General features: G+C 42.4%; 1 long non-coding RNA gene and 1 pseudogene across 1 annotated transcript; both read right to left on the bottom strand.

Moving 5' to 3' along the window:
* Positions 1–21,621: 21,621 nt before the first annotated feature.
* On the bottom strand, positions 21,622–44,893 carry LOC104652325 (uncharacterized). The gene is made up of 3 exons (XR_012516945.1): positions 32,316–44,893; positions 31,538–31,635; positions 21,622–31,367 (listed from the first exon to the last, which is right to left on the bottom strand). It is a non-coding gene; the product is annotated as an uncharacterized LOC104652325 (long non-coding RNA).
* A 17,779-nt stretch (positions 44,894–62,672) lies between these two features.
* LOC120363872 (U1 spliceosomal RNA) lies at positions 62,673–62,848 on the bottom strand (annotated as a pseudogene).
* Between the last annotated feature and the right edge of the window lie 9,241 nt (positions 62,849–72,089).

Raw genomic sequence — 72,089 nt, forward strand, 5'->3', positions numbered from 1 at the left:
CACAGTCTTGGACGGGCATTTATCAACCCAAGCCCACAGTAAATGTCAGGCCTTCTCTCTGCCTTCAAATGTTAGCAAGACCCCAAATACACAGCTTTCATACTGAGCTGACTCACCCTTTTCTAAACCAGTGCTGTGGCCATCACATCTAAGCCACTGAAGGGGCAAAATTGTGCCCATGTCTGATAAGCACAATTTTGCCCACAGGGACATTTGTTGAAGTTTGAAGATAATATAGTTGTCACAATGGGGAGACTACTACTAGCAGGTACTGGGTAAAGGCTGGGGATGCCGCTGCACATCCCTCCATGCCCAGTGCAGCCCTCATGGCAGAGAAGTGCCAGCCCCCATGCCCAGTGCAGCTCTCATAGCAGAGAAGTGCCAGCCCCCATGGCAGTGCAGCCCTCATAGCAGAGAAGTGCCAACCCAGAAGGTCTGTGGTGTCCAGGCTGAGAAATCCTGTTCTAGGCTATGCACAGCCACGTTCTCAAGAAACACCACATATTCTCACCATTTCAAGGGGAAACCAGTGATGCCCTGGGGCCAGCTCACTCCGGCTCATGAGAGCCCACTGTGCGAAGCTTCCCGTCGCCATTTTTGGGAACACTGTGTTGGTAACAAAAAGTGTGTCAATATTTAGGCCATGGAAATTGACAAATGCTACAAATCAGAGCCTTTTTCAGAGAGCTCCATGTTACAAGTGTTTCCGTAATTTGCTGGGTGCAGCCCTCCCGAGTGGTGGATGCTCATTTCTGATCCGCTGTTGTCCCTCACATCCTGGATCGCTAGCAAAGTGCACTGATAGCACAGGCCGATGAGAGCAGCTCTCACTCAGCAGCTGCTCAGCTTCTCCAGTCGAAGGGAAAGTTCACCTCTGCACAGATGACAATGATTGTCAAAAGCCCCCACATCACTCACTCACACACACATGCACACACACACATGCACAGCACATGTGAGTGCACACATGCACTTTCTCACTGAGGCTGCAGGAGTGGGGAGAACTTACATGGAAGTTACCTGCAACTTTTCCCAGGTAAGCGAGTTGGGTAATCCCCTGGATTAGCCAATCCAGGACATGCCCACTTCTCGATTTCTTTACATGAGCTAAACCGTTTCCCTTCGTGTTTAATCTTATTCTCATTGAGCTTTCTATTATATGAAGCCAAAATTTTTCTGCTACATCTTCTAGAATCAAACTGCAGTGTTCTCGTGAAACACTTTTTTAACGGCATATACTTCCTTGCATTTTTCAGGGTTTTAATCAAAATCCTAAATTATGATATGATTTTTCTGAATATAAGTGAAGGAAAAAAGCAAAACCCATGACCCAAGATCATTCCGTTCCCATTGCGCCAATCCTCAACATGAACAGGGGCCCCCAGGAGTAAACTTTCCATGTGGCCTGTTGGGAGGGAGGTGAGCCTGATTAGGAAAGGCTGCTCTGTTTCCCTATTACATCAGCTATTCTTTAATCTGATTACAGTCAAGAAATGGTACAATGTAACAAGCACATCAGTTTAATATATGTGAACGGTCAAGATGAAATAAATTCCTGCAGCTTCTTTCTCATTGATTGCAACTGAAAGCTCTGGACAAAATCAGAAAGCCGCTGTTCCAGAGCTCCAGACATCCACGAACAGACACAGTGGGAAGAGAATCAGCAGTGGGAAGCATCCCATAGAGGGGTCCAGCAATTTGCCAGAGTCACCGCGGATGGACACAGACTGGCAGGCCATGTCTCACAATGCTGAGGGCTGGAGTTCAAGATTCAGGTGTGCAGGGCGCTGCTTCGGAGGCTTCGGGCCTGGCTTGCAGACAGCGTCTTCGCTCTGTGCCTCCCGCAGCAGCATGTCTGTGTTCCAGTCTCTTCTTCTTATCTGGGCACTGGCCAGACGGCCTGCGGGTCCCTGATGACCTCACGTTACCTCTGTCACTTCTTTAAAGCTGCTGTTTCTAAATACCGTCACACTGTCAGATACCGGGGCTGGGGCTTCATTTTGTGAGTTTCAAGGGGACATGATTCAGTTCATGGAAGAGGACGTGCTTCTTTGGTGGGGAGTGAGCTTTTTGGGTCTCCCCAGGGGAGCCCCAGCTGTGGTGGCATGAGCAGTTAAATCCAGGGAGAAACCCAGTCTCTCTGGCCAGAAGAAAAGGGACTCCTTTTTCTTCTCTCCCCCACTCCCTCCCCAATTTCCTCTGTCTTCCTCCCTCTCCCTCTCCCTCCTGTCTCTCTTTCCTGCCACGTTTCTCTCAAGGTGGCACCAGTCACACAGACACATCACAGTGCCTGAGAGGCCAGCTCTGCTAGCTTTGTCTTCACTGGAGGAGCAGGTCTGAGCAGGCCTCAGAGTCCGAGAGATTTAAGCTCCGCCTGAAATGGTAAAAATCACCGTGTTCTGCAGAGTGCACAGGTGAGCGGGGTGCATCCCCATCCTGGCTTCAGTTCTCTTGGAAGTCATGAGAGGGTCCAGCCTCACACGTCACCCCCAGAGAAGAAACCCCTTCCTTCAGGCCAAAGGATCAGGAGAAGGACCCTTTAAGCTGGGGCGTCGGGAGTCCCTAGAGGGGAGGGCTGCAGAAGAGGCTTGCCTTGCTCTGTGTGTGGTGCTCCACAGTCCTGGTCCCTGGTCGTCCGTCCCCCAGGCTGTCTGTGCACAGGACAAAATCAGAACCACCAGGCAGCTGCACAAAGGCCTTGAAACCCACCCACCCATGCACAGGGAGAGAGCTTGCCCTCTGAGCCAAGCCACACGGAAGAGTGGACACGGTTCCTCGAGGGGTTTTCACAAGGCTGTATTCACTCTAGTTTCTTACACTGCGTTCTTGATGCTTGGCACCTGGAGCCTTGCTGACCTGGGGCAGGCTGCCCTTCCCAGGGTTTGCTGATTCCTGGAGACAGCGAACAACTCCCCTGTGAGCACTGCCTTGAGAGGTAAGTCAGCCCGCCTGGAGTCAGCCCACCCCACCTCCCTGCCCGGCTCTATGCAGCAAGCACACAGGCGCCTTCCCTGAGCGTCTTGGGGCCAGGTGCCAAATGACACGGGACGCTCCCCCAACCCAGAGCCTGCTGAAAGGATTCGAACTGGCCAGTCCTGCACCCTTCCTGAGGGTCCCGTGATCAAGGTGCCTGCCTTCTTCTCCTCTCCCTCGTCTGTCCATGACCAACCCCGTGCTTCCATGGAGACATACCCCAGCTCCTGAGAACTGCGAACAGCAATCGTGTCTTCCTTTGGTGGCCTCAGCATACCTGGATAGCAATAAAACACTCTAAAACAAACACCCAGCGCTCATACAAAATCGTCTTGAAAATGCCCGTGATACATCCCAAAATTAATGGACATGTAAATCACCAGGAAAATGTAACCAGTTCTCAAGAGAAAAGACCGTGAGCAGATCGCAAGCCTGAGATGAGACGATGTCAAAATTACCCGCAAGACTTTGAAGTGACGCTAGCATAACTGTGCTCAATGAGAGAAAGGTAAGTCCACTTCACATGAGTGGAATGCTTGACTGTATCAGCAGAGAAATAGAAACCGGGAAAAATAATCCAACAGAGCTCGGGGCCGCCAGAAGCTGGAAGAGGCAAGGAAGGGCTAGTCCCTGGAGCCCTGAAAGACTGTGGAATCTCATTCCAGGATTCCAGCCCCCAGCACTGGGAGAGGAGAAATTGCCGTTTTTCTTAAGCTACTAAATTTGTAGTGATTTGTTGTGCCACCACAGAAAGCCGGTACAGCTAGGTAAACTCTGAATTACCCAGGTGTGGAGGCCCGATGCCGGGGCCAGATGCCCAGCACCCCCCAGCAGTGTCTCTCCCTTCCTGGAGCAGGAGTGACAAGGACGGTGCGGCATGGCCGGGTCCGGGACAGCCGCTGATACCAGATCCCCCAAAAGCAGCATCTATCCTCAGGGACGTGTCTACACCGTGAGACACTTCTGCTCTGGATTCTGGAGTAAGTGTGTAATTTATTATCTTTCTTTATTCCATTTTGTTCATCTCTTCTATGAAGTGCCTACTGAACTATTATTCCATCTGTTGAACCACAGTAAGAATTGAATGGGCTGTCTGGGAGATTCTGAAGTTCCCCTGGAGTCATTTTTTAGCCCTATAAATTCCCTTTCACTCTGGAAAAATGTATCGTAAGATCACAGTGAATAAGTATACAAGACTTGAAGGGCAGGCGCTCAGCACAGCATTATTTATGTAGCAAAAGTATTAAAAATAAATTAAATAACCGACATTGAGGACTGGTTAAATACATGTTAGTAGACCCCTACCGAAAGATGCTATACAGCCATTAAACAATGCTGCCACTAAAAATTTACTTGTTGATAAATAGTACAATATGAGCAGAAAATTTCTTTTAATATATTATGAACAGATGTTTTTTTCACAATGTTGTACAAAACAGAAATGTCTCTATGATTATACAACAAGATATCAACAGTGATTTCCTCTGGGTATAAAATTACAAGTTAACTTTTTATTTCTCTATGCTTATCATCTAATAGTTTCAAAAATGAACATATGTATGAAATTTAAGGGGCATTTAAAACAAAATTTTTAGAAAATCACAGACATGTGAATCGTGCATTTTACCAAAAGCTATTCACGAATTCCACTAAGTGTTCTGAGATGATTTTTATGTACTTTTTCTCTGGGCAACCGGAAATGTCTTTCTGGTTTTAGCGTCTCCTTGTTAAAGTGGTGGAGATTTTCCACACTTGTAGTTCATTATGGGCTGTATCTGAGAAGCTGATAGTAATTCCCTAAGTACCGTGACATGCAATAATCAGAATACAGTTACGAGACAAAAGCACCTCAGCATTTTTTCAGGAAAACCTGTACAGCTTTCACTAAAATTTACATTGTATGACTCAGATTAAGTGTATGGTTTATAATGAGACCCACTTTAGATCACACAATTAAATGAAATCAGCCACGAACCTTTTCGATGGCCAGGCCTACCACAGGACTATATAGTTATTGCCATAGTTCTATCAATATAAAGGGTTATTATAACTGTGGCTCAGTAACAAAGTTCATGAACATTTAGAAATGTAAACCTACATTCTCTTAACAACACAGTTCCTTAACTGCAGCAACAGTCAACAAAACCCTACTGCAGGATTCCACATTGGTTTTTACATTATCACAGATAACAAAACTACTTTGGAGAAAATTTTTAAAAGTTTACAAATAACTGGCAATGTGGGAAACTTTTCATTGTATAACTTCATAAAAAACAAATTAATGAAGAAAGATTCATAATACACTAATATATTGCATTAGGTCTAAACTCCATGAGATTACATCAAAATCTCATTTCATTTTATTAAAAATTCAATAAAACAGTGCCAATTAAATGAGGCAATCGGTAAGAACAAGGAGATGGACTAGATGTCCCATAAGTGCTCCCTCATTATGAAGTTTCATTTTTAACAGCTTGGTGACAGCGAGTCTCTCCTGACGGCACCAGGGCTAGAACCATGAGTCAGCTTTGCAATCAACTTGACAAAAAAAAAAAATTCTCAGCTTGCCCGTTAGCACATCTGCCTCTCTAGGTAACTGACTTCTCACTGAAAATGCATCGTTGGAAATACACTAGAAACCGCAGAAGAGAGAATTAAGTTAGCAGGTAGAAACACTAGCAGTACAGACTAAAGAACAGCATGGGCATAAGAAAATGATTTGGGAAGTTGTCACTCGCTATAATTTCTACTGCATTTCAACCAGGAGATCTGCTCCCAAAAGATGCGTCCATTCTCATTTTGCTTTTGTGCTGCAGGCTCCAGTTTCAAGAGGCACGTGGGCTTCCTGGACCTGCTGACTTCAAGTGTCGCATCCCAGAGCTTCATGCACTGAAACACCCGCTGATGGAACCAGCCAGGCTTCCCAGCGGTCCACCCACCACGTCTCAGCTGGCTCATTACAGAAATCACAGTCATTCCACATAGAGCCCACCAGCATCTGAGGTGCCAGCAAAAGCAATGTTATTTTGCTAATATCGAACAGTTCAGAGGCAGGAGTCACAGATATTCCACAGTGTCTGAGTCCTCACTGCAGTTTCTTGATATCCTGGACAAAGGCTCAGGGACTCCTGGGCCTTACTGAACAGGCTCTGGATTTTGAGCTTTCCCCAACCCTTCATACCTCCAGGGCCTTTGTGTACTTTACATAAGCTCAGCCGAAGCCGATGAGGACATTTATTTTAATGGTTGTTCTAATCAGTCCAGTTCGGGAGATTTGGCCAATAAAGTTGCTAAAGGACTCTGGAATATTCTGTAGCTTCTAGTGGACAGCTAGACTAGCATTCGTAGACTGGCCTGTATACAGTAACTATGCAATAATAGTTAAAGGAATAAATAGACAACTGATAAGTACTTTATCAGCAAACACAAAAGAAGAGAGATTTTTTTTTCCCTAAACTAGTTGTTGTAAAGGATAGAACTGGGGTTCTTAACTGCGATGGTTCTCCTCTCCTCCCCCACAGAAGATACACGCCCGTGTCTGGAGACATTTTTGATTATCACAACTGGGGAGGATGCCTCTGGCACCCAGTTGCTAGAAGCCAGAGATGCTGTTAAAATATCCTACGAGACACAGGAAAGCCCCTGTGACCAAGAATTACGCAGTCCAAAATGTCACCTGACCTGGAGTCACCCTGGGACAGACAGAGGGAAAACACTAACTCGGGACGGAGAAACACTGGTGAACGTGGGGGCAGGCCGTCTTTGGGGACAATACCTCGTTGTCTGTGGGGATGTGTAAAGCAGGAAGGCCTGGGTAGGAAGGGAAATACTTCTGGTGGCAATGGCACTTCCGCAAATTTGAGTGCTGAGAGAGCGGAAGGATAAAAATGCCACCTCCTTCTTTGACACCCACACTCACAAGCCTGCTGTGTGCAACTGTAACCCAGAAACTTTGGGCTAAAGCCGAAATTCAATCCCCAGCTCTTCTACAAGACCTCTCCCTGATTAACAATGACAACAATTTTCTTTTAAAAAATCAGATGCTTTTTGAGTTACACAAGTAACTCCTTGCCATCCCTGCCTGCCACATAAAAGAAGGGAGAAGATGGTGTTACTTTTCCCTTCTAATTCATCACCATGAGTTTTCAAACTAAGCATGGTCTTTAAGCCCATCTCAGCATTACCCAAACTTTGTGGGGAGACTGAAGATATTTACTTTCCCATGTTTTCCCAGACCTTTTCTCTATGACCTCAGAAAACACATGGCATCACTTGGTGTGGCAGACTGCATCACCACAGGCATCAAGCTGTCCTGACAGCATTCCCCCATGCTCTGTCTCTCCTGCTCCAGAGCCTCTCACAAAACAAACAAAAGACAGACCCTGTTCTGTAACTATTCTGTAGGACCTGCCTGCCTAGACCCAGGCATTAGATGTGATGAGATGGGCTGACAGAGGCTTCATATCTTCCTCCTTGCAAGTATATTTATGTATCAGTAGGTGACTCTGAGACCCAAAAGAACTTGTCATAGTATACCACAATTGGCATAGTCAGACAAACAGAGCTTTCTATCAATGTCCAAATTATGCCAAAATAGTCATCCTGCCTCGAGGGAAGACCAGTCCCAATCTAGCTGACAACAGGTTTCACATTCCCTCTCCACCGTCTCAGAGAGAAAGATGGCATGAACCTCAGCACACTGGTAACAAAAATGTTTATGTCGATGGCGTTTTTTGTTGCTTAAGAGGGAAGAAGCTCTCGCTCTGTCGTCACCACTGGAGTGCAGTGCTGAAATTCAGGCTCACAGCATCCTGGAACTGCTGGGCTCAAGTGATCATCCGGCCTGGGCCTCCCAGTACTGGGATTGCAGGCGTGAGTCCCTGCGTCTTGCTGGCTTTTAAAATGCAGTCAAATTGAGCTCATCTTTTTATCTGGCATTCTGTCGAGGTCATTAGAGGCCCACAGGGTTTTGCTTTTTTTATGGGTTCCTAAAAACGACACAACATGATAATGCAAATATGCACAATGAAGAAGGTCTCCAGAATCAAATGCATCTGTGAGTGAACCTGCACCTGCAAGTCATGGAACATCCCTGTGGTAGGGAAAAGGGCAGCCCTCCGCTCCACAACTTCTTCCTCTCTTCCTTTTCTTCTCTTTCCTGTTTCTCTTTTTCTTTTTATCCCATGTCACCTTTTTCTTCTCTCTCTTATCTTACTTGGGCCCACCAGGAACCCCAGGGGAGCCCAGAAGCACAGTGTGGCGGGAGGCGGAGCCTGTGGCAGGGCTGCTGGTGCTCCAGTAGGAAGAGGGGAAAAGCAGGTTCTTGTGCCACAGGCTGACTCATCGTTCAAACAGTCATCACACTTTGAAGTTTTCACTCCTGCCAAACAGTGGCTGGGATGCAAAGAGGAATTAGACAGGACCCTGGGCACGAGGGCGCAGGGCGTCTCACTCCTGCCGGAAGAAGGAACAGGACAACCACGGGTAAAATGACATGAGGACAAGGCTGGGGATACGTGTTCTGGTGGCATCTGAGCTCCGTCGTCGGGGACGGCAGCTGTCATCGGGCTGCAAACCTGTGCTGACAAAGGCACTGCTGAATGAAGCCTCGTCCCGGGTGGGAGGACCCCACAGTCACTGCAGCATGCGGGACAGCAGGCCCACTGCCAGGAGGAAGAGCCTTTTCTGGGCCACGAGCACTTGCATTGGTCTGAGGAGGCCAATGGAATCTTTCCTAGAGCAATGTTTATCAATGTGCAAAATAAAATACGTAGGATTCGATGAAAACCAATGGCCGGAAAGCACCATTTTGTCCCTGGGCTTAGCTGTGGTCCGCGGGCCCAGGTGCGCTACTCCTAACTAGAGTCTGGGCCAGATAACAAGTGTCAGCTTCCAGGCTGAGGAGGACAGTGGTGGAGGGAACGCCCAGAACCAGGAGTCCATGGTGCTCCCCGACCCAGCTCATAGGAAAAGGTGTCCATCCCCTGGTAAGACCATGCCGGTGGCTAAGACGAGGGTTAGAATTGAGCAAAATAAAGGCTCAGAGAACTGAAAACAGCTACAGGCACAAGCCATGGTCTTTGTCACATTGGGACTTCCTGCCTACTCCCTCCGTGGAAGACTCTGATGTTTCCCTTGATGGATGGGAGGTCACTTTTATATCAGAGAACGCCTCCCCTTAGCAATCAGAGCTGATCACATGTGTGATTTGATTCAGTCATACACCTCCTTCATTCCAGAAGCTCTGTATTTCTGAAAGAACATTGCATAACCAGCTCACAAAGCAATTCTTCCTGCCTGTTATCTACTTCTGAGTAGCTTGCAGGGAACACAGAGCGGGTGACCAGGGACTGTGCTGAGAAGAAAGAGCCAGGATCCAACAGAGACTCCAGAAGGCTGAGAATCTGTCCCCAGCCAGACGCTGCAGCCCAGGAAGAGCTGTGAGCTGCCCGCTTCTCCATGCCCACTTAGAGGGAAGCTTCACCAAGAAAGCTGGGTTTCTCTAAGCCCCAGGATGATATCACACAAGAACACTGCTTTGCTCAAAGGGTCTTCAACTTCTATCGCCCACTCACCGCAGGATGTGAACTGGATCATCACAACTACTCAACTTTTTCTTATTTGTAGTAACAACTTATTAATTACAAATTGCATGTTCATTGATGGAGGCTACAGATCTCTATATATGTTGCATTTTATTTTGCTAGGAGGATATGTTAAAGGGCACACACTAAAACAGAAACACTGTTTCAAAAACCCAAACAACTTCTCTCCTGAGATATTTGTATGGGAAGTAAATGCCAGCATGCCACCTCCTCCCCAGCTTGTGGATGCCTGTGGACAGCACTACCAACCACAGAGAGTATATCCAAGTGGAGAAAGCCCAGTTTGAGGAGGAGGCTCATTGAGAACTCAGTTAGCCAACATCCAGATGGATAGTCAACAGGTTGAAGAAAGGGTAGAAGGTTTAGAGCACAGACACAGAAAACAGAGCCAAACCTTTTCAACCGTCCCTGGGAAAAGGGCTGCTGACATATCTGGGGAAACAGCAGATGTGTGTTTTCTGTATGTCTGAGCACTGGTGTTGAGCACCAAATCCCCTCATGGCCCAAGAATGCGGGTGTTAGACCCTCGCATTGCTGGTGTCATGCTGTGGCTTTATGCTGGAACTCTGCCATAAAACTGCTACGTTTCAGTGATGCTTGAGGGGGCACCCACAGAATTCATCTTCATGGTACCATTTTAATAACTGCATGTACCTCATAGAAAAAGCACACTAATGAAGATGAGCTTCATTTTGAAAGCTCAAAAAAGATGAGTTTTAGTACAAATTGTGATTCGTTAATGCACTAATGGATAACTCGGAGCTTAGCTTTGCAGAGCCATTTCTGACTCGCTGAAAACAAAAAACAAAAAAAGAAAACAAAGAAGCTGAACAATGATTTAGCTTGCGTTTAACATTCAAGAACCTAAGGAATGCATTCAGTGAAAATCTAGCCTTGACACAGTGCTTCGTGTGCAGATGCCTCTGACATGAGACTTGAGGCAGATGGAAGAGCAACACCCAAAGACAGATATGACAAGGAATTTTTGAAAGAGAAACTCCAACTTTCTATTTCAAAAAGTCTTTGTCCTAGAAGTTTGTCTCTGCAGCAGGCTTGTTGAAATTTTCTTCCTAACCAAAATCCAAAAGTCACTTACTGAATATAGCACTCTATACAGAACAAATGCAGTTAATAGTAACTTATTACCCTGGGATGTGTCTATGACTTTGTTTTTAAAGACTGCTCAAACTCTAAGAATTTTTAAATCAAACATAATGTAACACACAGAGACATTTAGTTGTTTTTCAGATGGAGAAGAGAGATTTATTGTCACACAAACATACCCAAGTTTTAACTTTTGCTATTTCGCTCATTATTTTCTCATTTTGGTTCTCTTCATTTGCATTTGAATGTGTTTTTCCAACTCAGAATATTTTTAATATATATTACTTTTGGTAGCACGTAGTGTTCATATAATTGCACCATATTTTTAATGTTGAAATAGCCTCTTAATAATCTATTGAACCATCCATTGCCTGCTCTCCTCCTGCAGCCTACCTGGAGGGGCCTGCCAGCAAATGTGGACAGAATCTTTTTGTTCTGCCATCCACACTCTGGCCCAGCAGTGCCAGTGGGAAGCTCTGCAGGACCATGACTGCCCACACATTGCCCACTAAAACCATTCTCTGTAACTGGCCTAAGGAAGGTGTCATGCAACACTTGTGATAAATTTATTTACCCTGTCACTCTACAAATCAAAAGAAATTAGTTCATAAGACATAGTTTTGATGGGGGCGGGGGGGATGTTTCTGATAGAATTTGAGATCATTAAAAATCTCAGGGGCATAAAGCTTAAAAGTAAAACCATTAGATCCGTCGACACAAACGGGGCCGACATTGGGAGAATGTGTGTATGTATGCAGTTCGTCCTTCCCCCGTCCCTAAAATTGGAAACACACCACCAAGAGGAAGTAATAACACTGCAGTCCAATATTCAAAGTCAGAATTTTACTCATACTGATGGTCTCTAAGATTTTGGAATATTACTTTATGCCTCCATCTGAAAGTTGTTATAATACCAGAATTCCAGGGCTGTGTTCACTGCAGTATTTTATAAAAGTAATATTTTTCTGAGTTATTTTAGTGGGGATGTAAAATGAAAAAAAATTATGGCAGGGATAATTTTTTAGTCTCCTTCCAAATCAACAATCCATATATTTGTCCTAACTCTCACTGGTTGGAAAACATAATCTTTCACTGCAGGATTATCAGCTAGTAAATAGATTATAGGAGGGAAAAAAACATCACCTTCAGACTTCACATTATTTGAGTTTTTACCTTGCTTCTCTCAATTTCCACCTTTTTTCTCATCTCTTTACTAAGAAAATGAGATAGCATCTTTTTAAAAGGGAATGCCTGAAGTCATTCCTCGGTCCTTGCAACGCTGTGTTAATTCGTTTCTGAAACAGATCAATGCCCGTCGACATTCCTGCCCCCGCGCCCAGCCATTCTTGGTGATAAAGTGGAAGAGAGGACACACATGGCTGGCTGCCCCTCTAGAGAGAGAGATGGGTTATCTTAATAGCATTCATTCCAAATCTACAGGGTATGTCATGGTTGTTTGCCCAGAAATGCAGTATATCTGTGCTTCCAATATCACTCAGGAAGCTGTCAACAAAATACGGAGTTTGAACTACATCGTGAATCATAGCAAGAGGCTTTCAGTGCTCCCCAGAAGGGTTTTGACATATTCTTATCATTGTTTATCTTCACATCTGTAATGTGTTAAAATAAAAATCTTAGCCAACTTAAACTCAACAGAATTTAACTGAGTCAGGAAGGATTCACCAGTGAGGCAGTCCTCCAAACCAGAGCAGGATGAGAGACTCCCGCACGGCCACATGGCAGCGGACTGATGGACAGGGAAAAGAGAGTGATACACTGAAAATGGAAAAGAGGCACAGAAACAGCTGGATGGGTTATAGCACAGTGCCTGCCGTATTTGAATGTGGTTTGAACAGCTGGCCCCCTCAGACTGACCAAAGCCGGGCGATGGGTACAAGAGTGGATTATAGTCTGTTTACACCTCCTTTGGATTCTAGTTCAATTCACTAAGTACAAAGAAACCGCTAGGCTAAACAGAAAATATGTGAGGGCCAGTTAAGCTAAACTTGATTTAACAGATACATACTGTTGTTGACGCCTGGGAGCTTATTAAAAACAAAAAATTTACTAGTTTTCTGTATGTCATACCAAATTTTGGTCCTATAGTTTCTGCCCTGCCTTTTGCTTAAGTTCAAACTTACTATAGATATTTTAATGTGATTGCCTAACCAATGAATCTTTTTTTATTCATTCCAACAAAGACAAATATTATCCGTTTACATGGTAGATGGGCAGGCTGGACTCCAGGCACCAGGCACAGGACACGTCAGCAGTTAGTGGACTTTCTAGCCTCCAGAAATGTGGGTCAATAAATTTTTGTTCATTATAAATTACCCAGTCTGTGGTATTCTGTGACAGCAGCAAAAAAACAGACTAAAAAGCACTTTACAGGTTAATGAAATTAGCTTATCTTCTTTCCCATTTTTCTTCCCCGTCTTAGAAATAGAAATTGCATATGGATGCCATCCACATCAATACTCATCTAGACTCTAATTACAGTTCTTTCAGTCATTCAGTGATTCCGTTATCTATTTCTACATTAAAGTCTACTCCGAAAATTAATGACTTAAACCAGCAGCTTATTAGTTTATTTCATAGTTCTCTGGTTTGACGGGCCTAATCATGATTGATGATTAGAATTTCCCAAATGGTTGCAAGTTAGACAGCAGTAGGGCTGGAGTCACCCGAAAGCCACGTGGGACGCGCCTCCAGCGTGGGACCTTCACCCCCCTCAGTGGCCCTTCCCTCGACTTCCCTCACATGTGCTCCTCTCCAACTCTAAGGAAACTGCCACTTAGCTGGGACTTTTTTTTTTTTTGATGGAGTCTCGCTCTGTCACCCAGGCTGGAGTGCAGTGGCGCAATCTCGGCTCACTGCAACCTCCACCTCCAGGTTCCAGCGAGTCTTCTGCCTCAGTCTCCCGAGTAGCTGGGATCACAGGCAGCCACCATCATGCCCTGCCCGGCTAATTTTTATTTTTGTGGAGACGGGGTTTCACCATATTGGTCAGGCTGGTCTCAAACTCCTGACCTCAGGTGATCCATGGCTTGGACTTTTAATAGCTTGAGAATCCCAAAGTAGTCACGCTTCTAAAATGGCAGCTGACTTCTAAAAAGCAGGAAACAGAAGGTTGGAGAGTATTTAAGGGCTACATCCAGACCCAGCACAGTATTATTCTGGCTGCATTTCATTGGTCAAAGAAGTTATGATACTTGCCCCTATTAAAGGAGAAGGAGAGGTGGACTCCATTGCTTGACAGGGGTCACATGTAGAAGAGCCCGTGGAAGAAATTGTGATCACACATGGTTGAAAAACACAATCTGCCACGTTAAACAAACCTTTGATGAGTGCCCTTCATGCCCAGATGCCAGGCTAATTCCTGAGGATTAGAATACAACTAATCCATAGTCCCTGCTGCTGGCTCACATCCTGTCTCCGTCCCCTAGCCTTGCCCTAGGAATTGCTGTCAGGTTATTTACATCAATATCAATAACTGCCTAATATTCACATCGATAGTTCTTTTAACTATAGCCATAACTTTGTTTCGACCCCGTAACGTTCTACCTGGTTGGTCTCACCCTCTAATGTAACCTAAAAACCTCATTCTGAATATCCACCTCTTCAACTGTCATTACCTGCTAAACACACTGTCCACGCTTGCTATAAATTGTTCACTTTCTTTCTCAACACATATTTGTTGATTACTTTTAATAGCGAAGGCATTGATAAAAATATATACATAAAATGGAACATGACGAATCACTTAACCCTTTGTCATACTGCTAGATTCTCCCCAAGGCTAATATTGATTCATCAACACATCCCGAATACAGATGTTGAACTGAACTAAAACCTCTGTAAATTTGATATATGCCAGCCCATATTTCTATAACTAGTTTACAAAGAAAGACACTGAAGATTTCACGGGGGCTATATTTGCTATATCCGATCTATGAGAGTCGTATCCTATAAAAAAAGAAATAGATTTAGTTTAACGACTAAATATACACGGGTATATGCAAATATACACGGGTCCCACTTAATTACTGTTTTCTATTTTAGGGGCTTACATGATACTAGTTTTGTGATATTTTATATTTTATTATCTTTTTGAGTATTAACAACTTACTTTATTTCCTTTGATCTTTGAAAGCACCAAAACCTGTGTAACAAGAATCAGTAGTTAAAATGTAATCAGTACACTCCGTTGAGCGTAATTCATTGCTCTCATCATCTAGAATTCCATCACAATATTGTTTTGTCTTAAGTCTTCCTTAACAGCAGCACTGATTACTGTACCGTAAGTATTCTGGCAACAAAGAATTCCAGTTGGAACTCTTTTGTCTACAAATTAATAAACCAAAATGGAGTTATGTATGAGACAATTTCTCTCATATTTGAACCCAGCATAAGGGTCTAAATGCTATAATCTCTCACACAAAAACTCTTGAAATATGACGAACACCTGACTTTAGCTTTGAAAGCATACAGTTTTCTAAATTATGAACACATAGATTTGGTTTCTGGTAGCTAAATTTTGTTTTTCCATTTTTATTTTGCGTTCCAAGAACCAGGACCATAAATGCACTTGGAAATAATAAGTTATAAATTATTTGGAATAAATGAAATAAAAGTTATTTCTAAGTTTCGTATTAGCAAAAATGGGCTAGTTTCATTCATCTACTGAATCAACTCTTTCGTGGCACAGTTGTGCTGTTTTTGGATCTGATACTTTAGGGTTTCCTGGAAGTTTCCTGGGATGGGCATTCCTGAAGCTCCCTCCTGTTGGGCTTTCCTGTTCATACAACATACTTCTCATCTGAAAAACCAGAATACTACCAATGTCTGGTTTGTTGCAGGCCTGGATATAATTATATTCCACTATCCCTTCCATCTCTAAAATATTTCTCAAACATTAACTAATTAAATCAATTACATGGAGTGACTTGCTTAGAAGTAGTGACTGTATTTTTTTCAGAATTACATGAGCCCACTCCAGACTATTAAGAATCCTGATGTCACCTGATAAATGTTACCAATCTACACTGTTACAAATACTTATACATTTTATGGGACTCTGTTTTTAACCTATATGGAAACTGAGTCACAGGGCTTTATAGCTCTGTAAAAGATCAGAGATGTCATTCATTCCAACATTAAAATTAAAGGCTTTCCAGAGTCTACTTATGAGTCTTATCCACCAGACCATAAATTCTACTTTAAAAATAATTAAATCCCCCTTTATTTCAAATGAGAATAGACCTAAGAGTCTTAGGTTCAAGTGCCAAAATGAAAGGATTTGTCATAAAACCACAAAAAGAACTTGGTTTAAAGAACCCCTAATGAAGATCTGACATTTAATCTGCTCTTTTATTGGGTAGGGTCTTTAAATATTCTGTCTTTATGAATTCATTTCATATTCTTTTGGAATAGTATTTGATCACAGGAACGTGACTCTGTGCTGGTACTAAAAGAAGATAATTAAGCAATCTGTTCTGGCGAGAACATCCCCACCCTCTGCCATCCCTCATCCCACTTGGAGAGTTAAGAATTTCAGTAATGTTGCCATGACATTGCAGTGAGAATCCTTCAACTCCTGCAGCGCCTTTGTCAACTGGACCTGTTCTAAGGACAAATACTGGCAACTTTGTAATAAAACGTTTCATGTTTGCTGTGCCTCTTCTGAAGTATCCCCCCAACTTTAGTAAAGGAAAATGCTAACAGGGCTTAGATGGCAGATAGGCTTCCAAGGACTGTCACCTCATAATCCGGTCACCTTGTGGACACCCTAACAACATGCACTGAGATAAACAACATTGTCCAATGTACCAAAGGCAAACAGTATGTGCTATTTATTAATATAGATGGAGAAGCAGGTGAGCCAAAATAATATACTAAAAAATAGAGCCATATTTTAAGCGAAAAAAATTTCCAGTTTGCTGAAAATTTGCATAAAACCAAAGAAAGTTCTAAAATTGAAATCCTTTCCTACACCACATTCAACTCCTATACACCTCACTCAACAAAAACAGTGAAAGTAAAAACAGGCTATAAGAATAACAACGAGGATTTGGTTTCCAGAATCCCAGTCAAGTGTGTGTGTGTGTGTGTGTGTGTGTGTGCGTATGTGTGTGTGCATGTGTATGTGTGTATGTATGTGTGTATGTGTGTATGTGTATGTATGTGTATGTATGTGTGTGTATGTGTATATGTGTGTGCATGTATGTGTGTGTGCGCATGTATGTGTATGTATGTGTGTGTGTGTATGTGTGTGCATGTGTGTGAACTTTTTGTTGTTGTTCACATAAACTTAACAGGAAACCTGTAAAAGAGAAACATTTGTTTTCATAGTCAAAAAGAAAATATATTTCCACACTATCAGTAATTTTTATTCACTGACAAAACAATTGTAATAGGTGTTTGTGTTTGTGGCTTTCAATTAGCTAATTTCTGGAAGAATCTGAGCTTTTCCTAAACCTTTATGGAGGCAGAAGAGACTTTAGACTATACCATGAGGGTCCTGGAAACCCACAGGGGTTGGACGTTTACCCTCAGAAAAGCCCATGTAAAGGCTTTCTATTGACCCCAGAGGATTACAAGGAACTCTCTCAAGGTTTTCAACTTTATATTCAGATCTCGAAGTCTCATGTGGCTGAAGACAAAATATTACATCAGAAAAAGATTACACGGGGAAAGGATTTAACCATATTGCATTTTTCACTGAGAAAGTAAACCAAAGAAAAAGTAGAGGCACTAACAACATTTTCTTGCTGAGCTTAGTTTTGCCCACATCATAATAGCTTTTGTCTTTCCAGGTTAGGAGGAGGTTTAGGGATATTTCGTTGGCTCAGAATAAAGGTTTTGTGTCTCTCTGAAGAGATGGGATTTAGTGGGGTTTCTACGCAGACCCCTCATCACACGTATCACAGTGACTTGGACGGTGGGGGAAAGATTTCCTTTCGCACTCATCACTAGGTTCGTGCTGAAGCCCATGTAACAAGAGACAGATAGCAAGCAGAAAGCTATGGTTTAGTAAGGCAAGTCTCAGGGGACATGAGAAACCGCATGATCTGTGCATCTGATGCGGGGTGCATGAAGCAGATGGCCGTGGACAGGTGTGACTGGACCAAGGAGGAGGCCCTAACAGCAGCAAACTGAGGCCACAGCTTTCTAACCAGGCCTGTTGAAATGCTCAGGTGCTTCCCAGTGTCCTGTGTTGAGAGACACAGTCGTTACTTCCGGGTATAAGGTGGGCATCTGTCACATGTGGATCTTATGACTGAACTCTGGGGAAGACCGGAAAGTTCCTTTATAGCTTCTTGTGGTTGATGTTGTTTCTGAGACGGAGTCTTGCTCTGTCGCTTGGGCTGGATGGCAGAGATGCAGCCTCGGCTACCTGCAGCCCCACTCACCCGTGATGTGTTTGGAGCTGAGCCCAATTTCTCTCCCCCACTGTGAAAGCCCATGGCAGTGATCTCTTTACTTATCAAAGTAGGCCCCCTGAATGAACTCTGTTTTATCATTTTAACAAATGTCACGAATGATTTTTTTTCTTGTCAACAAGCTAGACTTCTATGGTGTTACAGAAAATGCATTTGATCGCTGACAATGGTTCCTGGCATAGAGCTCCTGAAGCCCTGGGATTTCTGAAGTGCTAGGAGTGTCTTCTGTGGCTCATGATAAGCCCCGTTCAACACTGCTGAGTCTAAGTTAAGGAGGTGACTCTTGCTGAGCCCCTAGAAGGTTGACACTTTCAGCCCGACTTCCCCTGCCTCTGAAAAGGGAAGAGGGGCTGGAGATTGAGTTCAATCACCAATGGTCAATACTTTGATCCATTATGCCGTATAATGAAACCTCCATTAAAATCCATAAATGATGGAGTCTTGAGAATCTCTCGGATGAAGAACCCGTCAAGGTGCCAGGAAGTGTGCGGCAGCTCCGTGCACTCACACACCCCAAGTCCCTGCCTGGGCATCTCTTGCCTGTGGCTATTCCTGAGCCACGTCTTTCAGAGTAAACCAATACTGGTAAGTAAAGCTTTCTCTGAGTTCTAGGAGTCATTCTAGTGAGCTTTGAAACCCGCACAAGGAGATGTCAGGGGAGCCTCCACATTTGCAGTCAGCCAGGCAAAAATGTGGGTAGCCTGGGCAAGCCATTTTTGGCTGCCATCTGAAGTGGAGGCAGTCCTGTGGAACCAAGTGTCAGAATAGAATTGAATTGTTGAACGCTCAGTTGGTGGTGGGGAACTGGAGAATCAGTGCTGAAAAACGTACCACATCTTTGGTGTCGGGGGACAAAACCTCTTAACCACATACATGAACTTCAACAATTGCCCTGCCATTCCAGAGTCACTTCTGCCTTTAGATATGGGGCGTACTGCTAACACCTCAGGCCTCATGCTGAACTGACCGGCCATTCCCCCTCTGAGATTCAGCATGAACCGCATTCCATTGCAATTGTGATTATGGGTCCACCTCTCCCACAGGAACATGAATTCCCAGCAGGCAGGAATCAGGTGTTATTTATATTTGCCATATTATAGGCAATCAATCAATATTGGTTTAATAAAACGAAAAAATTGTAATAGAAGCTGTAATTAATGCCTTTGCTCTAAGTGGAAGCATATAATGATTTGCGTAACACTAACCTGTCCTCCGAACTATAATGAAAATTGAGCTAGGGGAGCTGGATTGGCTACCATAATAACTCTCTGCAGCTGGACAGACCCAACAAAGCTATATATAATATTTGAAACAATGTATAGAATATTAATTAAATTTACAATATTTGGAAAATACTGAATGATGCTGAGGATGAGAAGTAACTGGAATTCTCATAAATTGCTTGTAGGACTGCAAGATGGTTTAACAAGTATTTCCTGCAAGACTTAGCAATCACACTACTGGAGAATTGCCCGAGAGAAATGAAAACGTGTGTATGCATAAATACTTGGATGCAGATACTCTAGCAGCTTTATTCTCAGTAGCCCAAAACTGAAGGAAAAGAAGAAAAAAATCAAAATTTCCATCAGCTGGTAAATAAACTGTGGTACATTTATACATCTGAATTTTACTAAGCTGAAAAAGAAACAACGGCTGATACAACCAACAATGAAGGAATATCAGAAATATTAGTCTAAGTGACAGAATCCAGGCCCAGACTGTAGGATTCCATTTAGATGCCATTCAGAGAACGCAGCACTAGGAACGGAAAGCAGATGGGTGGCTGCAAGGGCTGGGTCTCAGGGGCGAGGACCCCCTGCCATGAGGTCAGGAGAACTGGGGGTGAGGGACACATTCTGCATCATGATCACGGCGATCGTGAAGTATGATTAGAGATTTTTCCCTCTTATTGTCAGGTTCATAACTTAGACTCCTAAAACAAAAGACAGATTAACAAGCGAAAGACATGCATTTATTGCAAGTTTTACATGGTGTGAAGACTTCACAAGTGAAGACCTAACAAAACAGAAAACCCTGTGTATTTTTACGCTAAATTTGGTAAAGAAGTGTGTAGCAGGGAAATATGACTGGAGACCAAAAGCCTGATACAATAGTAATAAGTTGGGAGAAACTGAGCAAGGCCTGTTTCTTCAGACTTCTCTTGGCATCTCTGTCTTGAAGGATGAAGATGTTCCTTTCCTAGGGTGTAGGGAGGGGAGCCCTGAAGTGAAGGCCTTATGATCTACTTCAGAGGAAGGTCAGAGAGTTATTTTATGGCCTGCTTCATGAGCAAGGGGATATGATCAAGGGGAAGGTGAGAGTGACCTTTCTGCATCTGCCGCTTCCTCAAATGCCAAGGTAGAGTGTTTTGGGGTACTATATCCAGAACCCCGTCACCACATGTAAATCATACCTTAATCAACCTTGACTTTAAGATATTACAATTCGGGTCAGGCGCGGTGGCTCACGCCTGTAATCCCAGCACATCATTGTTTAGTCCTGTTGTGGATATAGGCGTTAAAAAGAAAGTACTTAAGCAAATAGTGAAGGTACAGAAGTCCTCAGGAAAGATTTTCCGTTTTAACGAAATGTCCCAAAGTCACTTTCTAAGAATGAGCTGAAAACGAACTATGGGTATTTACACCAGACAATGACGTCACTTCATTATTAAGGTGGAAAAATGTAAAACTTGACCATCGTTTATTCACTTTTTTTGCCTTTGTTATGTTTCCAGGACACGGAAGTAGAAATTCCCTTCTCAATAGTAGGAATTTCCAACATTTTTTGTTAACCTGAAATTCTTTTTACTTTATTATTTTCTTGTCTCATTAAGAAGTCTATGGTAGAGGGTGGAAAACCCCCTTCACATTTCTGTTGCTTGATCTTTTACTCTGGTAAATAAACCAAAACATTGCATCTTTAGATATGAAGTAATAATCAGCCATGAGCCTTGGCATGCAGGAATAGCAAAGGCTCCTCGCCACCTTACGTGTTACGTGGTCTTCTCCTGAGGCTCTGGCATTTATACAGAACCTCCAGAAACACAGTAAACCTTCATGAGTCACAATTCATTTGATGCAAATCCTGTAGGGCATCTGCTCCAAAACCATAAAGCGCTATTTCATTAGTTTAAAAACTATGAGAATTTCTCAACCAATATTGCCAATGCAGACAAGAGGGAAAACCGTGTTGGAAACTAAACTGTTCCCAACCCTTATTTCGACTAAATGAAGGTGTCAACTTTTAAATACTATTAACTCTCAGGGCCTGTAAACCAGAGTAGAATGTATTGTAAAGAAGAAAGAGAAGAAAGAAGGGAGGGAGGGATGGGAGGAAGGAAGGAAAGAAGGAAGGGAGGGAAGAAGGAGGGAGGGAGGGAGGGAGGGAGGAAGGAAGGAAGGAAGTGAGAGAGGGAAGCAGCGGGAAGGAGAGAGGGAGGGAGGAAAGAAGGAAGGAAGGAAGTGAGGGAGGGAAGAAGGAGGGAAACAGAAACAAAGAAAGACAAAACCAAAAAGGAGAAAGAGAAAGATAAAATGAAGGAGAAAGAAAGAAAAAAGAGAAAAAAGGAAAGGGAAAGAGGGAGGGAGGCAGGAAAGGAGGGAGGGAAATTCCAGCAAGAAGGAAATTCTTCGCTGAAGTGCAAAAATATGGCTGCAGATTGTAAAGAATGACCTGAGAGAATGAATGCTTCTTTGAAAATCTGACACAGCCTCTCTATATTTCAGAATTATTAGGGAAAAGAGAAACACAGATACCAGAGACCTCGTAATAACTGTGTGTCTTACCCATCATTTATGTCCCTGTCACGCAGATTTTATAAGCGTTATTAGCAAGTTCAAAGAAGGGAGAGGTTTTTCATCGGATTCTCTGCTTCGCCTACACAGAATAGATGACAGGTTTTTCTCAAAGCCAAAGTCCCTTCTTTATTGTGCTATTTCTGTCAATTATACATTTATAAAGCATGGTGTTGTCTGACTCTTCCCACCCGAACCCCTGTCTGGGGGTGCCTCACACGCCGCTCCCACACTTCACCCAGGACGGACAAGGCACCCTCATTTGGCTTCCCTGCCTCAAGGTTTTTGTCTCACTAGGTCCATCTAACTTCCACTTTTAATGTAATTCCTTTTTTACAAAAATAATTTGTGCACGTCAGTCGCCTCCAGAAAAACCTCCAGTGGCTCTTTACTACTGCCAAAGATTAAAACCGATTTAACAGGTAAAAATTACAACACGTAAAAACGCAACTATCTTCAAAATTTTGCCACTATTCACCTAAATTAGCCTCTAGTTCAAACCACATTATTCTCTCAAGGATGTGCTATGTTTGTTACCTGACACGAACCTTTGGAAAGAGATTTTTGGTGGGAAAAAAGTGCTCAAAAAACGTTGGCCAAACGTATTAAGGATGTCCTCCCTGAGGCTTTTCAGTATGTGAGGACTTCCCATTCCTCAGTGCAGGGTGTATGTCCCCAGCGGGTTAGGCCTGTCCAGCCCCGTACTCAAAGCACTCTCTCTCCTCAACCGCGGCATGAGTCTGCACCATTCTTTTAGAATTTAACAGATGTTATGGCCACATTTGAGTGTGTGTGTATACACACATCAATATATGTACGGATATGTAGGTTATTAAATATATGTTTACATTGTGTGTGATGCAGCATCGTCAGGGGTAAATGCCAGGCACTCACCCTCTCGTGCGGAGAAAATGAATCCCACAAATGCATGTGAGTGGGTTAAGGAAAGTGTAATAGGCAGCAGAAGGGAGGTGTGTCCAAAACGGGGATTTGTGTTGACATAAAAATCATTATGTTAAAAGTTTATCTAAAAGAAAAAGAACAGTTACGAAGCTATTTAAATTTTGCTCTATGTATTTTTAATACGCAGTAAAATTTGCTGCCACCAAACCTTTCATGACAAAAAAAAGACCTTGACAAGATCCTTTATCCCTCTGAGTTTTGATTTCCTCCAAGGTGGTGGAGATCTCACTCCTCGAGAGGCCACCTGGTTGCATTTGCTTCTGCTGCTCCCACCACTAGACCTTTGACCATAGAGGGTAAATGCATCATTCAAGATCTAGGTTTCTTATCTGTAAAGCAGGAATAATAATAATCATAACAACCTCACACACACACACACACACACACACACACACACACGTCGTACAATACAAAACACTCACAACAGAATCTTTAGTTCTGTATGTGTTAACTACATTGTTTTCACCTTTAAAATCAGAAGCTTGGACAGAATTTGAGAGCTCCCTTTCAGTTGCAAATTGTTTGTATTTTTATTTTTAATTTTGTTTCTCAGACTTCTCAGGGATCAATATAATTTTTAAACTGGGAGAATTTTAATTACTGATTGAGGTTATCATATTTAGATAGTTTGATAAATAATTACTTTTATTTTTAATTAAAAAATTGAGAAGGTATCCTGTTTCTACTGGTAAAGAGATTAAACCTTAGGCTCAGAACAGAGGATAGGCCTCTGTGTACAAACCCAACAAGAACCAGAGCAGCCCAGCTCACCTTGGGGCAGCTGACCCAAACACAGATAAAGGGACCTGCATGAAACGATCGACCTCACCAACTGGCCTCCCAAACCTAAAGTTTTGAAAATACTATAACTGTGAAAGTGGCCTATTGGGTAAACCAGAAGATTGGCCTCAGTCTGCATGGGAATATTCTCTTTCTTGTGCCATCACACCTTAAAGAAATGAGTTTAGTTCCCTAAAGCTATATAACTAATGAAATCAATTTCCTGGCTAACCGGTAAGATAAAGGGCTGATTGGCACATGTAAGGTACTACCTATATCTTTCACCACCATCACTCTCATGACAAAATAACTTCAAAGTGGTTAATTTGCTAGTCAGATATTTAGTTTGATTAACTATTATAAATGAGCTAAAAGCACGCTTCAGTTAACTTTTTTCATACATTATTTTTTCCTCCAACCCTGTTGCTGTAGCTTATGAGTCACACTGATTGGATTCATTTTCTTTTGCTAAGTAGAGCTGCCCAGAATTTACTAAATACTTAAGAAGAAAATAGAATATTTTAGAATAACTAAAGCAATCAAATATTTGTTCTGGCAAAGAAAAACCTTTTTACCCAAAATCTTCTTTTTGTACTAACTTCTAAGCCAGTGAGATTTCTTAAGTGCTTTGCTTCTTTCTGCTTCCCACCCTCTTCCCACTTCCCCTCACCCTGGACAGACACATACACACACACACACACACACACACACACACACGCACACACACATACACACACACATGCACACACACATACACACATACACGCACACAACACACACACATACACACGTACACACATATACACACATGCATGCATATACACACACACATGCATACACACACAAGCACACACATACATATACACACATACACACACAACACACACAAACATACACATACGCGCACACAAGACACACACATACGTACATACACACATGCGCACACACACAAACACATGCACATGCATACACATGCACACACACACATACACACACACATGCACACACATGCACGCACACATACACACATGCACACACACATGCACATACACATGCACACACATGCACACATACATACACATGCACACACATGCATGCACACATACACATGCACACACATATACACACATACATATGCACACACATGCACGTGCACACACACATACACACGCACACACACACATACACACGCAAGCACACACACATACATATACACACACGCACACAATACACACACATACATACACTTAAACACACACAATACACACACATATGTATATACACACACGCACACACATACACATACACATGCACACACATGCACACACACATACACACACACACTTTTTGGCAATAAAAGGATGCTGGCAATAAAAATGAAGGCTCAATATGTGTTATCTCAACACTAACAATGTGTGTCATTCCAGAGAAAGGCAGGTTTTGGGACAGAAACAGTGCTGATGCGTTTCAAACTTGAGTCTGTGTCATCATGGGTGAATCTGGGAAAAGGTGCTTCCCACCATCAAAGGGAAGGCCGGGAAACAACCAGTGTCTCTGCGGGCATGGTGGGCTTCTGGCTGCATTCTCAGAGCTTTTATTGCTCCAGGCACAGACACATTTAGTAAAGAATAAGCATGAAAGGACACAAGGCCGGGGTGGTAGTTTGCTATTACTTGCCTCTCATTTTGCGATCAGTTTAGGATGGGAAAGCCTACCTACAGTTTTTACAAAACATCGGTAGAAGAAAATGGAAAAAGAAGCAGAGTTCTCTCCAGCCTCTCAGAAGGGCTGCAATGAGTGGGGTGGCAAAGTCACACATTGTGGCTCAGCGTCTCCAAGAACAAAGCCGGGAACAGCTTTTCAGAAGAGAAATCTCGGGAATATAAGTAGATAATACAAGACAAAACATGCCACAGCCGCAAAAATGTTTTTGAGCACTGAAACAAGTCACAGGGCAATGGGGCTTTGGGGAGGCTTAGAGTCCAATCTTGATTCTAAAACAGGTAATATAGTCACATGCCCGTAATGACGTCTCTGGCGATAATAGGCCGCATGTACAACAGTGGTCCCTGAGATTAGAGCACTGGATTTTTATTGTGCCTTTTCTATGTTTAGATGCACAAATGTTTAGATGTAACACACTGTGTTACAACTGCCTACAGTATTCAGTACAGTCACCTGCTGTACAGGTTTGTAGCTTAGGAGCAACAGACATTATCACACAGCTTTGGTGTGTAAGAGGCTCTACCATCTGGGTTTGTGCAAGGACACTCTGATTTTGCACGATGATGAAATCACCTAAGGACAAAATTCTCAGAACATGTCCTGGTCATCAAGCTACACGTGACTGTACTTAAACTGCAGTGTAAGACTGATATGCCTGCCAGTGATTCACTGTTCTTCAATGGACAGCAGCATTCCAAGGATCAAACTAAAAGCGCTTCTAAAAAAAGTATTCAGGATTTCTAAGACAATTCTGTCTTTGCCTCTGAGAAATGGCTGCTTCACAAACTTGCATAACAGAAATTTAAAAGGTGAAAGGCGCAGATAGCCGTGAGCAGAGCCAGGATCAATTTACGTCAATTAGGAAGTAGCATTACCAGCCCAAGTGAAACTGGATGTAAATGGAAGGGTTAGATGTGATATACCAGAATTCTCTTCTCAGACCTATGGACCAGGAAAAATCCGTCTTCACTGTGCAAATATGTGAGATCATGGGAAAACCAAAAAGGAGTCCCCTTGGAGGCCCCCCTTGAAGCCAGCTGCTGGACGGCCAGACACGGAAGCTTACTGTGGGCGAGCACTCCAGCCCCAAATGAAGAAAGAGGTTGCACTGTATAAGGAAATGCTGCTGATTAGACTTCAGAGGAAACTATTTAGCAAAGGTGCATACAAATCACAGAGAACATACAGGCTCAAGAGAGAAGTCCTGGGGACCCATTTTAAGGAGAATTTTTCTATCAAGTAGAGGAAGAGACCGAATAGGATTAAATAGGGGGAACAAAATATGTTTAAATGATACAGGGAAAAGGAAAAATCAGCCGAGGGAGAAGTCAAGGAGAAAAATAAGGCAGGTAGCACAGCGCGGTGACGACAGCAATGCTGCGGTGGGAACCGGAGGGCGTCAGACACGGCCGGTGCTGATGAAGGCGCAGGCCGGCTGGACTTAAGCACAGGGGAGGGCCGAGAACAGGACTTCACTCTTGGAGAAATGGTGACTTTGGCAGCTGAGGGGTAGCGTTGTGATGCCCGCAGCTGTGCAGCGGCTCATTCTAATTGTACATGTATGAGAAAAAAAAAGCAAATAAAAAAAATAATCCAGAAGTTATTTAAGGGAACACAACATGGTAGAATCAGCCAAAACCCTACTTTAGAGCACAGGAGAATAAATTGTAATTGTGGACTCGAAATAGTAAGAAAAGTTTGGATTATCATCTGTTTACTAAAGCAGAAAATGAGTGTAACAATAGTTTTTAAATAACAATCAAAAATACGTGGAAAAACATTATCAGCGCTAGTACTGAGAAACAATGGGAAAAATAGGTCATCGGAGACATGTTGAACCACACAGCAAAGCCGAGCTGAGAAGCTTCCGTGACTTCATAAAGTACCTTCAACTGCAGAGTCAAAGTGCTTCTCACATGCAGTGCAACATTTGTGTGCATGTAATTTTATAGTACATATATATTATCTTATGTTCTCTTCCTCTGAAATAGGAAAAAGATATAAAAACAAAGACATTAAAAGACTTAATTAACCAAGGACTCACGAATGACAGTTCCTGAGGGAGAGAAGGCACATGTAACTTGACAGAAGGGACTATGAATGGGAGCCAGTATGAGGGAAAGTCAGGAGGAGCCGTATTTATCACCGTGAATTAGAAAAGAATGCAAAGTCTCAAAATATCCGCAGAGGAGACGCTCTTTCCGTGGCAGAGCATGGCTTTCCATGCAGGACAGTGATGCTCTGTGCCTTTTACTCCTCTCTTTCCCTACCTGGTGGGCTCTTGAAGACATTCATCCCCACTTCCCCATTCCCCTTCCCTGAAGAGACCCAGGGGGTGAAGGGAAGGCTAGACCTGTACCCCGTACATTACACGTACCCACCTCTCTCTCTCTCTCTCTCTCTCTCTCTCTCTCTCTCTCTCTCTGTCTCCCGCTTTCTGTCTCTCCCCATTTTCAGCACACAGTTTGTCCAGACTCCTGACCACCCACCACCACTTACAGGCACGGTATGGCATAGCCTCAGACAGCAATTAGATTCATATCCAGTAAATCCTGCATCGTGCTCTGTGCGACAATAAATATAATAATGTGCTTATATAAGTTTTATACTCATGACAAATAAGATATTAATGGGAATAGCTTCTCAACATCATAAATTACATCTGCTTGTACCTTGTTGTTAGTTACTTGTCATGTTCTTTTTACAGTTTCAATGGGCATTTGTACTGGTGTCAGCATCAGTGTTGGAACAGAATCACGTAATCCCTGACGGTGACTGAAGCCAGGGTTTCAGAGTTAGACATGTCTGTGTTTGAATCCACCTCTGCTGTTTTTTAGCTTTATGGCCTTTAGCAAGCTATTTAATCCCTAAATTCTCACACAGTTATAGGAAGAATTAAATGAGATAATCCAAGGGCACGGCTGCGCCTGCCACCGACTATGCACGCGTGTCACAACGGTGAGCTGCTTACGCTCGTCTTTCCCATTTCCCATGATTTTCTCCTAAATCGTGCAGTGAGAGTCCCTCTGGGATTCCTGTGGGATTTTCAGCAGTGGCTCCCTGGTGAAAGATAAACTTCAGTAGTTAGGATGCTTGGTAAGGTAACATGGAAACCTGACACAAAAACAAAGTTTTGCAAACCTCCCCGCAGCAGAAAGAGAAGACCAGGGAAGAAGCTGCTAATTAGCCAGAGGCGCAATGATGTATTGTGACTGTCAAAGCGAAGGAGCCAAGTTGGAACTATTTTTGCTGCAGAGATAGCCCACCTTCAAGAAGGGCCATGTTTCCCAGTGTTTTAATCTGAAAGACATAAATCACAACTGAAAAGCTCCCTGCATTAGTAATGGAGAGAAATGCCTACATTCTAGCAAGGTTTTCATGATACAAGACAGGTTTTCATACATCTGAGATCAGGAAAAATAATTATCAATCAAAGATAACCTCCGATACTGGTTTGAAGTAAAATCAGAGGTCTGTGAAAGCCAAGAAAACAGAGAAGACTGGGTTGTCTCTGCAATTTTAAGGAGCTCATCACCAGAAATACTGTCTTACAAAGTTTCAGCTGTACGTGATTTTGAAACTTTAATGATTTAATGCCTGCCAGACAAAGAAACAGAAGGGACGTCAAAAACCAAAAACAGGTATAACTGTCTCATCAGCATACAAACGGAGGCTGACATCATGACGATAAAAAAAATCATCCCAGGGCCAGAGAATGTAAACCAGAATAATGTCCAAACACAAATCTCACGGTGCTTTGGAAGAATATCACTGGAAATTGATGAAAGAAGGGTAATGTACACTATCTGCTCCCCAGAGAATGGAGAGTTCACAGAGAACAGTCAGTGGCCCTAGAAGAACCCTTTGCTATGCAAATAAGCTGGGACATCCATCCAAATGTACTCTAAATCAAGATTATCTGTCACTCCTCTGTGCTGCAGCCTGTAGGACTGTGGAAGCTTAATCACATTTATTACCTAACCCATGAACATATGGGCTCTTTGATCAGAAAGTAACTTTTGGCCCCAACTCACCATTCCTACAACATCATTCAAGACTGTGCATTCAGAGTATTTGTTTTGCCCAGACAACTGGGTTATGGAGGAACAAAAGGCTTAAATTGTTAGCAACTACTAGACTATAAAATTCTTACTAAACAGTCACTTTCTTGAAAGCTCAGACCATTTTTTATTAAATTTTTGCAATTAGTAGACTATGTCCCTTGGGTGGTTTCTCAATTAAGATTAAATAGGGACCTCAAAAAAGTGGGGGGGGGGGAAATGAGAGAACAAAAAATTAAAGAGGGAATGAAGAAAAGAAAGGGGAAAATGCAGAAAGAAATAGGGAGGGGTAAAAAGTAAAAAATCAGTGGCATTCCAATCACTAACTCTAAAATCCAGATGGAGAGATACATCAAACCAGGCAGGCAGGCCAAATCAGTCAGTGCAATGTTTTCTAGCCACTGTAACAAACAACCCCAATTTCAGTGACTTCAGATAAAACGTACTTCTTTCTCACGCAGTCATCACCTCTTCGGCAGCCCTACCCGGTGGGCCTCCTCCGAGCGGTAACTCAGAGACAGGAGCTGCTTCCATGCTGTAACTCTGCCTCCTAGAACGTGTGGGTTCTTGGATTCCCACAGGAGGAAAGAAGAGAGTAGTGTTTTATGCTCAGCTCTGGACATGGCCCACGTTCCACCTACACGCCACTGGACAGAACAGTCACTGGCTCCCAGTGTCATCCACGGGGAGTCTGGGAAATGCAGTCTTTTCATGTTTCCAGCACGTGGGGGCCTCTCTATGAGGAAAAGGAGGAATTCAGTTCTGGACAAATCAATCTGAATTAAAGAGCCACACTTGTCACACGGAAGCATGCAATCTGTGTGAGCAGACAGGAACGACTCCATGAAAATAAGGGACTCGAGCAGGAGGAAGAAAGGCATCTTAGGCGGCGGGTACTGTCTGAGCAGAGGTTTGGAGGGCGTGTGCAGGTGGAGCTGAGGGACAAAACTTAGTCCCATCTGCCCGGAGCAGAGGTTTGGAGGAGCTGCAGAGAGTGACAGAAGACCAGAGAAGGCTATTAGACAGATTGGACAGGCTGTTTTATGCCAACCAAGGAGATTTTTGCAGCAGGCCAGATCTCACTACCAGCTGAACAGGCAGGCCTCCGTCACAACTGTCTCAGCACTGACTGGGTGGTTAAGCTACCTACTAAAAGCTGCGAGAGCCAGCGTCCTTATATGCAGCAAAAGCCCACTAAGAGTTCTGCCCAGGCCTCTCCTGGGCCTTGGAGCATGACAGGATAATGAAGGAATTCTTCACAGAACCTGCTGAGGACTAACCAAGGTTTCACTGGGGGCCGAAGAAACTCCCCAGACCTTCACAGCAATGTTTTATTGGGGGTCTAAAGGAACTCCCCTATCCCTATCCTCCACGATTCAGCAGGAGACAAGACATAAAGGTAATCACCTGGACCCACCTCTGTTAAATAAATTTACTGTGGCTCCAGAGGAAGGGCTTCAAAACTCATCCCTTAGTTACAGATTAGAAGTTAACCACTGTGTCTTTAGATGAAGGCACATGTACACAGACACAAAGCTTAAAAGGTCCATAAGCTCTGGAAACGTCATCATGTTGAGCTGGTCCAGGCCTTCTCCTGGTGCCCGGTTACAGAAATAAGCACTCTTCTTGCCCAGTGTATCTGCATCTCGTTATTGGGCCACGAGCGAAAGCAGCCCGACTGTTTGGTGGGAACAAACTGACTTATCCCCACAGGTAATGAAACGCCTTTGTCCCTAGCTCCTGGCTATGAGCAGTGAACAAAGCCAGGGGTCTGTGTGCACATTAAGGAGAAAACCTACTGGGCACAGCAAGCCGGGCAGCCTGCTCTCCAGGTGCCAGGTACCAGTCGTGGCCTCAATACTTAACTGTCTGTGTTTATTGGACAAGTCCATCAAGTCCTTTGTGTTCCAGTTGACTCATCTATAAAATGAGGAGAAACATGCTTAATTCGTAAGAAAGCTCTGGATCCACGTTTAACATATGTGACAGAAAGGAAAGCCACACCAAGGAAGGGCAGCGGCCATGAGGAATGAGGGAGGGAGGGTGGTGTGATGGAGACGGACTTGCCAGGGGGCACGGGGGATACTTACACAGGATTTGGAAATGCGGACATGGAAGACAGAGCGTGAAAGAAATCACAGGCAGAGCCAGTGTCTGAGTCCAGGTAACTGAAGGAACGATGGCATTGCTGAAAAATAATAAAGTACGTGGGTGGGGCTCACTTGATGGGGAAGACCAGGAGTTAGACTGTGCACAAATCCATCTGAACTGAAGGCCAGAAACCAGCTGTCTTCCAGGGAATAAGAGACACCTAACCAACATTCAGGAAGTGACTGTCATTTAAGCTCAGTTTACGATCAATTTAGGTAGAAAGAGTTAAATCCCTATGTGAAGTAAGCATTACAATCACTGTCAGAATTTTTGATTTCTCTAATATGTATTTAAATTAACTGCGAATAGTTTTTTAGCATCTGAATTTATTTATCCCCTTCTTTTTTAAATACACAGGCGTTAAACATCTCCACGAATATCAGCATTGGAAGAAAAATCTGTTTATGATTGAAAGGAACAGCAATGTTCCAAATCTACTTGAGAAGCAGAAAATAAAATTTCTCCTCAGGCTTTTCCTCCAGCAAAACATTCCTGTTGGTGCTGGCTTCCTGCTTCAGTCCTTGGAGCTTTATAGGACCCCAGACACTCAGCTCACTTCCCAGTGCCACCCGCCTTTCCTCGAGTTGGGTGCAGGCCAGCAGCTTCCCCACTTTCTTTAGCTCTCTGTTTTATTTCCAACATACTCCAGGGCTGGTTGAGGAAGGGGAGAGGGGAACCTTGTGATGTCCACTGGGTCCCTGGGGAGGGCATACAAACCTCTCTCATAGGGGCACTGGTTCCTGGGAATTCCAGCCAATGACAGAGCTAGGTGGTCTGAATTGCAGGTTTGAAAATAAGACTAAAGTGAACAGAAAGAACAAATAAGACGATGTAAATGAAATGCAAAAAAAAAAAAAAAGAAAAAAAAAAAAGAAATTTCACAGGATTTTGCAAACTTTTGTTAAGCATTCAAATTCCAAAACACTCAACCAAACAACATTCACAGCTATTTGTGCCTCGGGCTTATTTCCTAATTCAGAGTTGTAATGGGCTCAGGTTAGTAGAAGCCTACAGTGGAAAACTAAAGCACAGTGCAAACTGATCTCTCCGTGGTTGCTAATTTATCTTCTAAGACATTTGCAAAACCTGTCTTCTCACTGATTCCAAATATGATCTGTATGGGTACTTGGTGTCAAACCAAAATGGCTCTGTGAGTATGAAATGCAATTATTAATCTCCAAAGAGTGAAAGCAACCTGGTCCACCTGGGTAGAACCCTAACGTGGTGCCCGGGACAATTCAGGCACATCCCTTTCTGTCTTATAAACAAGATATGGAAAAGAACAGCTTGCCCTAGAAAAAACAGACACTCAAATGCGAGGCTCACTCAGCCTCTTGGCTTCCTCTGCCTGTGGCATTTGGAAGACACACATGCCCAGGGAGTGTTGAGCTGGATTGTGGTTTGAGGTTGAATCCTGGAGTATTTGAAGCAGACCCAGCTAGAAGGGAGGAGTAGGAGCAGGAGGACTAGGCATGCTGGTCTGAATCCAAGTCAGATATGACTGAGTTACAGCCAAAGAAATAATTCAAAGACCATCACCAACTCCAAAGACAGGGAAGTTGGTGCAAGTGACGGGTGAGTCCACGGCTGAGCAAGAGAACGTAACCAGGCAGGTCTGAGACGGCGTGAAGATAGTCCTGAGTCACAGGTGAGAGCATCACTGGGGTTTCCTTGGCTTGTCTTCATTTTCAGAAGGCACAAAGGTGCAGGATCGGGGCAGACATGTAGGGGACGTTTGTCTGAAGTGGGGAGTCTCCCCACACCCCATCACTCTACTTCCCCAAATACCTCAAAACTCATTTCATCTAAGACGTTGTTCTTTAAACAAAAAGCTTACCAGAGACTCACCCAATGAATGACTCCTATAACGTGTTACATTTCACAAGAGCCTCGGCACACAGAATGTCATGACTTGAGGACATGAGGCATTTAGACTAAGGGCTGGCAAACTTTTTTTTTTATAAAGGATTGGATTGTAAATGTTTTAGGCTTCGTGAGACAAGACAAAATCAAACATATGGTGTAGGTACCAATAAAAGAAGAGATAAAATAAATTTCCGCAAGATTTTTCTTAACAAAATTCAAATTATGGCATCATAATTTAGTTTTTGTTTGTTTGTTTTGATATTACAGGCCTACAAATGAGATCAATGGAATTCCTTGAGGAGATAACATTTTGCTTATTGGAAGTTCAAAGTTAGTTCCCTAGAATCAAATTAATCCCAAATGTTCATCCCTAAAGGGGTTCTCAGCCTGTGCTGCCACATACAAGCAGCAGGGTCTGGATCCGGCCTGGGGGCTGCAGTTTGCCAGCTCTGGGTTTAGACCGATCTGCCTATTACAGATGTGAATCTGCACGTGAATCTCAGGGACTTCAGGGCTGCCTGAAATGACAGGTCTCAGGGAAACGTGACAAGGGGTCCCTGAGGGGCGTGGTTTCCAAGGCAGGAGTTTCCTGGAGCCACGCCTCCATCCGGGAACCCAGGTGTTTCAAAAGTAAAGTCCTTGGTCTGGGTGTCCCTCTTGCCGGCTGGGTGGGAAAGCCAGGTGGGGCCTTTGTCCAGAAAGCCGTCCGGAAGCTCTGGGAGGAGGGGCTCTGTCACTCAGAGTTGCAGACCAAGCAGCCAATCCGGTATCAAAGTCAAAGATCAGTCACTACGGAGGGTTTGAAAGAACTCCTCTCATTGGAATGGGGCGGGAGTAACTCGGGTTAAAATTCAGGGGCTACTCACCTGCAGGGATTCCTGCTCTGGGTCCCCTCAAGGGCAGTGTGGGCGCTGTCTGTCTGTCTTTCTCTGTCTCTCTGCTTCATAAATCGCTTTTCCACACCACTCTTTGGGTCCATGGTATTTATTCGAACAGCAAACTCACTGTGCCTCTGGGGTCCTTTTTCCCATTCTTGGGGTTAGCCAGGTCAGGAACCTCTGCGGAACCGGGAGGGGGCTGGGGACATTCCCACGTGGTTGACGAGATGTCCTGTCGGTATCAAAGTTTCAGGTTGTCCGTGCTGCTTATTTTATGCGCCCATCTGCCTAGGCCACGGCACCCGGATACGTGCTCAAACACTATTCTGCTCACATATTATTACATGTTCAGTTTCTGCGAGGGCGTTTCAGAATATGATTAATTCTTTAGTCAGTGAACTTTGAGTAAAGCTGATTGCTTTCTGCAGTGTGAGTGGGCCTCATCCAAACATTTGAAGGCCTGAACAGAACAAAAACTGTCCTCCCTCAGCAAGTGGCCTTCAGAAGTGCCACACGGGCCCCTCCCGGGGTCTCCAGCCTGCTGGTGGATCCTACAGACTCTGGACTTGCAGTCCCCATAATCATGTGAACTAATTCCTTAAAGAAATTGTGTGTGTGTGTGTGTGTGTGTCTCACACTCCACACACACATGCACATGCACACACGTTTCTCTGGTGGTCAATACATTGCCCCAAATAATCGTCTTATGGGAAACGCTATGAAAAATAGAACCCAAACACATGCACACACTTATGTTGACCGTGGGACAATTGTGTGAAGAAGGGAATGCAGCTGTCACAGTTCTTAGCAATGAAGGTAATGTATTCACATTTATTAATTGCCTACAAGATAAATATTGCAAATGTCATAGCAAATAAGCCTGACCCAGCCCTGCCCTCTCATTGCTTATATTCTAATGGAAAAAATAAAACACGGCAACAGAAAAAGAAAGTGCTGAATAGACAAATAATAAAAATGGATGAAAGTGCTATGTAAAAACAAAAACGAAACTGACTGAGAGGGGCAGGAAAGGCCTCTCAGATGGCCAGGTCTAAACAGGGAGGACTTCCTGGTATTCCAAGTCTAAACAGGGAGGACTTCCTGGTACTCCAGGTCTAAACAGGGAGGACTTCCTGGTACTCCAGGTCTAAACAGGGAGGACTTCCTGGCACTCCAGGTCTAAACAGGCAGGACTTCCTGATACTCCAGGAAGGAGCAAACTTGAAGCTGAGGAAACAGCACAAACAAACAGCTCTGAAATGGAAAAGGTTTAGATGCTTCCCTGACCTGGATGATCAGTGAGCGGGGGATGTGCAATGAGACAAAACCTTGAGCAGTGGTTGGGAATTTGGCTCCAGGGATGGTGGTGATGGGCAATATAGCTTGGAGACTCCAGCCCCTGCCCTCTGCCTGCACTCACGGCAGGTTCCTCCTGAAGGTGGACTGGGAGAGGAATGTCCCATTCAAACGAACCCCAAGGGAAGGGGCTCATGGGGAAAGCTTTCTCCCAGTGCACCCCGGCTGCAAGCAGAGCCTTCCCGACCCCCATGTTCAGACCTCCTCCCTGGCTATTTACTCAGTGAGTCAGTCTACAGAGAAACACTTAAAATGTCAGCTGGACTTCAGTAGGAAGGGTCAAGCCCAAAGGAAGTTACCCCAGATTTTTAGGCAATTACGACAAATTCAACTGTTTGTATTCAGCACCTAACTCAGTGCATATCATATAAGGCTCAACAAACCATACAGAAAGTTACTAACGAAGCAGCGTCCTTGTCCGTTGTAAATACCTGGTGCTCACTGTCTTGCACCAGGAAGAGTTAGAACACAGATACTCAGAGAAAGGTTAGAAGCGGAAGTTTTATAGGCAAAAGAGAGAAAGGAGAATAGCCCTGCCCCCAATGAAAGAAAGGGGGTTGTGAAAGGGAAGACCAGCGGGCCAAGTTTCACAGGCAGGGTGAGGAGCAGTGCCTGATTCACGCAGAGCTTACAGATCGGTTTGATTAGGTGTGATGAGGTTTACATTGCAAAAGGCCAAGGCTGGCCAACCCACCCTCATCTTATTCTGCAAATAAGATTTCCACTTGACCGGTGCCGTCTTATCTGCTCCTTACTGTACACATGGTTGGCAAAGGGAAGGGGAGAATTGCAATTCATGACGTGGAGGCAGACAGGGTGGTCTTTGGTATGTCCGAAGAACAAAGAGAAGGCTGGAAGAAGAGGAATGTTCTGTGTCATCCTGGGAGAAAGTTCTTCGACATTAGCAACATTTTGGGGGCCGGTAAGGTCCTCTTGGTGGGTGACTGTGGTGGGCAAAACTGGACCTTGATTTGCAGCTGTTAGCTCACCTGCTATGGATAAAAGTGTTCTGGTTATAACAGGTGGTTTCAGCCCAGACTTGCGGAGGACAGCATTTCTAGGGAGATGTTATGTACCCTGAGTGCCTTTTACTCAGACCCCTTGTCTCTGATTTAGCTGGGTATTACAAGAATGACCCAATCGGGATAACCAACTTTCACAATCTTAACCCAAGAAATTTAGCATTGAGTGTAAGAGTGCGTCATTCTCTTAAACTCAGAGGAAAATGTGGCCTGTGGCAGAGCTGGGTCCTGAGAGCTCAACCCTGAGCTGTGTTTGATCGGGTCACTGTGTGAGGGGTTCTCCTCGGTGTAAACATCCGCATTGGACTCCTCTGCGGACCTATCATCAGACTCAAAGTGGGTCTTCCCGAAACCAGTTCGCCTTCAAACCTGACACTATTTGTAACAAAGCAGGTCAAGTGATTATCTAATGCTCTAGAAATGTTCGAGGCACCCTGGACAAATGCCAATCTTAAAGTTTTCCTTTTGCCTTATTTCTCTAAGGAACACCTTTTCAAATCATGAAAGCAAAAGTGATCTCAAAAACCATTTTTAAAATCTATGTTAGAAGAAAGATCTAATAAAGTTCTAGCTACTAAATGACTGTTTTTTGGAATGTTTACAGCTTTGAAGGGAACATCACACGTTTTGAGATCCCACTACTTTATTTCCATAAGCCTGAGGCAAAGTACGTCCCCACTGCTGTGACGTCAGGGGACACGACCGCCTGGCCCGAATCCACCCTAACGGCCTTTAAACAATGCTCAGCACCTCCGAAGCACAAAATCCATGCTCCTCATTAGTCACGCCACGTCCTCTGAATATTCTGAGCTCACCAGAACCAGTAGATCTGTTTCAGGTTTCTCCAAATATTTGGAAACTCGACTTTAGAGAAAAACAGAAATTTCATGTCAAGTGTCCTGAGAACATTAATAACAAAAACCAGAACAATTTTCTTAAAGTTTGTGATTCAGTTTTATAAATATGAGATAAGTAAATACTTCTGGATATCATTTAGACATTAACGTGTAAACTAGAAAAGGCAGCAACAAATCTGGATGTTTTTGACTTTTGTTTCTCAACTTTTAAAAGATTAAATCATGGGATTTTATTGTCTTCTGGTCCCTCTAGGGAAAGCAATCTGCTCACACTTTTCTGAAAGACACTAATGGTGGAGTGAACTATTGAGAACGATTAGAGGAAATGGCACCCGGAGCGTGGCAGAAGGTGAGCATCAGCGCTCACAGGAAACCCCAGCAACGGCCTTAGAAGTTCCAGCCATTTCACCGTTCGGAGACCAGAGCAGTTGTGCATGGAGCGCACGGTGCGGGGCACGCAGAGCTCACAGAGGCTTTCCTGTTTTTGTTGTGATCTGCACTGTATTCTGAAGGTTTTCCTTCAGTTGCATTATCGTACTGTAGTTTGTGCACACGTCTTGTGGCATCCATGGGGCCTCTCCTTCAGCCTCTTGTGAGCAGATCCACCCAGCCGAGGTCATGTTGCTTTCTCTTAAGAATCAGAGCTGCAGGGATCCTGTTCTCTCTGTTCTTTCAGCAGGGCAGATGCCTCCCAGAAGGAAACCAGATGCCAGAACTGTGGGGTGCTCTTGATCAGCATCAGCCAAGCTGTAGGAGCTGAAAGAGGAAGCTTTGCTCAGGGGAAGCTCCATGGGACAATGTCTTTAATGTCAAGAAGGTGCACACTGAGAAGGAGAAAGCCATCCAGGCTGAAAGAGGGACTGGCACCGGCGGGGAGCGTCCCACGCTCTGGAGAGCACTGTCTCCGGTGGGCAGGCAGCTGGCTCGCTCAGTGTTCTGCCTTTTCTGTTACTGGCAGCGTGCCACCAAGTGGAATTTTGTGTCCTGAAGGCTTCGAGGTCTCTACTCAGATCGGGGTCCCGGAACAAGCTCAGGAAGATTTTGCCTAGCTCCCCTGGACTCAAAAGCAATGGTACCAATTTCTCAGTCTGACTTAATACTTAGGGAAATGCCATATTTTTGGACCCTTCATTTAAAAAAGCATATGTATTTACCAGTGCTGTCTCCTTGAAATAGGGTGTAAAGAAGGGGTTGGAGTTCTTGAGATAAACAGAAGAAACAGCGTTCCAGTAAGATGATTTAGAACAGGCAAAGGCCTTACACCTGGGAAGATGGAAGGACGAAGGAGTGGAAGGAAAACCAGCATGATTGAAGAGCAGTAGCTCATGAAAGGTGAGACCAGACAGGACAGAAGCACATCGTCTTGGGCATGGAGGATATCTTAAGACACCTGTGCTTTACCCAAAGAGAAATGGCAAGACATTAAGATGAATAAGCCAGGGGCTATTCTTCAGACCATGAGACCCCAGCCAGCTGCCCATCCAGAAAACAAGTGTCTGCTTTGTGAGCAGTTCGCTCCAAGTGTGGAAGAGCAGATGGGTTTTTCTGCTTTTGCTACAAAGCTTACACACCTACACACTTCAGGAAAATACACCTTCTCCACGCTCGCCAACCTGAAACCTCCTCTATGCCCTTCTTACCCTTTTGAAATAATACCAGATTCCAAGAAATACCACAGGAGCAGGGCAGAGAGGTTGCACTTCAAGGGCAGATATAGTATGAGTCTCAGCCGTACCACAAATTGTGACAAAAAGGACATCACCAGACCTCTTCTTTTACCCCCTCCCTGTGCAATGAAGCAGCTTGCCTCTGGGGCCGGAAATAGTTCTGTGCTCAAGGTGGAGACAAACCGAGTTTCGGACAATTGATAATCCATGCAATCAAAATTTTAATTATTATAGTCTTTCTCTGATAATTGAGACAAGTTTTCCATGTGAGCTTAGTTTCTGTTAAGGGTTTTAACTGTGGGAGAGGAAAAGTCCTTGAAAGTCCTGTGACTCATTGGTAAAATAAGAAAGTGCTAATGAAAGGTGAGAAACATCGAGAGAAATTAAAAGACATTAAAAATCTATTGTCATTCCTGTACTCCAAAGTAATTTTTAAATGGTAATTACACCTTTGAAGAGCATCTAATTAGTATAAAAAGAATTTTGGATGAATGTAGAGCTCTTCATCTGACTTCAATTGATACACAGTGATAATACTCAAGACTAATTTCTGTGGCTTTTATCGCTTGACTGAGCATTCCTCTGTTTCTGAAGTTTAAAGGGATTTTCTAATCTTTTGCTTATCAGAGGCTGAGCAAAGACCTGTCATGGTTTATGGAGGTGAAAGAGAGGCCGTGAAAGTATTTTTAAGTGCCCTGCGGAAAGCACTGTCAAGTCCAAGCTCTGTCAAGCTGATGCTTTGTGGTGAAACAAGGATCTGAGCTACAAACTCCTGAAAAGAAAGTTTCCAGTCTCTTCTTGTCTGGTCATTAGGAGCATCTAGACAGACCCACCTTGTAAGACCCGTGTCCTTCATCCCATCATCAGTAACATAACATGCTTAGTGCTCTCTGGGGCCTGGCATTCTGTAAGTGCTACTTCAGTTAAATGTTCGCACTGTGAAATGGTCTCAGAAAAAGGCATTTGTGGTCACTCTCAAATAAATGCCCAAATGATCTAAGTAGCTTATTAAGCAGGATCACTCATTACCGTCTATTAGATTTGCATGAAATGCACTCTGCAGCACCACTCTGACAGACACAATGGCAACGGCCCTTTGAACTAAGGCCATAAGTTTCCGTAATGGGATACATCAAAATTTTAATGGCCCAGAACTGGGCCACTTAGGTTTACTACCTAGACAGATGTGCTGAGTGCTGCTAATGGGAAGATTGGAAGGTACCGCTGTATGACGCCCTTCCTTTAAATTCTGTAACCAACACAGACGCCGTTGTCTAACATTTTGTATTACTTCCTTAACAAAAAGTGTTTTATAATAAGCAAGTCAACTGTTTTTCTTCAGCGAGAACTCCGAGTACATTTCTGACCTCATCTCCCACTTCCCTCTGTCCTGTCCATGAACGCACACTGGCCTTGATGCTCCTCAAAACTGCCAAGCTCCTCAGGGCTTTTGCATTTCTGCAACCTCTGCTGGAACATGTGCGTGTCTGGGTCCTCAGAGCAGCAAACACCGGAATGGTATTTGACACGCAGGAAATTTTGGGGGAGAAATACCTGGGGGGGGGAAACGAGGCTGGACAGGCAAAGTCTGAGAATGCAGAGCCCTCCAGCCCAGGCTGTTCAGGCCCTTCATGTCTGTGCAGCAGGCCTGCCTTTATACCCGACCATGCTGGGTTACTGGCTGAGAGTGGTAGATTGCAGGGTGGCAGCTGGCTGTTGGTCAGCTGCTAAGTCACTGGCTCCCAGGAGCCACGAGATCTGACAAACCCCCTCCCGTGGCCACCGCAAGCTCTCTTGGTCTGCATGTTCTGAGGACTGCTGCCTGTACTTTCCGTCTCTGTTAAATATTCCCTCCGTGGGGTCTGCCCTGATCATCCCACATAAACATACAAATAGCAGCCCCTTCATTTTCCCTCACCTACTGTTACCTGCTTGCATATTCATTGTATCAAGACACAACACACAGTTATCCCTGGGTATTCATGAGAAGCTGGTTCCAGGACCTCCCCTAGATACCAAAATCCCTACTCAGTGTCTACCCAGTGTCCACTCAAGTCCCTGACGTGCACTGCTGCAGTGTTTAGCGTAACCTACACACATCCTCCCTACACTTTAAATCGTCTCTAGATTACTTGAGCACCTATTACAAGGTAAATGCTATGCAAATTATTGTTACTGTGCCATTTAGAGCATTAAAAAAGAAAAAACTTTTGTACATGTTCAATACAGGTTAAAGGGCTTTCTTTGCAAATATTTTTGGTTCATGGTTGGGTGAATCAGCAGATGTAGAACTCACTGACATGGAGAACTGAGTGTGTATTTCCTTATTGATGTGGTACATTATCTCCCGTGTTTAGAGTGTAAGTTCCATGGAGGCAAGGACTTCATTTTGTTAACTATCACAGCCGCATCATGTAAAAAGCTACCTGACACCTAGTTAGCACACGGTGTATATTTATTAAATGAATAAAGAATTGAACAAGCATGTATTAGCATCTCCTATGTATTAAGCGCTGCGTATACATACACAGATATAAAGGTTAAGAGTGCCGCTTCACTGTTGCATTCCACAAATAGTTCTGTTGCAAACATAGCATTTGGCCATCATTTTGCAAGACTGTTGGAGAGCCAGCATGGCAGACAGACTCTAAGAAGGCCCTCGATGATCCCCGTCACCTGGTGTCTAAGCCCTTGTGGAATCCCCTCACCTTGAGTGTAGGCCGACACAGTGGCTGTGTCTGTCTAATATCACACATCAAAGGTGGTGTGATGTCCTCTCAATGACTGGGTTATGCAAGACTGTGGCTTCCATTTTGCCAGGAGACATCCTCTCTTGCTAGCGCTGATGAAGCCTGATACTGTGCTGGGCAGACAGACCTACATGGCAAGGAATTGAGAGAAAATTCCAGCCAACAGTAAGCTAGGAAGTGAGGCCCTCAGTTCAACAGCCCAGAAGTAACTGAATCCTGCCACCAGCAGTGTGAGACTGCAAGTAAGTGTTTCCTCAATCGAGTCTTCACATGAGACCTGGTCAACACCTAAACTGAGGCCTTGTGAGAGGCTCTGTAGCAGGGGACCCGGGTAAGTCATGACCAGATTCATGACCACAGAAACTATGAGATAACAGGTATGTGTTGTTTTAAGCAACTAAGTTGTGGTGATTTGTCACATAGTAATAAACTAGCAATACAGCCAGCTTTCCATGAACCCCAGCAGAGCAGCCTCTGATGAGCTGTGATTTTTAGGGAAAGAAAGGTGGTCCCTTTGTGGATCATTTTTCTCATCTATAAAGAAATATGTGAAACAGAAACAATCTAGTGCTTTCAGACAACAGCAAAATTCATAATTCTATTTTTTAAATTCCTCTGACATTAAGGCAGACCTCATTCACAATCACATCAGAAATAGAATATTCTCGAAAGATAAATTAACACTGAAATGTAAAATAGTTTTCAGTAGTATTCTCCATTTTCCACAATAGTACAGAACAACCAAATAGTTATTTTCTTTTTAAGAACATTATTTTTTATTATAAAAATAATTTGGAAAATTTAGGATGTGATAAAGAAAATTAAAATCACTCATATAGCTGTTGGTAACAAACCTGGAAGAAATGGATAAATTCCTGGACACTTGCACCCTCCCAAGCCTAGACCAGGAAGAAGTCGAAACGCTGTATAGACCAATAACAAGGGCTGAAGTTGAGGCAGCCATTAATAGCTTACCAACAAAAAAAAACCCAGGTCCAGATGGGGTCACAGCAGAATTCTACCAAATATACAAAGAGGAGCTGATACCATTCCTTCTGAAACCATTCCAAACAATCCAAAAGAGGGAATTCTTCCCAAATCATTTTATGAGACCAACATTATCCTGATATCAAAACCCAGAAGAGACTCAACAAGAAAAGAAAACTTCAGGACAATATCCATGATGAACATAGATGCAAAAATCTTCAATAAAATACTGGCAAACCGATTGCAACAGCACATCAAAAAGCTCATCCACCACAATCAAGTAGGCTTCATCCCAGGAATGCAAGGCTGGTTCCACATACGCAAGTCTATAAACATAATTAATCACATAAACAGAACCAAAGACAAAAACCACATGATTATCTCAATTGATGCAGAGAAGGCCTTTAACAAAATTGAACAGCACTTTATGCTAAAAACTCTGAATAAACTAGGTATCGACAAAATATATCTCAAAATAATAAAAGATATTTACAAAAAACCCACAGCCAATATCATACTGAAAGGGCAAAAACTGGAAGCATTCCCTTTGAAATCTGGCATTAAACAAAGATGCCCTCTCTCACCACTCCCATTCAATATAGTATTGGATTTCTAGCCAGAGCAATCAGGCAAGCAATAATGGGTATTCAATTAGGAAAGGAAGAAGTCAAATTGTCTCTATTTGCAGATGACATGATTGTATATCTAGAAGACCCCATCGTCTCAGCCCAAAGTCTCCTGAAACTGATAAGCAACTTCAGCAAAGTCTCAGGATATAAAATCAATGTGCAAAAATCACGAGCATTCCTATACACTAATAACATACTTAAAGAGAGACAAATCGAGAACAAACGGCCATTCACAATTGCTACAAAGAGAATATAATACCTAGGAATACAACTAACAAGGAACGTAAAGGACCTCTTCAAGGAGAACTACAAGCCACTGCTCAAGGAAATAAGAGAGGACACAACCAGATGGAAAAACATTCTATGCTCATGGTTAGGAGGAATCAATATTGATTGATTGATTCCTCATGGCTGTACTGCCCAAAGTAATTTATAGATTCAACGCTATCCCCATTAATCTACCTATGACCTTCTTCACAGAACTGTAAAACAACACCTTTAACTTCATATGGAACCAAAAGAGAATCCACATAGCCAAGACAATCCTAAGCAAAAAGGACAAAGCTGGAGGCATCACACTACCTGACTTCAAACTATAATACAAGGCTACAGTAATCAAAACAACATGGTACTGGTTCCAAAACAGAGATATAGATCAATGGAACAGAACAGAGGCCTTGGAGGCAACACCATACATCTACAACCATCTGATCTTTGACAAACCTGACAAAAACAAGCAATGGGGAACGGATTCCCTGTTTAATACATGGTGTAGGGAAAACTGGCTAGCCATGTGCAGAAAGCAGAAACTGGACCCCTTCCTGACACCTTACATTAAAATTAACTCCACATGGATTAAAGACTTAAACATAAGACCTAACACCATAAAAATTCTAGAAGAAAAACTAGGCAAAACCATTCAGGACATAGAATAGGCAAGAACTTCATGACTAAAACACCAAAAATATTGGCATCAAAAGCCTAAATAGACAAATGGGATCTAATTAAACTCAAAACTCAGATGCCTAGAACAACCCTAGATACTATCAGTCAGAGGCTTGGACAGGACACAGCAGGAATGGCTTGTCTCTGCTCTGTCTTGCACGGCATCTCAGATGCAAAGACCCACAGGCTGGAGGTGGCCCAAGGGCTATTGGTTGGAATCAACAGGATACATTATTACTCATGTTTCTGGTGGTTGATGCTGGTTGTAGACTGGGACCTCAGCTGGGGTTTTTGAATTAAGATTCTTCATTTTATACCTACCATGTATAAAATCTAAATACCCCAAGATCCCCATACTGTGAGGAAGCCCAGCTTGGGGTATTCAGATTTTATACATGGTAACTCAGGGCTCCAAAATGTGTGCCTCAGTAAGCAAAGCAGATGCTGTATCATCTTATAAGAAATGAAAACCTTTTCTCTCTCTTAGATTTTGTAGCTTTAACTTGTGAATTAAACTGAAAAAATGTGGATTAACAATGAAGAGCATATAAATTTTATTTGTTGTTATTATTTTTATATTCATGGAAACTTCATTGAAAGAACTAAAAAATTTAAAGAATTGGTTACACTTAAGAGCTTACATCCCATTTTAACAAAGTGCAATAAATTGTGGAGAAGCAACTAGACAAAGTAAAGGGGCTTGGGCCTCTAGGGGCAGTAAACTGTAGGAAGGTAAATATATGGGAGAAACTAATTATGGATAAGGGTTATTAAGTGAGGTTTGTTTATATAGATTAATCTTGATGCTGTTTCCACTTCTTGGTATGAGAACAAAGGGATACCTTTATGATGGAAATTTATTCCTTGGTTTTAAGCAGATAGAGGAAGGGTAAAAAGCTCTTCTTGCATCTTCTTTTTCTCAATTGCCTTCAGCTTCGAATTAAAAAAAATTAAAAATAAACTTTATGCTAAAGTGGCATATGCTAGGGTTGTATATTCTGATACTCTTCAACATTTTCTGGTCTAGCCTCCAAAGTTACTCAACAGCAGCATCAGTTTATCTACACTCTGTTGGTTACAAATAAGTCAAAGGACAAGGAAGTAAAGAAGGTATTTTAACTGTTAATACTACTGGGTGTGTGTTGGTCTGGCTTTTTGTTTGGTGATTTTGTTTGTTTGTTTGGAGCTCCTAAAACGAAAGCATGGAGAGGAATGAGAGGGGATTGAACCACAACATCACAGATCACCTTAAGACTTAAGATTAAGGATATCTAATAGGACATCTTCATTTGTTTGAGTTACTGCAGTATCTAAATTATTGTCTTTCAGGAGTGTGATAAACACTTCTGCCCTCCCAAAGGCCCAAATAAGTGCTTTTCTGTGGAATGGTGTGATCTCCACATCTGAGTGGATGCTACAGCAGAGAAAAGATTCATTCTAAAATTGGAACATAGCAGAGAACAAGCAGGAAACAATAATTCAGTGGAGGAAGAAGTTTAATCATGTGAAGATAAGCTCATGGATTAAAGGACTAATGGGCTAATGGATCAATGGATTATGATGGGAGAGGAACTGGTGGCAAGAAGAAGAAGAAGAGGGAGAAGGAGAAGGAGGAGGAGGAGGAAGAGGAGGAGGAAGAGGAGGAGGAAGAGGAGGAGGAGGAGGAGGAGGAGGAGGAGGAGGAGAGACCTGATCTACCACGTTAGCATGCTCAGCCCCTCACCATGTGGCACTCTGCACCACCTTGGGGCTCTTCAGATTTCCCACCAGCAAGAGGCCCTCACCAGCTTCAGTCCCTCAACTTTGGACTTCTCAGCCTTCATAACTCTAAGAAATAAGCTTTTTAAAAATAAGTTACCTAGTTTCGGGTATTCTATTATAAGCATAGTAAAATAGTATGTCTTAAGTAAAATTCACAATTCCCTGTACAGTAAGTATAAATATTATTATTCGCATTTTACAGAAGAGAGACAGAATCAGAGCAGCTCAGCAAGTGCCAGAACTCAAATTCAAGTTCAGATCTGCCTGATCCAAGATCTGGTTGTTTTCACCCTTCCTCCACCTGCACTCCTCAGCACCCCTGGCAGTCTTCTCTCTAGGCTGTATGTTCCATGCTGCTCTTGTCTGTTGGCTGCTTGGTTTCATGTTTTGTTTGTTGGTTGGATGATTTCTGGCTTCTTCATTTTGGGTCTTTACATCTCTACAGCAGGTCTTCCCATGTTGTGTAGCAGTTGTCCCTGCATGACTGTCTGTCTTGTGAGATCAAGCTCCCTGAAGGCAAGAAGCATGTAATTGGTATATTCTCATCAGTAACCATGTCTGGAATATGCTGGGTATTTAATAAAGGTTTTTGCTTACATGATCAACTGTTCATTAGCATTTATTGAACACCTACTGTGTGTCTGACGCTGTAGCAGGCACTGAGGATGGAGCAGCCAAAAAAGAACAGGCTGAAGACGTTGCACTCTGTCTAGTGTGCAGAAAACATGCAAACAGTCATATACACGAACACACCTCCCACAGCACACTGACACATGGCTATAACATGCAAACCACCATGTACACAAACACACCTCCCACAGCACACTGACACATGGCTATAACATGCAAACCACCATGTACACAAACACACCTCCCACAGCACACTGACACACTGCTATAACATGCAAATAGTCACGTACATGAAAACACCTCCCACAGCACACTGACCCACGGCTCTATCATGCAAATAGTCATGTACACAAAAACAGCTCCCACAGCACACTGACACATGGCTATAACATGCAAACCGTCATGTACACGAAAACATCTCCCACAGCACATGGACACACGCTGTCAGAAAGGCATGCAGTACTCTGTGAGGACAGGACAGTGTGGAGAGACAGGAAGGAATTGTGGAGAAAAGGGCCTGTGTGTGGGGGGTCAAGACCGAACATTTAGGTAGAGAGTCCTTGCAGAGGAAACCATGCAAGCATGCCCTCAGGCAGCAGGGACGGGGCGTGGCTGGAGGACTGGTGGCCAGAGGGCAGAGGCAGAGAGGGCAGTGTACGAGGTGAGCATGAAGAGGACGTCACTGCACCAGAGAAAAAGGTGCTCCTCCCACAAATGGAAAAGAGTCCAGACATTTCTTCAAGGAGAGAAGCCATGAGAGCTTCTTCAATTCCTACAATGTTTGGGGAAGCTGTGCATTTTCTTCACAAACTCATTCCTTAAGAAACACTGCTCTATGCGTTACACAAGACAGAAAATCTCAGTTAGTACTAACAGATCCTTAGCACAGGATGTCCAGAGCAGGGGCGCTGTCAGCAGAGGCTGTCTGGGGGCCGTGGTGTCAGGGGCTCCACATAGGCTGCAGCACAGGAATGGAGGAGGCTGAGAGTGAATCAGGCTTCCCTGCAAATGAAGCTGGGGGGAAATGCCTTGCCTACAGAGCTGGTGATGAAACACATACACAACGGACAAGCCAATAGGTAACTATTGCTCACTATCAGCGTAAAATACAGACTTTTTTTTCTTAAAAATCATAGACAAAACACAGTTACATAATTTAATGGCTATATCTTTCCGGACATACTATGTAACCTTGGCTTATATTCCTTGCTTAGAGATGTTTTCCAAAGTTCTGGTGCAATAAAAAAATTAAATTATGAGTATTCCAGTGGTATTGTTGAAATGACAGTGACCAGCAAATGCTCCTCTGTTTGGATGTGGTAACATGGAAACTATTCTGCACTGTTAACTCAGTTCACCAATTCACCACTCTCAACAGCTGATTCTCCTGCAGCACAGAAGACTTTCTTTTGTTTATGAAGCAAATTTCCTCTTCACTCCAGGCATTTACCACGGGTAGGCCACCCTAGCCTGCATCTAATCATCACTTTGATCTTTCTTCACAACCTGCATCCTAAGTAATTTTGTCTCCAGTTTCCCTGCACCTAATTTCTCAATCTGTTATTGACCTTTTGCACATTCCCCTTCTGGTGTGAATTACTTTTGCTGACTAAACTCAGGCATGTTACCAAAACTATAATTTGAGCTCACCCCTGTGCTCACATCTCAGGCTGACTGCATGGCCTAATCTCAACAGAATCCTCCCAGTTCAGGGACCCACTCCCGGAAGGTCAGGCCAGTGATCCCATCAAATTCATCCCACGCAGGTGAAGACAGCTCCTCCCTCAGAAGATGCTGGCTGCAGCCAGCTTGAGGAGAGATCAACTCTTCCTGTGCAAAAGCACGAATATGCAGTGGCTGAAGTTTACTGGAATTTCCCTCCAATTACGTATGTTTATAATTCCATCTGCAAAAACCAGCGGTAGGCTGAATTGGCAAGCATTACCTGGCACTGTATTTCCATTTTGCCCTATTAAAATAGACTAGAATTTAATTTTCAAGGATATCTCGGCACAGATGCTTAAATTGAATGTGTGCTTCCTTAGGAATCAAGAAATAGCAATGCATGTCCCTAAGGATAAGTAGTCAGAATGAGAGAGAAAATCGTTTTTTAAAAAAGTACAGGTGGCTAGAGCAGCATAAGCCTTATTAGGTTTAAAGGAGGTCCACAGACAAAATAGGATGAAGACATTCATAAAGAGTTTCCTGCAGGGTTACCATACTTTTTCACAGAAGTTAGTGGGGTTTAAATATTGCATGTTCTCACTTGTAAGTGGGAGCTCCAAGCTATACACGGAGCACATGTGGATGCGCACATGGGAACAGCAGATGCCATGAACTACTGGGTGCAAAGAAGGGAGGGGCATGCACTGAAAAGCCACCCGGGGATACGGTTCTCACCAGCCGCACGCGACAGACTCTGTAATGGACCCGCATGTGGACGTACCACCACATCTAAAATAAAAGTTTTTTAAAAAGGAGCAGTTATTTTGACTGACTTTTATTAGTACTGCAACTCTTCTTTTCCTGGATCTATGAGTCCTAAATGGGAAGGTAGTGGCCACAGGGTACCGTAGTACAGATAGTTTTTGAAGATAGCAATTAAATACATGAGGGAATGGCTCCTTTTCAAAGTCATGAACAAGAATCCAGAAAGCAGGTTGTTCCAAGACCATGCTGTGAAAGGAAAAATGGGCCTTTAACAGGGGACAGGGGTCCTGCCAACCTTATTTCCGGCTCTTGTACTTTCTCTTTCACCTCCCCTGTGATCCCATGGACTGTCAAATTGAAATGAGTTAAACTTGTTCACATTAAGGCATTAAGCTGCTAACAGCTTGTGTTCTCTCTTCCACTGGTGTTTGCCCTTTGATAGAAAATATGCCCTAAAAATGAGTGGTTTAGGGAAGCTAATGGAAGAGGTTCAGGCTGGAGGGCCAGGCCCTCAACCACCTGAGGCTCAATGCGCTCAGCTCACAATCAGCTCAGAAAGGAGCCTGATCACCGATTCTCAAAGTGTGGGCCAAGGATCCCTGAGCATCCCGAGACTTTCTCAGTGGCTGCAGGAGTCCAAAGTGACTTTTATAATAACACCAAGATGTCATTTGCCATGTTTACCCTCATTCTCTCGCAAACATACAGTGGACTTTTCTAGAAGATTCATGATAGGTGACTTCATAACAGATGAAATGCAGAAACAGGATAATCCAGATATCTTTTATTAAGCTACATATTAAGGAGATTTGCAAAAATGTAAAACAATTTCTCTCTTCTCAACACATTTGTTTGGTTTTAAAATAAATATAACAATAATATAAAATTAAAATAAATTTACAAAATTAAATATACTTTGAGAAATAAAATTAATTTTGAATAAATTAAAACAAAAATTAAATAGAAATTTCATTTTTTAAAATTTTCATTAAAATGTTATTTGAAATGTTGGTAGTTGTTATTTAAAATTAATCAATATTTTAAATATTTTGGCATTTCAAATCGTAATATGATAAGTATGTTTTTAGATACATTTTTATATAAACAAATTATAAATTTACTTATTTATATTATTTTTATCTATAGATTTTAATAAATATTTATTTTTATCCCATAAAAATGAAAGCTTTTCAGGGTCTGCAAAACATTTTAGATTGTAAAGAAGTTCTGAGACCAAAAAGCCTGAGAACCAGTAAACCATGTTCTTACTCTGACCCTGACCGTCTTCTGTGGTTTACCTGTTCAAGACTTCTGGGTGATCTTTGGCTGACATTAATCAAATCTGCATCCCATATGTTTAATAAAAACAGGAAGAGAGAGAGAGGGAGGGAAAAAAGGAAGGAAGGAAGGGAGGGAGGGAGGGAGGGAGGGAAGAAGGAAGGAAAATGAAGAATAGATGAAGTGAATAAAGGAAACCTAATGAGCTACCCATGGGGAATGCACTGCAGGGACCACAGGGATGTCTATTCAGTGCACACCAGGTTCACAGACAACACCCAGCTGTGTTCATAACCAAAATGCTTCAACTAGACGTGCTGCGCCCTGGATATCTGCCACATAAACCCGACCTGTGTTCGTTTACTGAACATGCTGTAGATAGATTTGCCCTTAAGACGTTTTGTTTGCTGTACCCTTTGTTTTACTAAAAAAAAAAAAAAAATTAATTGCCAGCATTAAATTTAGAAAGTTTTATCTAAAAGTTCGTATCTCCATTTAATCTTGAAATTTGAAAATAACTGGTAGGACAGTCACCAAGGACCTGTGACGAACAGCGGGCTGGAGCTGTGGAGCCACTGCCATCGCAGTGGGCACCACGTACAAATGTCCGCTGGAGTCCCCTCTGACCTGCCCCAGTCTTCCCTGTTACCTACCTCACCCTGCAGAACTCTGAGATGAGGCTGTCTTGAGATCGTCTTTAAAGATGAGCATATGAGAAGAATGTTCTGTGCCAGCAAAAATCTAAATTAAAAGGCAAAAAAGTCTCCCAATCTCATCACTCAGTGGCAGCCATCTACATTTTGGTCTGTTTTTTGGAAACATTTTTTCTTATGTTAGTATTACATACTTAGGATCATATATGGTATATGACTGAACACAAATGAGAATCCTTTTGTACATCCACAAAGTCATCGTGTTTCCCACTTTAGAGTCAGTATTGACTTGCCATTAAAAACTCTTTGGAACATAGTGTTAAATCCTGCATAAGGCACCACTGTGTGCATGTGCACTAGTTCACTTCACGACTGCTACCGTTAAATATTTAGATTCATTTTTTTCTTACTGTAAATAGTAAGGATAAACATCTTTATAAAATAGTTATTTATACTTAGGATAAATCCCAGAAGTGGGTGAAAGAATACACATACTTGAAGAAAAGTGTTTACTATGTATATCTTCTTTCGCTTGCATGGAAATATAATAAGTTTATTATTTTACTTTTTGTAAAATTTTCAATTAGAAGTTTATTTTTTCAAAATTTATGTTCTGTATTAGCCAACAGAAACATGTAGCTGAAATATGAATCCCTAAAATACATTTTAAGTGTTACTTTAAACATATTGGGCTGTCTATGCTACATGGCACAGAAACATAAAAATCATGGATTTGGTCCAAATGTTTGCATAATACCATTCTTTGTAGGCTGGTGCTCTCATTTTTTTAATTCCTATGATGTATTCAGAATTTTTTTGCACATCCATTAGGACACTTTTGGACTGTGATGTCAAGATGATCATTCTAACAGGCTGCTATTTTTTTAACTGCAGGCAGTGTCCACTTGAGAGGCTTTATAAAAGTTCTAGACAAACTTCTCACTTTAAAATGTGCATGTCTGACACGAAGTGGACATTCAAATTGGCTGGTAATCAGATGAGTGTGGGAAAGCTTTCACTCACTGAGAAGAAGGGCAGAAATTAGCATAAAGTCATGGAGTAGGTATGGGCAGCAAGGAGCCAAGTGCAACCTGACAGAAAAGGAAACACGAAGAAGGAAACCCCATCTCGGGAAAGCCAGGAAAACCACACACGATGCTGCTCGCCACAAAACATGTGACTAATGCAATCTTTATATACACATACATAAAGCAGAATTTGCATCATATTATCTTCAGGTTAAGCGTGGATCAACCCCCAAACAAGAATTCTATGATACAGACTTAGAAGAGAACCTTAGCATACAAAAAACAACTTCTAAGTCAATGGACGAACACTCTGACCCTCACGGCCAATGCCTACTGACCAGAACACAGTGCAGTAAAAAGCAACCCCAGAGAAGGAACAGGGATCGGGAAACGAGACAGTTTGGTCATCACTTCTCTTGGAGAAACAAGATGCATGATTTTTATTAACAGGCACAATCCCTTTATGTAAGGAAGCTGATAAAAGGTAATAGGGTGATTTCATGCTTCAGTGAGAGGAAGTGGGGTGGCTCTCTACCCTGAAGCCGCTAGGTCTCTTTCAAGCACTGCGTGAAGCATATTTGCTATATATATACTACAAATAGCATCTTAGTTATATGAAAGAGTCAGTCCAGCTCCCTGCAAAAACGCTCTGTGAAAATCCAGCGTGCATCTCACACACTTCACATGCTCAGGGCCCATCAGCTCATGCGGTCATGTCCGATATTGACACTGACTATGGCAGTCACAATGACATCAGTCTTCGTTCTTTCATACCATTTGGTACTTCACCATACACTGCTTACCCAAGACAATTTTCAGGTTGCACTGCTATCTCTGAATCTCCTTAGAAAGAGGAAATCTTCCTAGAAAGATCTTAGGACATGCAACCAAGTATGAATTCTCCTTAGAAAGATCTTATGACATGTGACCAAGGTCCATAAGATTCTGATATTTGAGCCTGTTTTATTCATCATAAAGTTCTGGAGATGTAGATTCCGTTGTTTTTTTGACTCACAACTGTTATTTACTCATTCGATCAATAAATCTGTATCGAATGCCTAGTATGTGCCAAGTGCTTCTTGGCTGTGGTCATAAAGCAGCAAATGAGACACACGTGAGGTCTCATGAGGAAAACTAAGCAGGGCAGATAGAGTGCCAGCCTGCCACGCAAGCACCGTGACCAAGGAAGGCCACGAGCAGGACCTGCAGGAGTGGGAGAGTTGCCACAAGGACGCTGAGAACGGATGTCACAGACAGAGGCACAGAGGAAGGAGCGTAACCCAACGCGCCTGACCAGCAGCAGGCCGAGGAAAGGGCGGGGGCCACCAGATGGAGGGTCTTTGCTTTTACTGAGTGAGTGGGAAGCCATTGGACATTTTTACAAAGCACTGATTTACTAGGCCTGCCTTTTAGCAGGATCCCTGCGTAACAAATACAGGACTAAACAGTTAAGAGACTACGCCATAATCCAGGGGCGAGTTGATGGTGACGGTGACCTGGACCAGCAGTAGCAAGACAAGCAGTGAAGAGGGGTCAGATTATGCATCTATTTGGAAGGTGACAGCACAGAAATTCCAGACAGATTAAATTAAATGCAGTGGAGACTCAAGGGAGTATGAGGATTATCTCCAAGGTACATGCATACACCCACCTGGAGTTCAAGGGTGGGGTCTGGAGTAGGCGTTCAAATCTGGGATCATCGACATGTGGACAGTGCTTTAAGCCATGAGGCAGTTTGAAATCCCTGAGGGAGTAAACGCAGGTAGAGAAGATGTCAGAGGACGGACCCCCAAGGTGTTGCAGTGTGTAAAGGACAGGATGGACGGAAGGAACCAGCGAAGCAGAGGGAGAAATGAAGCCAGCAATGAAGGAGGGAAACCAGGGAGCCTTTGGTGTCATGCAGCCGAGGGAGAAAGTGTTTCAATGTCAGGCAACGGCCCGCTGTGCAAATGCTACTCACGGCCAATGAGAAGAGGGCTCAGAATTGATCATTGGCTGTAATAACTCGGAAAATATTAACATTTTGAAATGAGCAAGTTCTGTGAAAGGAGAGAGCCAAAGGTCAGACCAAGTGGATCTGAGAGGAAAATTGAAGAAAGAAATTGAAGACAGTAAATATGAAAACCCTTTCAAAGAACTTCACTCTGAAGAAAGCAGAAACAGTGTAGAAGTTTGAGGAACCTAAGATAAGGACGGGTGGTGCTTAGATCGGAAAAATTCCACTGTGCATCTTGAAAGGAGCCTAACAAGCAGAGACGGAAAAATCGACATTATGGGAGGTGGGAGAACTGCTGGAATTGGAGAGCGATGCTGGGATTTAGTGCTCCAGTGTGACTTACGGGTGACAAAAAGACAGAATGTTTGGACGTAGACCCAGGTGGGGGTGATGAGGGAGCAGCAGCTTGCAGAGGCTGTCATCTTATTCTGGTTTTGCCTTAAATTTGTTTTGCTGCCGGGCGCGGTGGCTCACGCCTGTAATCCCAGCACTTTGGGAGGCCGAGGTGGGTGGATCACGAGGTCAAGAGATCGAGACCATCCTGGTCAACAAGGTGAAACCCCGTCTCTACTAAAAATACAAAAATTAGCTGGGCATGGTGGCGCGTGCCTGTAATCCCAGCTACTCGGGAGGCTGAGGCAGGAGAATTGCCTGAACCCAGGAGGCGGAGGTTGTGGTGAGCCGAGATCGCACCATTGCACTCCAGCCTGGGTAAAAAGAGCGAAACTCCGTCTCAAAAAAAAAAAAAAAAATTTTGTTTTGCTTTCAGTGAAATATACCCCAAAGTCATCAACTGAGAGTGAGGATGGGAGAGGAAACGTTGGAGGCTTACACGGAGGGAGAATCTGAAACAGCTTCCAGAAGCACGAAGGAGTGTGGGAAGGTGTTGGAACGGCAGGTGTGCCAGGAGCCTGCTGGCCGTTCCTGACAAGGCCAGCTGCACTGATGGCTTAATATGTGTGACTATGACTTCATGTTATTTCTCATGTGTCACTGTTGCCTGTTTTATGGTTTACAAATTATTTTTAAAAGGAAAAGGCCTTAGATTTTAGTGCATTTAATGATGCTTTTGCTCATGTCTTTTTAACAAACAGCCCCACACTTTCATTTTGCCCTGCGCCCTGCAAATCAGACATCCAGCCACACTCAGCTCCGTGGAGAGCTGGATTTACAGGGCCTAGAGTTGTGCCAAGTACTTACAATAAGGACAGAGAAGAAAGGTTTGTTGAGAATATATAAAAAATGATGATTCTGAAGATCAACTGGGAGTAAATAGACTCCATCTTGCTCCAACTCAACACAACTTATACACAGCAGTGTGTATATGTCACATCATACCTCAGGGGAGGCGCATTCCCCAGGGCTCCTTGCACAGGATCCAGCAGTGCCTGAGCTAGCTCTCCTGTTCTTTGATAGAAGCACCTGAAATTTTACCTGCTGTGTCTGGTTACATGCAAACCTCTTATTAGCCAATAGTTAATTACTCCCAGTCAATGACTGGGTAGCTCCCAGAGTTTCCTGTGGAAAGCTATCTTGGATGGGTGGGCGAGTATATTGAACAACTTCTCCAGCTAACAAATCTCTTCACCATGTGCATGCCTACTTCATTACAAGTTCCCATTGGCATTCAACGTATTAGCTTTCTTTATTATTTTGTTAACATCAGACCATTTCCTAACTCACTAAAGCTTCTCCTATTACATATTACCATATGCCATAGTTACTTTTGTGTGTCAACTTGACGGGGACACAGGGTGCCCAGATATTAAGCCAAACATTGGTATGTCTGTGAGAGCTGTAAGAGTTTCAGGAGGACATAACATTTAAATTGATAGATTAAAGTCAATTGCCCTCCTAATGTAGATGAATCTTATCCAACCAATTGAGGCCTGAATATAACAAAAAGTCTGGCCCTCTCTGTGGAAGAAGGGAACTCCTTCTGCCTGGCTGCTTGAGCTGGAACATCACCAATCTTTTTCTGGCTTCTGACTCAAATGGAAACATTAGCTCTTCTTGGGTCTTGAGCCCACTGGCTTTTGAACTGTAAGTCACACCCTCAGCTCTCCAGGTTCTATGGCCATCAGACAGGCTAGAAGGATACCATCAGCTCTGCAAGCTCTCCAGGCTTCAGCTTGCCAACTACAGATCACAGGACTTCTCAGCCTCTATAATTGTGTGAGCCAATTCCCTACAATTAATGTCTCTGTCTACACCACACACACACACACACACACACACACACTTCTGTTTCTTTGGAGAATCCTGATTGATCTACTGTTATTCCTTAGTTTGTAGTTATTACTCTCATTTTTACAGTAATCACAATGTTCCACTGTTCATCTCAGCCATTGTACCACCACAGGCTGCACTCCAAATTCTCACCAGCTCAACTGGATATAATTCACAATAAAACCCAGGTAAAAGAACAAAAGGTGTCTTGTCCAAATCCCTCTGCAGAAACAATGTGAACATCTTCTATGCTGATGGCTGGTCAACAAAAGTAATCATCATACTTTTATATTCAACAAACATAAAAAAAGACTGAGAATTTTTACAATTATTAACTTTTTTGATTCTTAAAATATTCTTGTGAAAAAAGCATTATTATGCCCATTTAAACCTAAGGAAAAAAGAGGTTACATAACTTGCTTGAGTTCATACAGTTAAGAGAAAAGAACACAGGATTTGTGATTAAATCCTTCCATTTCTACTGGTATAAGTTACCTAAACTCTCTAAGGTTAAAATCTTTCAACCATGACGTGGGAATGATACAGGCGACTGCTGGTAGTCATGGGGAAAGTTCATGCAATTCACGCTATTACGTATGTTCAAATGCCCAGCGCAGCGCCTGGTGTTTTTTGATATTAACACGTTTTGTTTCTGTTTTCCTTTTTCTCTCTCCTCTGCTCCTTTTGTCTTTCTTACGAAAGGTGCTGAATTACATGGATGTCTCTGAAATAAGACTTAATATATTTTTTCAAATTCTGATTTTTTAAAAGCTGATCGTTTATACCAGGTCTCTTGTTTTGTGAGCCTGGTATTTGTTTTCTAAATCTAAATCTGAACATCTTTAGCAGCATATTGTTTCTAGTTTTCCATAGACCTCACTCTTCCCCATTATTCACATTTAGTCTGATTCACACATTCATATTACCTTCCGGTCCCTAAAAGGTTTGGAATTTCAGCCTCTGCAGTGAATCCACTGATTCTGTCACTTCGGTGACTTCATAACTTCCTGGTTTGGGCACAATGATCTAATTTTATTTTAAAACTTTGGAGAATGACACAAAGAAGAGTTATAATTTTTAATAGTTCAGGAATTCATGTTTTCACGGTCAAATCAAAGTTGCTTTCTCTGCTTCACCAACAAATGTTGTCACATCACCTACGTCCACAAGCTCGAGCTCAGCAGTAATTCATAACTGTCAATATACCCACCAACTCTAAAACAATCGGGGGGCGGATTTTAAATTACAACGAGGTACCTCATTTTCAAAGTATTGTAAAATCTGTTCTCTAACTCATGTGGGTCTTTTTTCTCTATTTCTTTTCTCTGGAATCCCTTCAAAATAACCATTGTAATTTGAGATGTGGACCATATAAAATGAACCAAATGATAAGATAATGGGCAAAAGCATTTCCAAAGTGAGACCAGCTGTCGATCTTGTCTTTGGAAGGAAGATTCTGGCAAACTTCCATTGGCCCCCAGCCTAGTTTTGTTTCAAACTGATTAGCAAACTTTCTAGTCAATCAATCCTGTCCCAAATTAAGTTGCTGGTAAGAAAAAAGGAGCCGTGTGTCTGATTTGCATTACAAAGCTCTCAGCATCTAAAGGCTGAAATGTGACTAATCTGAGGCTCCTTCATACTGAGTAAAAACAAGTCTTCTCTTCTCTCCCAATCAAGAAGAGACAAGTGAGCCCAGAGCATTTTAACCTACTAAGGAATAGACTAAAACTGAGCATTCAGATGTTTCTATATTTGTGGGCAGATGTAAGTGAATAGTTTTTACATAAACTGCATTTCTATTTTCACAAGTACCTTCACTAGCAAATTTTCACCGAGTTCTAATAGATTTGTGGTGTTCTAAGCACAGCTGTCTTTGTTACTGGCTAAGCATATTACTTTAGGCTTTTATATTTTGTAATGTTTCAGGAATTATGACGTGACCTACAACATATTCCAATCCACAGGACAATAATACTGAAATAAAATTCTCTCCTCCTCCAGTTTTCTGGAGATTTTTTGAAAATCGAATTTTATTCCAAGTTCCTGCCTGAAAGGATATTATTACCAGAGTAACAGACTAATCTGTAGCCTGAGAGCACACAGCAAAGTTTGCATTAGGAGAGGCCTAAGACACCATGTAGGCCAATGCTGTGGTTTTGGAGTTCAAGACACTGTGGCTTAGGGACAATAATGGATCTGTCTCACATCACAACACAAACTGGTATCAGTTCTTGAATGAAAATGTAGGTCTTCTGACTCCTGCCCAAATGCTTTTTTACTCTAAGAATGACAATTTTGTGTTCTCGGAAGGCCTAAGGTATTTTCCCGGAGTAACTTAGAAGAGTCTGGCTCCTAATGAATAATTTAGTAATATAGAAATAAGATTTTTAAAAATATGTCTGAAATTGACTGTGTGACCCTGGATATAAAGTACGCAAGCAGGAGACAGATGTGGTGTGAAGCTGGTAGCAAGCCGCGACAAGCTCCGCGTGCCCGCACTAAAGACAACGTACTTTCCACCTCACATACTTTATGGCACTGTGAGTAGCGTGTTAAGTGTTCAAATCCTACAGTGCCGACAACATCCCAAGACTAGCTGTGTCAGGGTGTTCATAAGCCTGGGAGCTCATTAAGCTACAGAGCTCTTAAAATGTAGCAGGGGTAGAAAAAAAAAAGGAATCACACTCCTTATTACTGTCAACTAAAGAAAAAAGAAAAAATCTATCCCATCATAGATTTTGTTCTGGGGCCTGTGAATTAAACTGGAAAAAAAAAAGCAACAAAAATTAGCAAGAGGCAAAGGTACACAAATGTAATTGATGTCCTAATTTTACATGCATGGTGGTTACAGATAAGATAAGTGAAAAACCCAAAGCACTGGTTAGACTTAGGGGCTGATAGACCATTTTTGTAATTCTAGAATAGCTCCTACTGACCTTGGAAACAGCCCAATACTCCCAAAGACTGTTCTTTTGTATAAACATAGACACTGACTCTTCTGCTATTAAGGCTTGAAACTTGTATTTGTTTTATCTGAAATTGATATGTTGAAAAATTCATATGTTGAAACCTAATTCCCAATGCAATAATATTAAGAGGTGCAGTCTTTAGGAGGTGACTAAGTCATAAGGGTGGAGCCTTCATGAATGGGTTTAGTGAGTGCCCTTATAAAAAAGGCCTGGGACAGCTTGCTTCCTTCTTCTGCCATATGAAGACATAGAGAAGATCATCTATGAGGAATGGGCCCTCAGTAGGCACCAAATCTACTGCTGCCTTGAGCTTGGACGTCTAGCCTCCAGAACTACTAGCAATAAATTTCTGTTGTTTTATAAATTACACAATCTAAGGTACATTGCAGCAGATACAGACTAAGATAGCCATCTTTCAGGCAATTACCTCTGTCTCAGTTTTGTAAAACTGGAAGAACAGAACTTAAGTTTTGTGGCATAAGATGACATGAAATAAATGGATATAAAGTTCTCAGCACAGTGCCTAGCAAACAATAAGACCAGCAAATGTTAGAACTAAAATATTAATTACCATTTGCTGCTGCAGTAGATTTTATGTAGAAAAATAGAAGGATGTAGGCTAGTAAGTGGTCAGGTCCAATCAGAAAACCAGCCATTATAATGTGTGCTATCAAATCTATTGTATCTCCAAGTGTGTGTTCAAAAAATGCCCCGAAGTCAAGCTGTTGCAGGAAGAGCTAACAACGGCTCTCATTAGCTGATCATCATGGCCCTTCAACCACCTCTGTCCTTGTTTGGAAATTTGCTATCTGTGAGAAGAGAAAGAGACTTTCATAACGGCAAATCATTGCTTTGGATTTGCACTTTTGGGGAGGCACTGAATACTAATGAATTTTGCTTTGTGCTAATTAAACTGAAAGGGCAAAATATGATAGTTGGGATTCATTTCTGATTCAGCAGATAACTACCAAAATTGCAACTATCAGTAAAGCACTTCGATGAACACAGGAATGAAGGTGGAGAACTGCTCTAAATGCCTCCGAAATCAATACCTCTCTCATGTATCTTACAAGTAAAAATGTCATTTTGAGGGTTTCTTTAATGTGGAAAATTATGCTTAGAAACAAGAGATGCCCACTGGTTTGATCTGCAGTTATATCTACTTTCATTGTCTATCATGGTTACTGATAATTCTTGGCAAGACTGTTTAACTTGTATGATGTAATATCCAACCTTTTAATGAAGTTATTCTATATATGTCTCATTCTAAATCCCAGCATCCATGCTCTTCAGAGGCCAGGTTTTGTGTTTGTCTACCTGCCAAAAGTAATCATAATGGAATCCAACGCACAGACAACAAACATGGGTTGAATAAATCGCAACTATCGAAAAGGTCAAACATGCTTCCTAGACAATAGGGTATTTTGCGCAAAGAATATCTAAGAATTCACAATATTAGATGAGAGACTGGAATATCAGACACATTGAAATAACCTCCAGTTGCTAATACAATGCACAAAAAGAGTGTCTCAAGAGATTCATGAATAGAATGTGCACGAAATGACCATAGTTCCCTCAAAACTCTAAATATCTATGATACTCTACCAATGCTTTATTCACAAGCATATATTTTAACAGTTCTCACCAGATTCTGTTTTACTCACTTTTGAAAGGTCACCTAATTTTTTACAGTGAGCTAATTACTGTAGTGAGCAAAATAGTCATGAATGATTGCAGGAGACAATACTCTCCTGTCACCCTTCTAAAAGCTAAGGTGACACCAATTAAATTGAGGGTGACTGATAATTCTCTTTTATTACTACACCTGTATTCATATTTATATACTTTTCATTAATGCTCATAGAGTCAGCTAAAAGATACAGGGGAACTAAACTCAGCTCATTAATAACATTTAGAAGTTGGTTTCCAGACTCTACTTGCTAATTACTCTCTGCCACCATGAAGGCGTTTTAAAGCAGCATAGATGAGCGGATAAGCAATGAAAACCAACCGTCCAGAAATAAACCTCGAAAAAGGAAAGGAAAGCAGACAAGATAAACAAGATCAGCGGCCAGCAGCCTTGTCAATGCTCCACTGTCCCAGTAGTCCTTTTAGCTTATTAATGTTGGCTGGGGCTATTCTCACGGGACTTGCTGGTATAAACGGCTCATTGTCCATTAGCCAGAGGGAACAGCACTCTTATTGCCAGCAACCTGATTAAGAATTTTGAAAACAAGAGACGCAGCAGGTAATGAGCTTTCTGCATGGGCCCTCTGCACTCTATAACCACTCGAGCTTTCAGAGCATAAAGACATGACCTTTTCAGCCCGTGTGCTTTCTGTGCTGTACAATGCTAGTAGGTTCAAGGATAATGCCTCCAGAACCCTCCTCTGGCTCCCAGCACAAATGAGGTCATCGCGATGGAAACGATTAGTCCGACTCATTTTACTTACTCTAAACACAGGAGCACCAATGAGTTTCCTCCACTTACATGTTTCTTTTGAGTGTATGTGTCTGTCTGTCATTCAAAAGTATGACCAGCTGCCACCTTTGCAGCCTTTTCCTGGTCAACTCTTGGTCACTTTCAACATTTTCCTGACATTCCAGCCGAATGGTAATCATTAATCCAATTTTTACAATAATAATTTAGAGCATTCTATGATTCCAGTTTTCAAAAGGTACAATATACGTAATTCCCTTAAGATACTGATAATTATTGAAAACACAATACTGATAATTCTCTACTAAAGAGTAAAGCAAAAGCTAAAACGTTATTGATGCTTTCTTATTCTGTATAGAAAATGATTTTTCATAGTGTTATTGACTGCATTTCATCTGTTTTGCATATTGTTAATGAACCTTGCTCTCTTTAAAAAAAATCTTTCTTTTAAAAAAAAAAAAACTAACTTATTTCCTTGACATCAACATATGCTATGTAACTGCCAAATAATGCCACCTCTGGGGAACAGTCTTTGATATCCTCTCAAGTAATTCTTTCCTCTGTGATCACTTGCTCTTTTCCACTTTCGTGTTATCTTTTGTGCATTTGTATTTCATATCAGTCCATGGTTGTGGCATACACACAAACAATTTTTATAGGTGTAATTATTCTTGGTGTGAAACTGCATACCCAATTGAATTCATACCTGAATGCATAATGCAGTCACCCACTACCACAAATTTTGCAGTTGAGTTTTCCACATTTGGGGCAATTACAGGGATCAGCATATCCCTGTAATGGATCCAGAGAGTAATGGATAAGCGTCGTGCTAGGAAAACTGCCTTTAAGATCATGGTATCTGCCCTGCGAGGTAAGTATGAAACTGGGTATTTCTAAGGCACATTGAAACAAACCTCCTTTTTAGCAACAAGTTATGGGTGTTTTGAAAAGCCATGATTGCAAAACACATAAAAATAGAAGATAAACTACAGTAAACATGGATCTAAGTGCATAGTTGTGCTTCCAAGAGAATAAGAGAAATACCCAGGGGGAAAATGACAAAGCAGAAAACCTGAATGGTCAATGAGTACAAAAACCACGACTGCTCTGGAAACATTTGCAAATCTCAAGAATCTGGAGACTTGAATTTGAAGGCTGTGCAGCATAGCAGAAGACAAGGCTTTAGGTCACTGCAAGTAGATACCTCTGCAGAAATTCAGAACTCATAAATCAAGAATTAAAAGCTTCTAACAAAAGTAAAGAGATTTTTAAAAAAAGAAACTTGTTCATCTCATGTTTATTGCTGCATTATTCACAATAGCCAAGAGGTAAAAGCAACCTAAATATCTGTCAACAGATGACTGGATTTTAAAGAGTTGTATATAAACAATAAATTATTATTCAGCCTTAAAAAAGAAGGAAATCATGTCGTATTCATAATATAGATCAACTTTGGGGATATTATACTAAGTGAAATAAACCAGTCACAAAAATACAAACACAGTATGGCATGAGTCTTCCTATATGAGGTTTTTAAAGTAGTCAAACTCTTAGAAACAGAAACAGAAAATAATCGGTGCCAGGAACTAATGGAAGGGGAAAGGAGGAGTTGTTCAATGGGTATAAAGTTTTATAAGTGAATCCCAAACTCTAATCCTACTCAGGCTGGTACAGAGGATAGAAACAAAGGTAAGATTATAGATTTATGAGCAATAAAGAGTAGTGCAAACCAAACATTCTATTCCTAGCCAAACTGTCAGTCATATATGGAAACAAAAAGAGAAAAAGAGTCTCAAACGTGCAGGACCATAGTACTTATCCTTTGTACAACATTACTGAAAAATTATTCTCCAAATTAAAATAAATGTGGCCAGACACAGTGGCTCACACCTGTAAGCCCTTTGGGAGACCCACATAGCTGGATCACTTGAGGCCAAGAGTTCAAGACCAGCCTGAGAAGCATGGTGAAACCCCGTCTCTGCTAAAAACACAAAGATTAGTCGGGCTGTGGTGGTGCATGCCTGTAGTCCCAGCTGAGGCAGGAGAATCACTTGAACCTGGGAGGCAGAGGTTGCAGTGAGCACGCCACTGCACTCCAGCCTGAGTGACAGAAGGAGACTATATCTCCAAAAAGAAAAAAAAAAACCAAGCAAATAAAAAAATACATTTTACACTGGCAAAGATCAAATTATTTGTGATTATAATACTTATTATTTATTGAGTATATAATCTCTACCAGTGGTTTCACTAGAAACTTTATAAATGTCATTTCTGTCTGTCTTTCTATCCACTTTATGGATAAGAAACCTAAGAGAATTAACTAACCCATTCTTAGATTTCTCCTCTATGAAGTTGATTAAAGAGCTCATTTAGAGGCTTTGTAATTTGCAAAATATCATACAGCTAGAATTAGAAATTGATCCTGGTACTTTCTGAATTAAAGTCCGTTCTGAAGTGTGTTGGGTTGACAGGCATTCTTAAATGCAGCATTGGGCATAAGGAAACTTGGCATCTTTTTCTGCTGGGGTAAAGGAGCTGGACCACCAAAATAATCAGTTCTTTACACCTCCTTTCTGATAACTCACATCCTCAAAACTTTATCAGCTCTTAACATGATATCATGTACACAGAAAAAATACAATGTACATTTTTAATAAAAATGGAGTGGATTTTAAGAGGAATATTGCAGTCACGGCTGACATCCAACTTGTTCTGTTCCACACGTGGAGATTTCTGTCTTCCACCACCACTACCTCCACCTTCCTGCTCTTCATTCCCCCTTACTTTGCTGATCTAGTTACTGCATTTCTCTCTTCCAATTCAGACTCACAGTGACAGGATAGGACAGAAAGAGGTAGAAATCACAGGGTTTGTATCAGCTGGAGAATGAGGTCTCCACAAACCTTTTAACCACTTTTTCTCAGGGGTAGACTTGATCCTCGGATGCATATTTTTTGTGCTGGACCTATTTTGGTTCCTCTTCAGTCGTGCTTGCACAAAGTCAAGCATCACCTTCTATGACTTGTAAACACTGTTCTAACATCCCCTAACACCAAGGAGTTAACTGAAGCTCTGAGAGGCCTGGAGGTCAGCCATGAAACTTTACATTATTTGACTTTAAACAAATCTTGAAAGATTCATCCCCCGCAACATGGCACCTGTGTGCATGCAGAAGCATTCACCTCACACCACTACAAAAGCAGCAGCAGAAATCGAGGGATTCCCCTCCTTTCTCTGGGCTCCAGGTCCGAACTGCTGGGCCTGCTTTGTCAGCAGTGACGTTGTACTACGTAAGAATGATGGCTGGGTGGGGCTGGATTGGCCCATAAGGGATGAAAGTGAGAGATATTTCTTAATTAAAAATATATGTCCTTGATAACAAACTCACAACATGCCAGAATTTGTGGAGTACAGCAAAGCAGTACTTAAAGTGATATGTATATTTTAATGCTTATATTATAAAAGAAGAAAAGTGTCAAGTCAATTATCTAAGCTACCACCTTTAAAAAACTAGAAAACTAGAAAAAAGAAACAAATTAAACCCAACTAAGAAGAAATGAAGTAACAAAAATGGAAGAAAAACCCTGTCGACATAGAAAACCAAAACAACAGAAAAATCAGTGAGTCCAAAAGCTGGTTCTTTTAAAAGATTAATAAAACTGGCAAATGCTTAGTCAGATTGATTAAGAAAAAAGAGAGAAGAAAGAAATTATCAAATCAAGAATAAAGAGGACAACATCACAAATGCTATGGACTTTAAGGAGTTAACAGGGAAATATTATGAACAATTTGATGCCAGTACATTCAACAAATTAGTTACATCAACAAATTTCTTAAAAGACATATAAATAAAACACGAGTGAAAGACCTGAACAAACACTAAATGCAAAGGTATATATGAAAGGTCAATAACTACATAAAAAGATGCCCTAGGCAGGGCGCAGTGGCTTGCGCCTGTGATCCCAGAACTTTGGGAGGCCGAGGTGGTCGGACCACCTGATGTCGGGGTTTTGAGATCAGCCTGACCAACACAGAGAAACCCCATCTCTACTAACAATACAAAATTAGCTGGACATGGTGGAGGGAGCCTGTAATCCCAGCTACTCGAGAGGCTGAGGCAGGAGAATCACTTGAACTCGGGAGGTTACAGTGAGCTGAGATGGTGCCACTGCACTCCAGCCTGGGCAACAAGAGCAAAACTCCATTAAAAAAGTGCTGCATGTCATTAGTCATCAGGGAAATTCATACTTAAACTACAGTAAGATGTTTTACATCCACTAGAATTATTACAATTAAAAAGAGAGAAAATACCAAGTGCTGGTGAGGATGTGGAGCCTCTGGGACTCTAATGCATTGCTGGCGGTCTAAACGGTGGAACTACTTTAGAAAACAGTTGGTCTGGTAGTTTTTGATATGGCTAAAAATATCCTTGATTTCAAAGGGAATGCTTCCAGTTTTTGCCCATTCAGTATGATATTGGCTGTGGTTGTCTGGGGCTGGAGATAAGGGGGTCAACTCTAAAGAAACATGAAGGAAATGTTTTGGGCATAAAAAATGTTCTATACCTTTATTTTGGTGGTAGTTACACAGGTATAAATGTGTCAAAATAATTGAGCTGTACTGATAAAATAGGTATATTTTAATGCATGTAAACCAGCCCCAATAAAGTGGCTTTATTTTAAAAGGCTTAAAACTATTTAACCATATGTATGCTCAGAAAAATAGACACTTTCCATAAACTCTTACTAAGTATATTCAGTTCAAACAAATAGTGTACTTCAACATCACCTACTGTAGGAATTGTAAACTTATTTTTTAAAATTAAGATGACAAATGTATTGAAATATGAATAATTCTTAAAATACATATCTCCTAGGCTGAATGAAGAGAAAGGACCATGTCATTCTCTGGTGGGCAAAACGCGCTTCTTCCATGGTATTCAAGTCAGTCTGCACAGGGTCTCCTGTTCTGTCTCCCCTACAGGAGACCCGGTACTAACCCCAAGAATTTACAGGAGGAAAAGGGCCCTATGGAAAAAACTGCAGGAGCAGAGGTTTTCTAGTGAGGTTGAAGCAGCAAAAGAAGAGGTGTTCAATGGTACCTTTACATCATGACATTGACATCAATGTATTCTTCAACCCCCATGACAATCTACAAGCATGTTAAGTCTCCATCAATTGAGACAATATTTAAGAGGATTACAGTTTACCTAAAAAAAAATAAAGCTAGCATTCATAGAAACAAAAATGTAACACACAACAGGGATTATAACATTGTTAGTGAACTGTTTCAGAATAACTGCTTTGGGTGTTTAAACATAAACTGGAAAATCTATCAGCAAGTGAGGCAAGGAGAGCTCTTTTGCATTATCTTAACCTATGGAAGAAGCACCTAATTCCTCCACACCCTCTCATCAGGTCCGGGAAGTAAGTCCTGACAGATATAAGCTTTAGGCTTTTCTGCCTATGTTAGTCTGGGTGAATTATCGAAAGCAGACCCCAAGGAAGGGCATGGATGCAGGTAGTTTATTTTGTATAATCAATCCCCAGAAATAGGAGTGAAAGTCTTGGAAAAGTGAAAGAGGGAAAGAGAAAAAATCAATTTAAAGGTGTATTACCCAACAGATCCCACTGTTGATACTAAAGTTAATCCCATTGGGATACTGAAGAGTTGTGTAAAATGCACCTGAGAATTTTCTACCACAGTGAAGGATTCACCCGCCAACTTTGTTCACCACTGGTCAAGGGTAACCATAGCCACATAGTCATTCTCAGCCTTGACTTCTCATCACAATCACCTGAAGAGCTTTTTGAAAAATACTGATTCAGGCTGTAAAGAAAAGCGATTAAGTCAAAATATCTACAGACGGTACCCAGGAAGCTGCGTTTTAGTTATCTCCAGGGGACGCCAACGTTTAGTCGTTCTCCAGAACCAGTGTCCTGGAAGGTAATATCCTTGCACATCCAGATGTTCTCATGTGTGGGTGGAGGAGGGGTTCCCACACATGTTCCTCACCAGAGCATCAAGAGTCCCAGGCCACGCAGGGCGACAGTGCCGTGGCCCAGCCGAAGTGAGGCCAGGCCCCACCTGTGAAAGGGCTGGAGAATGTGAGAGGCTGAGCACCAGTGGGTGTGTCACATGTTGCTCCCACTTTTGGCGGCCAACCCACTGCTAATTCCAAACGTGACAGCAGCTGGATAGAAAAAGAAGATAAGATACTCGAATTGCTCTAGAAAGAGGCAAAAATGCGCTGCAAAAAACCCAGAAAAAAGTCCTTGCTCGTCCTTGTTCAGCCTAGGCTTCTGTTAGTCACATGCTTGGCACACAGTCGACTCTTCACGAATGTCTGATCAGCTGAGCTAAAGCACTGGCGGGGACACCATGCTGTGGCCTAAAGAGAGGAATGCATGATTGGAGGGGTCCCTATATTCTACCCACCCAGCCAACATCAATACATTTGGATCACTTATATGTCGGCTCTCAAAATATATACCTCATAATTCAAAAAAACTAATATTTTCATTATGTCTTGGGTTAAATTAAAAGAAGCTATGTGTTGCAATGATATTAAATGGAAAGACTTTAATATAATACAGGTGACATGGTCTGGCTGTGTCCCCACCCAAATCTCATCTCGAATTCCCATGTGTTGGTTGGAGGCAGCTGGTGAGGGTGACTGAATCATGGGGCAGGTCTTTCCTGTGCTGCTCTCATGCTAGTGAGTCTCACGAGAGCTGATGGTTATCTTAAGGAGGAGTTTTCTGCACAAGCTCCTCCTTGCCTTCCAACGTGATTGAGGCTTCCCCAGGCACGCGGAACTGTAAGTTCAATTAAACCTTTTTCTTTTGTAAAGCGCCCAGTCTTGGGTATGTCTTTATCAGCAGTGGGAAAACAGACTAATACAATGGTATCACCAGAATTTGAGTCCACAGAGGCCAAGAGATTTTCCCATCGTCTTAAGGAGGAGATGGAACCCCCATATCCACCCCCTAGTTATTTGTAAAGTAAACACGAAGAGTCTTCTTTTGGTTACAAAGTAGAGATTAAAGAATTTGCTTCAATACCTTTGCTGTGTGACTTTGGGGTAGCTATAAATTTTCTCTGTGCCCTAGTTTATTATCTTCAAATTAAAGTCTTGGACTATATCATGTCAAACTCCACCTGAAAAATGCTGTCTGAGGATATTATACTTTACGTTTCTTTTAAGTGTCAGTCTACTAAAGGAATATTTATTGTTGCTCTTAAATATCTCCTTAGTTGATAGAGTCTTCTCAAAATGCTGACAGGGTATCAATGAGTTTGGCAAACATGCATGTATCCTTGTCAGGGATTTTAAATGTACTCCCCACGGATTCTGCATAGACTTTATGGTCCATACCAAGTCTAGTCATTGTTTCATATGCATTTTTTCACAACTATTCTGACAACCATTTGAGTACACAGCTGTGTCCTGAACGCCTCAACTGTCCTCTTTAATGAATGAAGTCCTGTCACCACTGGAAGGGCTTAATATTACTTAATAAATGAAATAGGATTAAAAATAGCTTTTCCAAAACATATGGCAAATTATTGCCCCATTCAAGTCCACATTCCTGTCAACGAATATATTAAACAATATTAAATACTGGGCATCGAAAAGGTATTTAGTGCAGTGTCAGTTTTCACCGTAAAAAAGATGTGAAAAAAAGTGTGGCATTAAAATTATGTCTGAATATTTTGAGTATATCTTGGGTTAAATGAAGACTACATGTTACAATGATATCTGATGAGAAGGCTTAAAAGAAAATAGTTACGTTAACATAATTACTATAAGAATTCATGCGTTCTGCAGGCTCTTCTCATCAAGATAAAAAGAGAAGGTTGAAAACTACTTATTTTCTGGTGATCCAAGAAAACAGACTATTGAAGATCAACCTGAGGAGAACTCATTTAAGTTTAAAACCATACAAGCTTTATGTTTTTGATCACAATGATGGTTCTCTATGTTTACTTTCAAGAAGAAACATGTTGCCTTTTTCATTGTTGTTATTGTTGTTTTGATTTCTTTTCTTTTCTTTTTCCTTTTATGTTGTTTCTGTCTTTGTTTGAATCTCCCAGGCAAGCAGGTAAGTAGCCTGTAACCAGGAGGCCGGGCCCCATGCAGCAGATACCCGCAAAGCTCAGCTAAGGTGCTTGGCGTAGGAAAGGGTATCCACTCATTGAGCTGTCGTCTAAGGAATTGAATTGTCTCACTTAACCTGTAAATCACCTTGACAGCTTTGTTTTGACCAATCCCACATTCTGTAAACAAATTCACCGCCTTTGTGCTAATTAATTTTCTCCCATCTGTTTACATAAGACTTTGTGTCTAATTTTATTCCTGCGGAGCTGCTTAAAAAAGATAATCTATAGCAGCCTCTGCTTCAAACAAAACATAAAACTTTTTTTTCTACAAAAAGGGGGGCCCTTAATTTTATGGTTGGGGTCCACAGGTGAAATTGTTCTTATAAAGCAAAATAAAAGTATAAAAACTGTCTAGTTGGGTGATTTTTATTAATAAGAATATTTTAACTTGAAGTCTTCAAAGTGCTTTCAGATTTTTTGTCTCATTTGACTTCTGTAATCATACTGAGAATCGAGTATTAATATCCCAGTTTCATAGATGTAAAAACGGGGACAGAAAGAGGTTATTAGTAACTTGCTGAAGTTTGTTTAATTTCCAATGAGGGGCAACCAATCAGATCTTCTCTGTTCAGAAGCTCAGTATGAAGTGGCCCCTAGAATCCAAAGAAACTCAACACTGCACATTGAAAATCAATATAGCCTGCAACCTCAGTGCCTTGGGGGGCCAACGTGGTAGGATCTCTTGAGGCCAGGAGTTTGAGACCAGCCTGGATAACACAGCAAGACCCCATGTCTACAAACAACAAAATTAGCTGGAGTTGGTGGTTCATACCTGTGGCTACAGCTACTCAGAGGGCTTAGGCAGGAAGGTTGCTTAAGCCCAGGAGTTCGATGTTGCAGTGAGCTATGATTGCACAAATGCGCTGTTGGCTTGGCAGCAGAGACCTTGCCTCTATTTCTTTTAATCAATACCATGAGGGCTGCCCACCCTAGCACATTAAATCTCACCCATGGCCTGTGTCCATCGCCAACCTTGGGCCTGTCTCTGCATCCACTTCATCTGTTTTTTTTTTTCCTCAGACTTCCGAGCAAAATGGAAGGAAATGGCGTAAGTATTTTCCATTTTCTGGCTCACATTCACTCAGTAAGTACTTACTGAGCACCCACTATGTCAGGTGCAACCGATGTAGCTTGAACAAGATGCAAAATTCTTATACCTCAGCAAGAGTAATATTTGATCTTCATTTCTCCACCGTTTATAATATTTTATTTGTCTTTTATCAGAAACCCTTCGAATTCTCTCTGGAGCATAGTTGAAAAAAGATGTAAGTTGAGACTGAGATCATATACTGAGTTATTTCTCTTGCAAATTCATAGTAATCATAGTCAATATCTGTCTGAATTTTCTTTTTCTTTTTGTTTGGAGGGAAGGGGTAGCTCCTGTCTTGCTTCTTTTCTTTCTAACAGTGGCATCATTTAAGTTCCTTTATTCATCGTGTTGGCTGTCTTGAAGATAGATCCAGAAAGCTGCCTTCCACTGGAATCAAAACGGCTTTTCCTCATCAGCTCCGGAGCAGCTGTGGGGCAGGCATGTGACCAGCCTGTGGCTGTCAGTCATCCTCCCTGCAGGCTTGGACTGTGGATCAGTGATGAGAGGACAGCAGGGGTGTATGATGTTTATCACAGTAACAGTGTGCTGAGTGAGCCCTTCCTGCCCAGAGAGCAGGGCAGGGTTCCTCGCTCCCTGAGTCCCTCCGATTTCTATTTGCAAGGCTAGTTTCTCAGCTTCTTGTTTATTCTCTGAGCCTTGCTCTCATTGCTATCACCAATACTTTTTGGGAAACTCCCCTTTTCTTTCATGTTATTTTCAAATGGTTGCAACGAAAGAGCACTAAGTGACACTATCCAAACTCAGCTGGGCCCTGCTGTTCCCAGCATCCCCCATGAGAAAGGACACATTGATCCTGGAGAAGGAGGGGTCAGAGCCTCCTGATCCAGGACTGGACACTCAGAGGTT

This window comes from Saimiri boliviensis, chromosome 3 (assembly GCF_048565385.1).
Source record: "Saimiri boliviensis isolate mSaiBol1 chromosome 3, mSaiBol1.pri, whole genome shotgun sequence".
Lineage (NCBI taxonomy): Eukaryota > Metazoa > Chordata > Mammalia > Primates > Cebidae > Saimiri > Saimiri boliviensis.